This window comes from Rattus norvegicus, chromosome 3 (genome assembly GCF_036323735.1).
Source record: "Rattus norvegicus strain BN/NHsdMcwi chromosome 3, GRCr8, whole genome shotgun sequence".
Taxonomy (NCBI): domain Eukaryota; kingdom Metazoa; phylum Chordata; class Mammalia; order Rodentia; family Muridae; genus Rattus; species Rattus norvegicus.
The window spans coordinates 95,943,292-96,015,380 of record NC_086021.1 but is presented as its reverse complement, the minus strand read 5'-3'; the positions used below and the strand labels follow the sequence as shown (position 1 = coordinate 96,015,380).

The following is a 72,089-nucleotide window of genomic DNA, read 5'->3' as shown; positions in this document are numbered from 1 at the left end:
CTGATGGTATTTGCTGTTTACCAACAGGACAAGCTCAAGTAGGTTTTCTAACGATATTTGGGTGACTTTCCTGATTTTCATTGACAGTGCTGTAGTCTTTAACCTTATCTCTTCTGCCTTGATCTTAGTAGTTTTATAAATTAATTTATATTGTTTCTAATTTTTATTCTAAATATTATCTCTATTTTTGCATATTCTTTTACCTGTATCTCTACTATTTTATTATTCTCCTCATTTTTATTTATAAGTTTTTCTGATTTTTCTTCTAAGGCTTATTTTTAAAGCCCTCTTCTTCAAGAAGACACAGAAAGCCATGATGATTACCAAGATAAGGATTACTAGCATGTCAATAATCATAATTGATAATGTGTCCATCCCAGTTAAGTCATCTATCTCTTTCTCCTCTGTTTCTATCTTTAAGCCATTTAAAGGGTTTTATGACATAGAGATCAGAAACTCTGTGTTATTGATTTTTTCATCTTTGTCTCATTCCCTTTAATTTTATTAATTTTTAAATTCTTTTTATCTGTCTATGATGTTTCATACCCATTCTCGTTTCCTCTTAATCATTTAAAAATAATTCTAGTGCCTTACCTTGGGGTTTGGAAACTTGTATTTCCACAAATTAGGTCAATTTCATTCATAGTTTCTCATATCATGGCATCTTTATTTTTCTACAAAAATATTTTAAGAACAGGTATGTTCAACTAGCTTTGAAATTGAGTATTGGATGTATATTTAAAGCCCTTATATGCATTTTTACAACTTTTTCTACTGTAGTCATCATCTGTGAAAGAGGTAATTTAATGAGAAACCAACAAGATGTCCACTCTGCAGTTCTTGAGCTAATGCAGCAGGTAAGGTGAGTAAATATTTTTGTGATACATGAAGTACAACTAATGCTTTACATAATAGATACTAAACACAAAGGTATCTGAATGGAAATAATTAGAACACAAAAATTATCAGAACTATCTTTGTTGTATTATATCATGGCCTGTTTGGTATGTTTTCCACAAGGGAAAGTAACATTTATCTGTTACATGAGCAAACATACAGTCTGAATGTATTTATTTAACATTTATTTGTGTGTTTGGCATTTTATGAAATGTTAACAAAGAAATGTAGTTTATAAGGCATGCTTGTACCTGAAAATTTAGTCACACATATAAAGACATTAGAGAACAATATTTGTTCTAATATTTACTTAAAATCTGAAGCCTTCATATGGGCTTTTATGTGTGAATCTCAAATTGACCACTAACAAGATGTTAGGATGTATATAGATGTAAATCCATGATCAAAGACTGCCACATCTACTGCCACCTAGGTTCATATAAATGTTAATATACTGTTATGATCTTAAACTATAAATTATTTTTCTAGACGTATGTTACAGATCTATTGAAAACATAATAGTACAGTATTTCATACTACCAAATTCCTGAAAGCTTTTTACAGTGTAACATATAACTTAATAAATATTTTTGCAGTATTATGGTAATGATAAACTGAGCAATAGTAGATTTGTCTTATGGAATACAGTATTAATAGTTAAAGATAGTTAACAAAGCACTACTTTGAGGAAGGTAAAATGTGAAAACAGGAATAATATAGAATATTTTTATTCATGTCATTCAACAGGTATGCTCATTTCAGTCTGTAGAAGTGCAGATTTCCTAAATCAGATGTTGACAGTAATAGGAGTGATACACACAGAAGGACCTCCATAGTAAGCCTCTAAATTAAGCACAGATTTGTCTTGTGCCCTATTTCACTACAATATCTATGTGAGCTGAATCTTCTTGCATATATATACATATATATATACACATGTATACATACATGTGTGCACTGCCTTAGATAATTTCTAAAGCTTATAAGGCTTATAATTTAACTGTTCTCTTCTTTGTCAAAAAATACTGGTTCATATCTCTAATACCTGATGAATAATTAGAAGCATAATTTGGTTATAGTATTAATCACAACATAATTACAATTGATCAGCAGTTTAAATTAATACTCATAAGCCTGGAAAAATGTTTTGCATTCTTTAAGTGTATCTTTATAAAATAGTCTGAGTGAATAAGGCAGTGCTGCACTCATGCATTTTAGATATTTTCTTTGGAAAATATCCTGACTACATCTTTTATTTTTTATTTTTCAATGTGTACCCTGAGACATACCTGACAATGACATGGTTCATGCCTTTTTCACTGAGCATGAATTTTACCATTTATTATGGTTCTCTTTGATCCTGGCCACAGAATTTTCATTTGGGCTCTCTATACTCAGGATAATTTATGAATTACACCAAGATATATAATTCCCTTTTTCTCAATTTCTATTACCTCTAGTTTCAGCACCCAGGTACTACTTGGACTAAATATAATTTACTAGCTATTGTTGAAGTAGTTGGTGACAGTCATGGTAGAACACCTGAATTAGTTCATATTTCTACATAATCAGTATAGTGAATAAAATTGTGTTCTGATTTGTGAATGGCATAGATGAAGTTGTTGTAATTACTGCTCTTGTAACACCAGTCAGTCAGAGTCAGATAAGTTAAATCTTCAAGATATGTCTCTGAATACAAATATCATGAAATGTAAAATGAAATCTCTTAAAATGGAAAAGAGCTGTGTGAAATCGATAAGCCTTTTAGAATTGCAGCTAGGGCAATATTAGCAATGAAGTGTGTTTTGGAAGATGCAGATATCTTATAGATAATCTCCACAATACAGTCATCTGTAACTAGTGACTCTATATTAGTTGATATATTGTTTTTTCATCATGGAGTGTACTTTTTTGAACAGTGGGGTCACTTTCAGTGTTTTATTTGATATAATGCTAAGGGTAACCTATTTTAAATAAGTTTAAATTTATGAGTGTCTGTTGTACAGAGGCTCTCTGAGTCTGGGGATAGTTCCTTGCATGTTCCTGAAACATTTCAGATCTAATAGAATTGTCAGTAGAGGCTCTACCACATTTCTAAAGAGAGGAACTCAGAACTACCTATTGAAGGTTAACTGCAGGTTAACCACCAGAGAAGCTTACGATGAAAGTGTGCCCATGTCCCAGGGGACTTACATCCATGCTCACAAATTTAAGTCATGTTCTAGTCTACTGAATGTTACCTCTGAAACAAACCTTATCAAAAGGTCAATAGTAAAGGGAAGTAATCTTACAGAATTTGCCCAAACTGACTTTACACAATATCCTGTTTGCTAAAAGCACTATTTATAATGGTGTATTCAACTTCGTTTTCATAACTGTGAGCTATGTGACCATTGCAGTGACAGATATGGCAGTCACTCCTTAGGTTATTCAGTGTACCTCTTGCTGCCTGCTACCCCTATGTGCTGCTTATGCCACTTACCTCTCTCCAAATTTGGTTATATACTTAATCACTGATAAACTTACTATCTCTCCATCATACCTTTTATGGGACAGCTCCTTACCAAATAATTATCTATTGGTACTTAGAACTTCTTGGTGGTGATGGCCTATGGTTGCTATTGGGGCCATCAGTAAGACATTGAAATACATGCTAAACATGAGCTCTGTTGCATTTGTTTGCATCCTTTTGTGTTGTTGGCATGGGCTGGAAGTTTTATGCACTCTTTGGTTCAATATTTTTATGTTTATAGTCTTCCATTCTGAGGTCCTAATTTCATTGACCATTTCATATATGGCAATTATCCAGAATTAGAGTTTACTATTGATAAATCTTTTAAAATATACTATCACTTCAATTTTGAATCCTTTAACATCTTCAGAAATTATGAAACGAAAACTTCTGTGAAAAATCTCTGGTATGGAATTTCAACTGCAGATACTATAAGACTGTCTCCTCATTGGACTTGTTAATAGTTAAGCAAAAATTGTAAATTAAGAGTTCTTGGTCTCCTTGTGATGGCTTTAGAGCATTCTGAGATGGACGTTTTTCCAGGCTGTGGTCTGTTGCCATGATTCCAAGGATGACTGCTTTCACAAGACTGGAACGTGCTGATATGATTCAGGGAAAGAATTCTTCAATTGGGTGGGAGTCTTAAACCACCTCACTCGTACTCAGAGTTCTCAGTATTGAGTACCCCATGATATGTCAGAAATTGGCTGTTTTACAGGACAAGAATTCCAGAAGTTGTTATTTCTGTGTTCTAGGATATCTGCAGTGTACTTAGGGAAAGCTGCCATAGGCAGATTGAGAATGGTGGTCTCCAGTGGGTGATGGTTGTTGATGGTGCTCTTGTTAGGCAGTTCACATAGGAAAATATGTCCTTTCCTGTGTTTCTGTAGTGCTGATTTGAGGCTGCTGCCAATGAAAACATAGAACTCAGATAAGAAGAGTTTTCTCCAGCATAAAGAGTAATTGCTTGTCAATACTTGAATGCTGGAGTGACTGTTCGGCTGGCTGGGAGAGCTTTTATGATTCCAAGTTTTTGTTACGTTTATCCTTCACTTTATAAGCATGGATTCTACTCCACTTTTATCCAGAAGACAACAACAACAAAAATCCTCTTCCCTGCCATCTTGAAATATATTTTGAAATGAGCTGCTACATTGGGTTTTCAAAGCTTTTCTTGTAAATGCTTTCCTTGTAAATGCTAGTTGATTGACTCAAACTGTATGTTTCATATTCCACATTTCTAACCTCAAAATATTTTTGGGATTGTAGTGTGGCTTATTTTTGTAGGTGCTGTTAAGAAATTCATTGCTAAATTATCAAACATAGTAATTTTCTTGCTAACATCTGTATCTGTATTACTCTTATTGGAACTCACAAGTATCATCTGATATAGCAACTTCATCAGATAGAGAAAACGTGTCAGTAGTACTTTGAACTCAAGTTAATATGTGAAACAAAATAATGTGAAAATATGTTAGTTTCTTTATCTTTAAGCAATAATCAAATTTCAGAAATTTAATCTTGTTAGATTATTATCCCAACTTAAGGATATACTTGAGTGTACCTTTCTAAACTTACCAGTGAGAGACAGAGGCACAGCAATAAGCATAGCTGTATATGTCAGAAGTTGTTGATTTATCTGGATTAGGTATGCAGAAATAGTAAAGTCTTAGTGGAACCTATGAGGCCTTTGTGCCACAGGACAGCAATTTCAAACTAAAATCATGATGAGTTGTGCTCAGTGGAGTACATGACAAGCACAGTTACAGGGATAGCACTAGAAACTCTAGGCATTGTAGTGGTTGATGTCCCATGGGCAGAAACAGTTATTCTACTAGTATTGTGTTAGAATAAGGGATGAAATGAGTGGACTAAATTCACTACTACTCCACAGAGATTTTGGCATCATTTAAATGTCTCTAATTCATTCAAATGTGCAGAACTATGACTGGCTGCCTTTTCAAGAATTTTAATGTCAACTACAACAGACTGCAGTTTAAAATTTCCTCAGAGTCTTAGAGCTTCTTTGATAGAGACTCTTTTACTTCAGAGTAAGGCAGTGCTCTGCTGAGGTATGGCTGAGTAATGGGGTAGGGATGCCTTTGTTTTTAAACTGGTTCACACATGTCTTGCTTTATCTCAGTACTTTATAACAATTTATGACAATAGATTGTTATTAGTCTTACTTTCAAATTGTTCTGTTCATAGTAAAGTCTATGTCACTTGGCACTTAACTACTTTTGTTGTTGTATCAGCTAAGTCTTTTCTCCCTAGAGATTATTCAAGGAAAGAAACCTTTTCAGAAGAGAGTTCTTCATTTGAATTTGATCCAATATTTTAACAAAAGATTTATAATTATCTTAGTGTTATTTATATATTCTTATATATTGACGGGTAATCTCAGTTGCTTTGGCATAAAACTGAGGGAATATGGGGATATGACTTAAGAAAGGTGAGAAAAGTATTTTATAGATTTTTACTGAGTGCATTTTTGAAGACATGTTCCTCTGCTCAGGAGAAAAGTGTATCGCTGTTGTATATGGGGTAAATCTGAAATCTAAACCTGTCCATCATTATATAGAAGTAGAGTAGAGAGGCACATGGACCGTATTGTACATCTTTCATGTGAAGTTTTTTCCCTGTAATTTACTGCAATGAAAAAAAAAACACATAATTGATATATATCTATATCGATATCTATATCTATCTATATATCTATATCTATTTCTATATCTATATATAAAACTTTTGCTTACTGCTCCCTTTAACGTTGGGATTGAAAACTTTTATTTCCCCATATTTGGTCAATTTCACTCAAAGTTGTGCAAATCATAGCATATTTATTTCTCTTCAAAAATATTTTCAGAGCAGGTAAGAATGTTTAACTAGATTTGTACATTAAGTATTGATATTATACTTAAAGGTCCTTATATAAGTTTTTATAAGTGTAACCACAACTTTATCACAGTCATCTTAAGTAAGAGAGGTCATCATTTCCTCCACCAATGAGAAGTCCACCAAGAAATCCAACATGTGAGTTCTTGAGCTAATGGAGTAGCCAAAATGCGTAAATATTTTTGTGATATACAAAGTACGACCAATAGTTTAAATATTAGATACTCCACACAAAGGCATCTGAGTGAAAAAAATGTTAGAACATAGAAATTAATCAGAACTATGTTTGTTATGTTATGGCCTGATTGTCCTTTTGTACACTTACTTATAATGTTAATGATACAAATTCAATTTCTTTAATATTGATTCATGGTTCTTACATTTTGTATAGCATGTTAACAAAGAAATATAATCTATAAGGTATGTTTATATGAGAAAATTTACTCATATACATTTATAAGTATATTAGAATATAAGGGAACAAATATATTTATCTATGTTTGGTTGCTTTCATATGGGGTTTTATGTATGAATTTTAAATTGATGATTATAAAAGTGTTAAGGCATACATGAGGTAAATCCATGATCAAAGACTGCCACGTCTGCCATCACCTAGATTTATATAAATGTTAACCTATTATTTTGAGCTTAACCTATGAATTAGTTTTTAAGAAATGTGTTACACTTTTATTAGATATGTAGTGTAACTAGTCCATTGTTTTCATAGTACCAAATACTTGAAAGCATTTTACAGTATAACATATGGTTCAATAACTATTTTTTACAGTATTATGGAAATGTGAAACTGAGCAACAGTAGATTTGTCCTAGGGAAATGCAGCACTAATAGTTAAAGATAGTTAAAGAAACACTACTTTATGGAAGGTTAAATGTGAAAGCAGAAATAGTAGATATAAAATAATTTTGGGAAGTCTCTACTGTGTTTTTTATTGCTTCTTTGTGATTGTGAGATTGTATTACAGTTTTATAAGTAATTACTCACTGGAGGAACTTGAATTGCAGGCACTTGGAATCTCTGTTTTGCTTCTTTTTTAATGGTTATTTTACTTATTTACATTTCAAATGTCATCCCTCTTCCCAGTTTCCCCTCCATAAGCCACCTATTCCATTCTCCCTCCCCCTGCATCTATGAGGGTCATGCACCCACTCCTGTCTCAGCGGCCTAGTGTTCTCCTATCCTGGGTCATCAATCCTCCACAGGACCAAGGGTCTCCCTTCCCAGTGATGCCAGATAAGGCAATCCTCTGTTACATGTACAGCTGGAGCTATAGGTACCCACTGTGTACTCTTTGGTTGGTGGTTTAGTCCCTGGGAGCTTTGGGGGAGTTTCTCATGTCCTTTAACAGGTGTGCTGTTTTCAGTCTGCGGATTCTGCAAGTGCAGAATCATATGGACACTCCTAAATCAGATGAATGGTATACACAAAAGAGCCTTTATAGTCAGCTTCTAAATAAATTCCAGATTTGTGCCATGTGTCCTATCTCATGCCCACATCTATGTGAACAGAATCTTCTTGCTTTTAGAATTGGGGCTGGAGAGATGACTCAGTGGTTAAGAACATTGACTGCTCCTCCACAGATCCTGAGTTCAAATCCCAGTAACCACATGGAGGCTTACAACTATCTATAACGAAATCTGTTGTCTTCTTCTGGTATGTCTGAAGACAGCTACAGTGTACTTATATATGATAAATAAATAAATCTTTTTTAAAAAAGACAAGATACATTTCTGGATAGAAAAATATTTCATATATATATGGCTTTTAATTTAACTGTACACTTCATGAATTTTAATATATATCATATATGTATATATATATTTCTCAAATACATTTGTATATATTTGTAATAATACTTAGAAAATGATGAGACATATCATTTCCTTTCACCAGTAGTAAAACTTTGAGGAAACTGAACAACCCCCTCCACACACACACGCACATTTTACATCCAGATATATTAAAGAACATAATATTTCCTCGTCCCTGGCAATAATCTTTATTATGTGGTTGACTGAGATGATGTATTCTCTTTGGTCATGGAACACACTCAAAAGAATTGACAACTGCTATCATCTATATAGATTTTATCAGGTATGTGAGAAGTAATTTAGGACCATTATGTACACTACCACCAACACCAAAAACAAAGTATTAAAGACTGTATATATAAGAATATTCCAGTGGTAGAAATGGTGAAGTTGGCATACAAGGAGGTTTATCATGTGGTCCAATATTCCCTCAATAGCCAAGAAAAGAACCTGAGACAACATCAGAAGGCACATGGCACAGAGTTCACAATATTCCCCAGTGATTACAGTTCTATAGCAAGAATATCCAAGAACCTCTCTGGATACTGTGCAAGAAGAGAAATGAAGTAAGTATTAACCTACTAAATCTCACTTGTCATCGGTAACCTGTTTTTAAGAAATCTTAAATTTGGAAATATTTGCAGGATTCTGTAGGTCTCATAAAATGTAAATGGAATATAAAGAGATAAGGCTGCACTACTACACTTTTGGTAGTGCCCTGGAAATGAGTTTGACTGCATCTCTTTGAATCCTTTTAATTTTCAGTGAAGAAGGAAATATATTTTTAATTATATTCAGAAAACTATGAGGCATACCTTTCCTTTCACTATATATAGTTTCGCTTTAGTAAGTTTTTGCGGAACCTGAACAATGCACTTCTGTTTGCTAACTCCCTGCCTATAAAGGCATATACATAATGTAATTCTCTACATTTCTCTACTTCTGCTCTTTCATTAGCTAATTGTTACTTACATTAAGGGGTTGTAGCAGACTAAATGATTATTATTAAAAATGAACCGTGTGTTAGGAATGGGTCTAGGCATGGTAAAATGGACAGGATTAAGATGCCAGAAATAGCTGGTAATCTGAGATAAATAAATTCATTCCATAAAACATCAGTGTGGTATATAGTAATGTAGTTACAAGACAGTTTAAAGTCATCCTTTTAAATTTAATATGAAGATTATAACGCTGTCAGGCTTCTTTGAAATGCATACAGATGTTTAATAATGCAACAGAATCAATGATCTGGTTGATCACAGATATCCAGATGATGATTTTAATATGTTCTCCAAAAAATACCTTCAAACAGTGACTCTATATTACTTGATATACTCATTTTAAAAAATAATCCTTTTATGTGTTTGTCTGCATGTATGTACGTGTCTCACATGTATGCCTGGTGTCATGTAGGTCAGAAAAAATATTGAACCAATGGGAATAAGAGTTGCAGATGGTTGAGAATCATTATGTGTGTGTGCTAGGAATTGAACGAGGGTCCTCTGTAAGAGATAATTTTGTTCTTAACTACTGAACTAAATCTGCAGCCATCTATTCAAGGCTGTTGACATAATAGAGAGTATATTTCTGAAAAGCAGGCACCCTTCTTAACATTTCTAACATGTTTGTCAAAAGCAACACATTTTATGTAAGAAGTTTATGTACAGGAGTGTACTGAAGAGATAGATTGAGACTTAAAATAAACACTTGTACTTGCAGGCACAATTAAAATTCCCATGGAGAAATAGAGTCATCAACAGGAACTCAGACTGCTCACTGAACACCTACTGTATGTTCACCATTGTAAAAGAAATGGAGGCAATGGTTTTCACATTAAAAAGGATTTATGACTACATACACATTTTGGAATAAGTCTTGTTCAAGCTCTCATCTCTGAAATAAGTCTCCTAAACAGGTCAATGGGACAGGGCTACAATGTCACAGAATTCATTTTTGTGGGCCTTACTCAAGATCCTGCTGGACAAAAAGCATTATTTGCCTTGTTTTCACTCACCTACATTGTGACAATGCTGGGCAACTTGCTCATTGCAGGGACAGTGATTGCCAGCCCTTCCTTAAAATCCCCAATGTACTTCTTTCTTGCCTGTCTGTCAGTCCTGGATGCTCTTTATTGCAATTCCATCTCACCAAATTTGATTATAGACTTATTATATAATAAAAAGACTATTTCTTTCAAATCATGCATGCTCCAGCTCTTCGTAGAGCACTTATTTGGCGGTGTTGAGGTCTTCCTTCTGGTTTTCATGGCCTATGATCGCTATGTGGCCATCTGCAAGCCACTGCACTATTTGACCATTATGAACCAGCGGGTGTGCATTCTCCTTTTGCTGGTCGCTGGTGTTGGAGGCACAGTACACTCAACGATTCAAGTTCTGACTGTGTATAAACTCCCTTTTTGTGGTCCCAATGTCATTGATCACTTCATGTGTGACATGAATCCACTACTGGGACTTGCGTGCACTGACACCTACTTCCTTGGCATCACCGTCATGGCCAATGGTGGAGTAATCTGTGTGGGAATTTTCACCTTTCTCTTAGTCTCCTATGGAATCATTCTAAACTCTCTTAAGACCCACAGTCAGGAAGGAAGGCGCAAAGCTCTGTTCACCTGCAGCTCCCATATCACGGTGGTTGTGTGTTTTTTTGCTCCCTGCAGTTTTATATATGCTAGGCCTGTCTCCAACGTTCCTATTGATAAATATATCGCTGTGTTTTATACAGTTGTTAGCCCCATGTTGAATCCATTGATATATACCTTGAGAAATTCAGAGATGAAAAATTGTATAAAAAAGCTCTGGTCTAAAACTTTAACAAAATAAAATAAGATTGTTTTCTCACTGAATATGTTATTAAGTATAAATTGGAAATTAGAGATAAATTCGAACTAGGGATGCTGTGCAGATTTTGTTATACAAAGTCATTGGAAATCAAGACTAAATTTTCAGTTGACATTATGATCAAGGTAAGAGTGAGTCTTATTCCTCTAGGGAATGTTTAGAGATGAAAACAGTTACATGACTCCTTCATACTACAAATAACAATAAAACAGAGTCACGTTGAACCTTATTTTTCTCAGGTAGCATTGAAGTGAGATTAGAAAAATGTCAGTATTGGAAATTTTGAATCACCCACATTCATGAGAAAATTAAAAATTACAATACCCGCATTTCAGGAATTAAAGGAAAGTTTTTGAGTTAGCAATTTTTGACTAATGTACCAGTAATGTGTCTATGTCATACATATTGCTTTATGAGTATTCCCATTTTTACCACAAGGTCTCTTCTATTTTTTTGTGTGTGTATTTATATAGCAGTAAAACTGTGCCTAGCTGATGATATCAGCAGTCAATAATTTCATCTGATAATATGATGCTGCAACTGAGTTCTACATTCTTAGTTAAGCTGCATTGAGCACATATTTCTATATCTTTATTACCAATTAACACATGTAATATTTATATTTTCTAAAAATTAAAAACTGCGTGATATTGGTACAGAGACAGACAGATAGACCAATGGAACAGAATTGAAGACCCAGAAATGAACCCACACACCTATGAGCACTTGATTTTTGACAAAGGAGCCAAAACCATCAAATGGAAAAAAGATAGCATTTTCAGCAAATGGTGCTGGTTCAACTGGAGGTCAACATGTAGAAGAATGCAGATCGATCCAGGCTTATCACCCTGTACAAAGCTTAGGTCCAAGTGGATCAAGGACCTCCACATCAAACCAGATACACTCAAACTAATAGAAGAAAAACTAGGGAAGCATCTGGAACACATGGGCACTGGAAAAAAATTTCCTGAACAAAACACCAATGGCTTAGGCTCTAAGATCAAGAATGGACAAATGGGATCACATAAAACTGCAAAGGACACTGTGGTTAGGACAAAATGGCAACCAACAGATTGGGAAAAGATCTTTACCAATCCTACAACAGATAGAGGCCTTATATCCAAAATATACAAAGAACTCAAGAAGTTAGACCGCAGGGAGACAAATAACCCTATTAAAAAATGGGGTTCAGAGCTAAAAAAAGAATTCACAGCTGAGGAATGCAGAATGGCTGAGAAACACCTAAAGAATTGTTCAACATCTTTAGTCATAAGGGAAATGCAAATCAAAACAACCCTGAGATTTCACCTCACACCAGTGAGAATGGCTAAGATCAAAAACTCAGATGACAGCAGAGGCTGGCGAGGATGCGGAGAAAGAGGAACACTCCTCCATTGTTGGTGGGATTGCAGACTGGTACAACCATTCTGGAAATCAGTCTGGAGGTTCCTCAGCAAATTGGACATTGAACTGCCTGAGGATCCAGCTATACCTCTCTTGGGCATATACCCAAAAGATGCCCCAACATATAAAAAAGACACGTGCTCCACTATGTTCATCGCAGCCTTATTTATAATAGCCAGAAGCTGGAAAGAACCCAGATGCCCTTCAACAGAGGAATGGATACAGAAAATGTTGTACATCTACACAATGGAATATTACTCAGCTATCAAAAGCAATGAATTTATGAAATTCGTAGGCAAATGGTCGGAACTGGAAAATATCATCCTGAGTGAGGTAACACAATCACAGAAAAACACACATGGTATGCACTCATTGATAAGTGGCTATTAGCCCAAATGCTTGAATTACCCTAGATGACTAGAACAAATGAAACTCAAGACGGATGATCAAAATGTGAATGCTTCACTCCTTCTTTAAAAGGGGAACAAGAATGCCCTTGGCAGGGAATAGAGAGGCAAAGATTAAAACAGACACAGAAGGAACACCCATTCAGAGCCTGCCCCACATGTCGCCCATACATATACAGCCATCCAATTAGACAAGATGGATGAAGCAAAGAAGTGCAGACCGACAGGAGCTGGTTGTAGATCGCTCCTGAGAGACACAGCCAGAATACAGCAAACACAGAGGCGAATGCCAGCAGCAAACCACTGAACTGAGAATAGGACCCCTGTTGAAGGTCAGAGAAAGAACTGGAAGAGCTTGAAGGGGCTCGAGACCCCATATGTACAACAATGCCAAGCAACCAGAGCTTCCAGGGACTAAGCCACTACCTAAAGACTATACATGGACTGACCCTGGACTCTGACCTAATAGGTAGCAATGAATATCCTAGTAAGAGCACCAGTGGAAGGGGAAGCCCTGGGTCCTGCTAAGACTGGACCCCCAGTGAACTAGATTGTTGGAGAGAGGGCAACAATGGGGGGAGGATGGGGAGGGGAACACCCATAAAGAAGGGGAGGGGGTAGGGGATGTTTGCCCGGAAACCGGGAAAGGGAATAACACTCTAAATGTATATAAGAAATACTCAAGTCAATTAAAAAAAAGAATTTAACAACAAAAAAAATAGATATCTCTCATGTTGGTGAAGAATTTTTCAAAGAACAATTTTGTGTAAATATTATGTTTAATTAAAATTGTAGTGCACTTCAACATTTTACTTATATATAAAAGCAATTTATTTTGGAATAATCAAAATTTTATCCTGTAATTTCTGTAAAAATAACTACTAAATTTCTTTTTAATCATCATCCATTTTGGGAGATTATAACCAAAATATGGATAACATTGTTTTCATTGCAATATGGAACATTAACTAGCGTTGCCTCTATTCTTCCATCTGGTTTTCCTGTTTATCCTTGCTTTTGAATAAATATTATTGTGATTCAATGTCTACACTGTGACGTTTTGATAAACATATAATCCATAATAAAGACAATCCTGACGTGAAGAAATAATTTTCCAATATCTCACATGTAGCTTTTCACATTGTTTGCTTCTTAAGAACCTAGCCAGCAAAAATCTACTGTTTTAGCATTACTCCCAGGACAGTTGAGTTTTCTTACCTAGAGTTTCACATTCATTCACTAGAGCAGACAAATAGTCCATTCATATACACGAGAAGAAAAAGTCGTGATCTACACATAAATGTTGCCTTACAACTTTCATCATTTAGAAACAACTGTATTAATCAAACTGACCTGTACTATATGAAGTTCATTTCTAAATTTTATAGGGGCTCACCTATATTGTAAAAATTACCAAAACTAGTTTCTGTATCTTTCTGATACAGTTCATATAAACTTAATCAGTTTAATATCACATTTATATATCTTTAAAATATATTTTGATACTTTTATTAATTTTCGATAATAAATAGAATTCATAGCACACAAATAATTTTGCAACAACCCTCATGACTCCAGAATCCACATATTTCCCTGGTCTTAGGTTATCTCTAAGGGTATACTATAGGTCCTCTCTGGACACTATTTAATGAAAAATTGGAGTCAGTATTTGGTTGCAGTAGTTGGTACATTGCATTTGCACTAGTTGGCACTTATGTGGAAGAGTAAAAGCCCAAAGTGTTTATATATATATATATATATATATATATATATATATATATATATATAACACTTAGACAGTTGTAAGCTTCCTGCCGTGAGTGCTAAATTCTTTTGTGTGTTGTTAGTAAAACAGAAAGAAGTAGGGCTGTACCTACCTTCTGAAGTTATTTGTTTATATGATTATGTTAGAGTTTTCCATATTAATAATATCAGGATTTTATTAAATGTCTGGACTTTGGAGAAATGGGTCATCAGTTAAGCAAATAACTCTTTGATTAGAGTATGGAAATTTTTGTTCCTAGCCCCTACACAAGGTGGTTTACAACTGTCTAAATATAGTTTCAAGGGATCTGATCCCTTTAAGCTTCTGTGTACCTTAATTCTCATGGCACAAATATATTCAGACTCATAGACATACACATAAATTCAAAAATAAACCTTAGAAAATCAAGACACAGTAAGAATTTGTACTATAGTTATGCAGAGATTTGAAGCCATTGAAGAACCTCAAAGTGAGGATCAGATGAAATAATTGCTATAGACATAAACATGTAAAGCACTTTTATAGATACTAAATGTGGTATAAATTCAAACGTTTCAAGATTCATTGAGAATCTTATGAAGACTGAAGTGATTAGAGACAGGGAATTTCACATCTAACAGTCCATTTAAATGATGTGTTGCATGTTCCTAGTGGCTAAGGTTATTTTTAAAATTAAACATTCCAAGAACGATAACTTCAAGTACAAGATTGATGCTGCATTAACTAATATTTGGAGGGTTTGTTGACTGTCAGAGAATAGATTGCTGGAAAGGAAGATTCTCCACCAAATTTCATTTTCGGTAACTGTGCTAAAATGTAACATTTTAAATGAGAAATTTAAGTTTATTAGTGACTGTCTTAGATATTTTGCCTTAAAGACACTTATAATTAAGCTTTAGAATGCCATCCAGAGTAAAAGTTTGCATCATGCAGTCTTATTTGCATGGGCTTTATAGTTTTTCCATTGCTTCCTCCCTGCAGTGATCTCAGTGCGTCATTCTGTTCCAACCTGTTTCTTTCTTATCTTCTGTTATTCACCTCATCTTTGCATTTGTTGCACACATTCCATCACACTCTCTGTTTACCATTAAGAGCTTTCCTAATGAAGTATTTCTAGTACTACCCAGGCCCAAATGGAGACTATGTCAAGAATAGTGAATCTTGTGCTTGAAGTGCTCATATTTGGAATGTTTACCTTTGTAATATAATCTTAACCTTTAGAAGCATCAATCTAATGGACTATTAGAGGTGACATTGCAGTTTTCAACTGAAACACACTCAGGAGTTCCACAAAAACACAAAATTGGAAGCATGTGTGTGTGTGTGTGTGTGTGTGTGTGTGTGTGTGTGTGTTTGTGTGTGTGCCTGTGTGTGTATGCTCAGAATCTTTGGGATAAAATAATGAGAAAATGTTAAAAGTAAAAATATTAAAAGAAAAATCCTTGATATGATATTATAAGACAAGAAAGTTCCCCATATGTAATTTAGTTTGTTTTCTGTTGATCATCCACTGCTAAGCCTAAAATCTATTGTTAAGAGTAGTTCATTTCTTCAGTGGGACTACATTATAAAAAAAATTTCTAAATGCAGGTGGTTAACAATTGGACATTGTTTCTGAGTTAGGAATGGGAGCATGTGTCCACTTCTACTTTCACCTCTATGACACCATCAGATACAGGCCCTGTGAGTGCTCCCCTTCTATCCATTTATTTTATATGTGCATCAATCCAACTCTGTTTAGAAGGCCTTCTTTCTTGGTGTCCTCCATCCCCTTTGCTTTTACACTCTTTCTTCCTCCTCTTCCACAATGTTCCCTTGGTTATGAGTGGGTCTGTACTCTTGTGCCTTCTCTTGGGCTCTTTTCCTTCTGCTTATTTGTTTTATCCTATTTAGATTTGTTTTTATCTTATCATATATTATTATTATTATTATTATTATTATTATTATTATTATCCATTGTTTATTTTTTAATGAGGGACATAAAGATGGTAGGTCTGGATGAGAACACAGGTGGTGAAGTACTAGGAGCTGTGGAGGGAAGGAAAAGAGTAGACAGAATATATCACATGAAAAAAAATCAATTTTAAATAAAAGAAAAAAGAATGTCTTCTCACTGAACAAGATACCATTCATAAGGTAACAAGACACAAAGTCCTGAGGTAGGATGTAGATTGTATCTCTATGGAAGGGTTTCTTGATATAAATGTGTTAGAAATCAAAATAGCACAAATATTCATTTGATTAGAATTAATTTAATATCAAATTTCTGAAAGATTATTGAACAGCAGAGGGTTTTGTTTTCTTACAAGTACTTAATTTTAATGTTTTGCATTTGAAATAACATGATTCATTCTCTTTTTTGTTCATCATTAATTATTTTATTTTTTTGTTTGTGATATAATTATATAAGTCCTCTCTTGGTCTTTTTCAAGTTCATAATCTTTTTAAAAATTAATTGTTGTTGCACTACTAAACATGCACGCACACACACACACACACACACACACACACATTCAAGAACAACCTTTTCAGTGTGTATAATGTTACTTTTTTGTATTTTCAGAGTCGATACTTGGTATTGTATAACCAATTGCTCTGTTATTTCCTGGGGAAGACTATTTTCCTGCTCTTAGATTTCCTGAGGTGTCTCTCACACCATCAACTAAAGCTATTTTTTTTTAGAACAAACTCCTTTGGAGACTGAGATCTTCTTTGACTGAGTCTCAGCTTCAGAGAGTGACATATGCAGTGGTATTTGGCTTCAAAATAAGAATAGGAGACCCTCTAACAGTGCCACTCCCTGGGCTACGCATATGTAAACAAGTCCTAACCTGATTCCTTAAGAGTATATTGCACAGGGAAGTCCCCCACCCGCGGATCCCGGCCCACAGCAGCTCTCTGCTCCCAGACCCGGTGAGAGAGAAACCCAACCGACTGGTCAGGTGGGCACTCCTGAGGCTGCAGAGCGGAAGAGACCACCAACACTGCTCACCCCTGCCCACATCCCTGGCCCAAGAGGAAACTGTATAAGGCCTCTGGGCTCCCGTGGGGGAGGGCCCAGGAGCAGCAGGACCCCGCCGGACCCTGAAGGAAACAGACCGGATAAACAGTTCTCTGCACCCAAATCCCGTGGGAGGGAGAGCTAAACCTTCAGAGAGGCGGACAAGCCTGGGAAACCAGAAGAGACTGCTCCCTGCACACACATCTCGGACGCCAGAGGAAAAAGCCAAAGACCATCTGGAACCCTGGTGCACTGAAGCTCCCGGAAGGGGCAGCACAGGTCTTCCTGGTTGCTGCCGCTGCAGAGAGCCCGTGGGCAGCACCCCACGAGCGAACTTGAGCCTCGGGACCACAGGTAAGACCAACTTTTCTGCTGCAAGAAAGCTGCCTGGTGAACTCAAGACACAGGCCCACAGGAACAGCTGAAGACCTGTACAGAGGAAAAACCACACGCCCGAAAGCAGAACACTCTGTCCCCATAACTGACTGAAAGAGAGGAAAACAGGTCTACAGCACTCCTGACACACACGCTTATAGGACAGTCTAGCCACTGTCAGAAATAGCAGAACAAAGTAACACTAGAGATAATCTGATGGCGAGAGGCAAGCGCAGGAACCCAAGCAACAGAAACCAAGACTACATGCCATCATCGGAGCCCAATTCTCCCACCAAAACAAACATGGAATATCCAAACACACCAGAAAAGCAAGATCTAGTTTCAAAATCATATTTGATCATGATGCTGGAGGACTTCAAGAAAGACATGAACACACTTAGGGAAGCACAGGAAAACATTAATAAACAAGTAAAAGCCTACAGAGAGGAATCGCAAAAATCCCTGAAAGAATTCCAGGAAAACACAATCAAACAGTTGAAGGAATTAAAAATGGAAATAGAAGCAATCAAGAAAGAACACATGGGAACAACCCTGGATATAGAAAACCAAAAGAAGAGACAAGGAGCTGTAGATACAAGCTTCACCAACAGAATACAAGAGATGGAAGAGAGAATCTCAGGAGCAGAAGATTCCATAGAAATCATTGACTCAACTGTCAAAGATAATGTAAAGCGGAAAAAGCTACTGGTCCAAAACATACAGGAAACCCAGGACTCAATGAGAAGATCAAACCTAAGGATAATAGGTATAGAAGAGAGTGAAGACTCCCAGCTCAAAGGACCAGTAAATATCTTCAACAAAATCATAGAAGAAAACTTCCCTAACCTAAAAAAAGAGATACCCATAGACATACAAGAAGCCTACAGAACTCCAAATAGATTGGACCAGAAAAGAAACACCTCCCGTCACATAATTGTCAAAACACCAAACGCACAAAATAAAGAAAGAATATTAAAAGCAGTAAGGGAAAAAGGTCAAGTAACATATAAAGGGAGACCTATCAGAATCACACCAGACTTCTCGCCAGAAACTATGAAGGCCAGAAGATCCTGGACTGATGTCATACAGACACTAAGAGAACACAAATGCCAGCCCAGGTTACTGTATCCAGCAAAACTCTCAATTAACATTGATGGAGAAACCAAGATATTCCATGACAAAACCAAATTTACACAATATCTTTCTACAAATCCAGCACTACAAAGGATAATAAATGGTAAAGCCCAACATAAGGAGGCAAGCTATACCCTAGAAGAAGCAAGAAACTAATCGTCTTGGCAACAAAACAAAGAGAATGAAAGCACACAAACATAACCTCACATCCAAATATGAATATAACGGGAAGCAATAATCACTATTCCTTAATATCTCTCAATATCAATGGCCTCAACTCCCCAATAAAAAGACATAGATTAACAAACTGGATACGCAACGAGGACCCTGCATTCTGCTGCCTACAGGAAACACACCTCAGAGACAAAGACAGACACTACCTCAGAGTGAAAGGCTGGAAAACAACTTTCCAAGCAAATGGTCAGAAGAAGCAAGCTGGAGTAGCCATTCTAATATCAAATAAAATCAATTTCCAACTAAAAGTCATGAAAAAAGATAAGGAAGGACACTTCATATTCATCAAAGGAAAAATCAACCAAGATGAACTCTCAATCCTAAATATCTATGCCCCAAATACAAGGGCACCTACATACGTAAAAGAAACCTTACTAAAGCTCAAAACACACATTGCACCTCACACAATAATAGTGGGAGATTTCAACACCCCACTCTCATCAATGGACAGATCATGGAAACAGAAATTAAACAGTGATGTAGACAGACTAAGAGAAGTCATGAGCCAAATGGACTTAACGGATATTTATAGAACATTCTATCCTAAAGCAAAAGGATATACCTTCTTCTCAGCTCCTCATGGTACTTTCTCCAAAATTGACCATATAATTGGTCAAAAAACGGGCCTCAACAGGTACAGAAAGATAGAAATAATCCCATGCGTGCTATCGGACCACCACGGCCTAAAACTGGTCTTCAATAACAATAAGGGAAGAATGCCCACATATACGTGGAAATTGAACAATGCTCTACTCAATGATAACCTGGTCAAGGAAGAAATAAAGAAAGAAATTAAAAACTTTTTAGAATTTAATGAAAATGAAGATACAACATACTCAAACTTATGGGACACAATGAAAGCTGTGCTAAGAGGAAAACTCATAGCGCTGAGTGCCTGCAGAAAGAAACAGGAAAGAGCATATGTCAGCAGCTTGACAGCACACCTAAAAGCTCTAGAACAAAAAGAAGCAAATACACCCAGGAGGAGTAGAAGGCAGAAAATAATCAAACTCAGAGCTGAAATCAACCAAGTAGAAACAAAAAGGACCATAGAAAGAATCAACAGAACCAAAAGTTGGTTCTTTGAGAAAATCAATAAGATAGATAAACCCTTAGCCAGACTAACGAGAGGACACAGAGAGTGTGTCCAAATTAACAAAATCAGAAATGAAAAGGGAGACATAACTACAGATTCGGAGGAAATTCAAAAAATCATCAGATCTTACTATAAAAACCTATATTCAACAAAATTTGAAAATCTTCAGGAAATGGACAATTTCCTAGACAGATACCAGGTATCGAAGTTAAATCAGGAACAGATAAACCAGTTAAACAACCCCATAACTCCTAAGGAAATAGAAGCAGTCATTAAAGGTCTCCCAACCAAAAAGAGCCCAGGTCCAGACGGGTTTTGTGCAGAATTCTATCAAACCTTCATAGAAGACCTCATACCAATATTATCCAAACTATTCCACAAAATTGAAACAGATGGAGCCCTACCGAATTCCTTCTACGAAGCCACAATTACTCTTATACCTAAACCACACAAAGACACAACAAAGAAGGAGAACTTCAGACCAATTTTCCTTATGAATATCGACGCAAAAATACTCAATAAAATTCTGGCAAACCGAATTCAAGAGCACATCAAAACAATCATCCACCATGATCAAGTAGGCTTCATCCCAGGCATGCAGGGATGGTTTAATATACGGAAAACCATCAACGTGATCCATCATATAAACAACCTGAAAGAACAGAACCACATGATCATTTCATTAGACGCTGAGAAAGCATTTGACAAAATTCAACACCCCTTCATGATAAAAGTCCTGGAAAGAATAGGAATTCAAGGCCCATACCTAAACATAGTAAAAGCCATATACAGCAAACCAGTTGCTAACATTAAACTAAATGGAGAGAAACTTGAAGCAATCCCACTAAAATCAGGGACTAGACAAGGCTGCCCACTCTCTCCCTACTTATTCAATATAGTTCTTGAAGTTCTAGCCAGAGCAATCAGACAACAAAAGGAGATCAAAGGGATACAGATCGGAAAAGAAGAGGTCAAAATATCACTATTTGCAGATGACATGATAGTATATTTAAGTGATCCCAAAAGTTCCACCAGAGAACTACTAAAGCTGATAAACAACTTCAGCAAAGTGGCTGGGTATAAAATTAACTCAAATAAATCAGTTGCCTTCCTCTATACAAAAGAGAAACAAGCCGAGAAAGAAATTAGGGAAACGACACCCTTCATAATAGACCCAAATAATATAAAGTACCTCGGTGTGACTTTAACCAAGCAAGTAAAAGATCTGTACAATAAGAACTTCAAGACACTGAGGAAAGAAATTGAAGAAGACCTCAGAAGATGGAAAGATCTCCCATGTTCATGGATTGGCAGGATTAATATAGTAAAAATGGCCATTTTACCAAAAGCAATCTACAGATTCAATGCAATCCCCATCAAAATACCAATCCAATTCTTCAAAGAGTTAGACAGAACAATTTGCAAATTCATCTGGAATAACAAAAAACCCAGGATAGCTAAAGCTATCCTCAACAATAAAAGGACTTCAGGGGGAATCACTATCCCTGAACTCAAGCAGTAGTACAGAGCAATAGTGATAAAAACTGCATGGTATTGGTACAGAGACAGACAGATAGACCAATGGAATAGAATTGAAGACCCAGAAATGAACCCACACACCTATGGTCACTTGATTTTTGACAAAGGAGCCAAAACCATCAAATGGAAAAAAGATAGCATTTTCAGCAAATGGTGCTGGTTCAACTGGAGGGCAACATGTAGAAGAATGCAGATCGATCCATGCTTATCACCCTGTACAAAGCTTAAGTCCAAGTGGATCAAGGACCTCCACATCAAACCAGACACACTCAAACTAATAGAATTAAAACTAGGGAAGCATCTGGAACACATGGGCACTGGAAAAAATTTCCTGAACAAAACACCAATGGCTTATGCTCTAAGATCAAGAATCGACAAATGGGATCTCATAAAACTGCAAAGCTTCTGTAAGGCAAAGGACACTGTGGTTAGGACAAAACGGCAACCAACAGATTGGGAAAAGATCTTTACCAATCCTACAACAGATAGAGGCCTTATATCCAAAATATACAAAGAACTCAAGAAGTTAGACCGCAGGGAAACAAATAACCCTATTAAAAAATGGGGTTCAGAGCTAAACAAAGAATTCACAGCTGAGGAATGCCGAATGGCTGTGAAACACCTAAAGAAATGTTCAACATCTTTAGTCATAAGGGAAATGCAAATCAAAACAACCCTGAGATTTCACCTCACACCAGTGCGATTGGCTAAGATCAAAAACTCAGGTGACAGCAGATGCTGGCGAGGATGTGGAGAAAGAGGAACACTCCTCCATTGTTGGTGGGATTGCAGACTGGTAAAACCATTCTGGAAATCAGTCTGGAGGTTCCTCAGAAAATTGGACATTGAACTGCCTGAGGATCCAGCTATACCTCTCTTGGGCATATACCCAAAAGATGCCTCAACATATAAAAGAGACATGTGCTCCACTATGTTCATCGCAGCTTTATTTATAATAGCCAGAAAATGGAAAGAACCCAGATGCCCTTCAACAGAGGAATGGATACAGAAAATGTGGTACATCTACACAATGGAATATTACTCAGCTATCAAAAACAACGAGTGTATGAAATTCGTAGGCAAATGGTTGGAACTGGAAAATATCATCCTGAGTGAGCTAACCCAATCACAGAAAGACATACATGGTATGCACTCATTGATAAGTGGCTATTAGCCCAAATGCTTGAATTACCCTAGATCCCTAGAACAAACGAAACTCAAGACGGATGATCAAAATGTGAATGCTTCACTCCTTCTTTAAATGAGGAAAAAGAATACCCTTTTCAGGTAAGGGAGAGGCAAAGATTAAAACAGAGACTGAAGGAACACCCATTCAGAGCCTGCCCCACATGTGGCCCATACATATACAGCCACCCAATTAGACAAGATGGATGAAGCAAAGAAGTGCAGACCGACAGGAGCCGGATGTAGATCGCTCCTGAGAGACACAGCCAGAATACAGCAAATATAGAGGCGAATGCCAGCAGCAAACCACTGAACTGAGAATAGGTCCCCTATTGAAGGAATCAGAGAAAGAACTGGAAGAGCTTGAAGGGACTCGAGACCCCAAAAGTACAACAATGCCAAGCAACCAGAGCTTCCAGGGACTAAGCCACTACCTAAAGACTATACATGGACTGACCCTGGACTCTGACCCCATAGGTAGCAATGAATATCCTAGTAAGAGCACCAGTGGAAGGGGAAGCCCTGGGTCCTGCTAAGACTGAACCCCCAGTGAACTAGTCTATGGGGGGAGGGCGGCAATGGGGGGAGGGTTGGGAGGGGAACACCCATAAGGAAGGGGAGGGGGGAGGGGGATGTTTGCCCGGAAACCGGGAAAGGGAATAACACTCGAAATGTATATAAGAAATACTCAAGTTAATAAAAAAAAAAAAAAAAGAAAAAAAAATAAGAATAGGAGTGTTTCATTCTTTGGGTGGCATTACTTAGTATCATAACATATATCTTTTCACATTATAGAGTTGCATATCATTTGTCAGGAGTCCACTCCATCTTTGAATGTTCAGTTATATATTTTTCATAAGGATATATTTTCATATTGAGGGTAATAAATCTATCCAGGAAAAATTTTTTTTACTTGAATATGTTCCAGTCTAACAACCTCACCCCTAATGATGCAATAGTCTGGCCCATTGGAAGTAGAGATGTGAAGAGTCTATGTAAATAAATAGAGTATTGCTTTCCTATTCTGACAGGATATGACCCAGGGGGTTTCTGAAAACTCAGTTATATCCATGCTGGAGGATGTCTTAGTTAGGACTTAATCTTTGAGATGCTGTTTTCTCATGTATCAATTACTGCTATTCCAGTCCTGGATGAAATTTGTATCTTAGGCAAAGCTGAAGAGTGATATTAACAGCCTAGTCAGTCAGAAAGAATGACCTTAGGAAGATTGTGAATGAATAAAATGCTGTATAATTCTGTCCTGTGTAAGAGAAACCCTATCACTAACTTCTATGAAAGATAATACCTCAGGCTTTTCTGTTGCTATATGAAAGCTTTATCACTTGGGCAGATGGATACTATAGTCAGTCTCTAAAACAAACCATTTATGTTGTTGTTTTAAGTGCAATTGTCCAAAAGGAAACAGTTTGCACAGATAATTTTGTGATTTGTATTACTTTTTTTTATAGTATCAACAATGGGCTTGGACAATTTCTATGAATTAGATGAATTTTATACAAATACAGCAATTTTCTTTTTCTATGAAATTATTTTCAGTATCTGAGGATGATCATTTACTTTTGTACAGTAACTAATGACATAATATATAAGAAATTTTAACTGCCTTCTTGGTGTATTTATATCTTCCTATCCAATACTCAGTCTCAATAAAAGAAGTGGTTTACCTTATCCAAATCCAAATGTGAGGATAGTTACTGAGGCAACTATCTGTGGATAGTAGTGCGTGAGTATTATTTTGACATGCTAGAGTGAACAGTATCTTAGACAATATTAATGGAGTCTACATTAGGGAAATTAAATTTGAAAAACACAGAATTAATTGGAATATGTACAACACATTATAAATTATAAATATTATAAAAATCCTGATTGCTATTTATTTCCCAATTTTTCAATATGTTTAAATATACATGTATAACATTGATAATCTAATTTATCTATGACTTTATTTTGCTGGTTTGTACTTGTAATATGTTACCAAGGAAATGTGATTATCTTACAATATTTGCATTAGATAATTTAAATTGCATAGATCAAATATGATAGCGTGCAAATAAAACTGTTTTATGTGTGTAATATATATTCTTTTATTAATAATTCTTAAAGTGAATTACAGCTCTTCACAGAGAAAAGCATGGTTAGAGAACATAGTATCTACTGTCATATAGATTAAAACATGTGTTTATAAAATTGTAGTAAACTTTATTTTATAGAAATATACATGATAGTTTAAATTAAAATATAGCTTTACTACAGAGTAGACTTATCAAATCTTTGATAATCTAAACTACTTAGTATACTAAATTTAAGTCTAAAATTAATATACTATGTTCAGACTTAGGTTAATGATTAGGCTAGACAAAATAGACTTACTAACAGTTTATTATTATACTAACAGTTTATTATTTCAGAATAATGTGAAATAAATTGTTGGACATGGAGTAGATTTACAGTTATGCCATTCAACAGGTGGACAAATTGAACAACTGCTCTCTCTCCTGTGTCAGACGTTGGCCATAATGATGAGGAAACACAAACAAAGTGCATCGCAGAAAACTTTGAAATAATGTTCAGATTCTTACATCACATGCTCTTTATACTACTAAGTGCACATGAACAGAATCCCCCTGATTCTAGGAAAATGCAATATTCTACAGGTAAATATTCTCTGTACTTACTTATGACAAGATATAAAATTCTTTTTAGGGGGTGGGGTGGGATAACTTTAAAATATTTTTTTAATTAGATATTTTATTTATATTTCAAATGTTTTCCCCTTTCCTGATTTCCCATCCATAAACCCCCTATCTTATCTCCTCTTCCCCTTCTTCTAGGAGGGTGTTCCTCCACCCATCCACCCACCCCTTCCCGCCTACTCTTAAAAATATAACTTAATCTCTATCTCAAAATGTGTTCAATAAGTGTATAGTTTTCTATTATTTATATTCTTGTGAGTAACTTATTAACAGGTATTGTGATGAATTCTCTCCTTCCTCATATTGAAAACAGCATCAATAACAGCTATTTATTTATTTAGATTTTAGCGGGTTCTAAGCTGGACTTTAGGAGCTTTATATGCACAATAGCACCAGCAACAAAATGATTCCACCAGAGCGAGTAGATGTTAGCTGTGCCTCTGCAGAGCAAATGATGAGTCAGAGGCATAGGGATGCTTGTTCCTGAGCCCAAAGTCACTCTTACAATTGTGCGAACCTGGCTTTCAACACTTGTCTGGCTGCAGAATTCACATAATTCCCCACTGGCCTATTCACTGCCTCTGTGTATCTGTCTGAGTTTTCCAGACATCATTTTGTGGAAAATTGGAAGTCACTTTTTAGTTACAAGAGTAAGTACATCCCATTTTCTACTGGTTGACACTTAGACCCCAAACAGCAATAAGTCTTCCAAATTTGCATGACCCAGCAAACATTAAAAAAAAAGCATCAGAATTGAAAGAACTAGACCAGAACTACTACTCTTTAAATTAAAAATAATTTAAATTAATAGATTTACTTATTTTATTATTTATGTGTGTGAATGTCTTGACTGCGTGTATGTTTGCCTGCCATGTGCATGCTTAGTAACCTTGGAGATCAGAGGAAAGCATTGGATACTTTAGAACTCGGGATAAAAGTGATATAAGCCATATGGCTATTTGAACAGTACCTGGTGCAGTATGAAAGTGCCTTCATCCACTGCTCATCTTTGCACTTTTCTGCACTAATACTCTTGTAAATAGCTGACTGGAAAGGATTTTGGAATCTTCATATTTAATTCCTACTTATTGCTGCATGAGAAATTTGTCACATATTTATAAAAACATTTAGAAAAAGACTGAAGCACATTAACTTTTATATCTAGTCTACACTATTCTTTTTAATTTCCACATCTTGGAAATCTCAGTACAGAATTTTCACGTGAATATTCTCTACTTAGGATCAGCAAACTCAGTTGCCTCTATAGCTGATTACAGTTTCTGTTTTCTTATGTTGCACTACCCAGCTCATTTAAGAGTTTTGAAAATAGAAATGTCTATCTTATTTCTCATGCTATACTACCCAGATCATTCCAAGAGTTTTGAAAACAGAAATTTCTGTCTGATGAAGTACTTGTTTGCATTCACTAGTTTAAACTGTTCAGTTAAACCATACTTGCTCAAAATTGGACAGTGAATATAGTTATGAATTCTCAGAGAAGGCAATGATAGAAGAAACAAAATTTTGGCCTAAAGAGTCAAATAAAATAACTGCTACAGATATAAGTGAGATAATTAATTTATTAGTTATATGAGACTGTTTAAATTCAATCCTCATTAAATTCATTGAAAAAGCTTTGAAGATTGCAAGCCCACTGAGATATGATTGTCAATATCTAGTACCACAATATAATATCAATGAACTGGATGCTTGAAGAAATCAAGATTATATTTTAAAGATAAACTCCACAAATATCTTCATCTTAAGGAAAGACTATATTAGTCAATAGAGTAATAGCCCATTCATGATCTTGAGAGATTTCTCAAAGATATCAGCCTTGAGTTTGCTTTCTACTGCGAATATCTGTGCTAAAAAGTAACGTTTTTCATTTTAAATTTTTATTTATTTATTTATTTTTACACTCCAGATTTTATTCTTCTCCCAGCTCACCTCCTGACTGTTCCACATTCCATACCCCTGCCTCCAGTCTCCACAAGGATGTCCCACCCTACCTACCCCACCAGATCTCTAAACTTCCGAGACCTCCAATCTCTTGAGGATTAGGTGCATCTTCTCTGACTTAACCCAGATCCAGGAGTCCACTGCTGTATACATGGTGGAGGCCTCGTTTCAACAGGTATATGCTGCCTGGTTGGTGATCCAGTGTCTAAAAGCTCTCAGATGTTCAGGGTAATTGAGACTGCTGGTCTTCCGTCAGGGTTGCCCTCCTCCTCAGGTTCTTCTAGCTTTTCTCTAATTCAACCAGAGGGGTTTCTGTTCATTGGTTGGTTACACATATCTGCATCTAACTCTTTAAGCTGCTTGCTGAGTCTTGAAGGGCAGTCATGATCGGTCCCTTTTTATAGATGCCCCATAGCTTCAGTAGTGTTGTCAGGTCTTGGACCTACCCTTGAGCTGGATCCCACTTTCGGCCTGCTGCTGGACCTTCATTTTTCTTCAGGCTTTTCTCCATTTCCACCCCTGTATTTCTTTTAGACAGGAAAAATTATGGATCAGAGCTTTCACTGTGGGACAGCAGCCCCATCCCTCACTTGATGGCCTGTCTTTCTGCTGTAGGTGGGTTCAAAAAGTTCCCTCTCCCCACTGTAGAGCATTTCATCTAAGGTCCCCTCCTTTGAGTCCTGAGAGTTTCTCACTTCCCATGTCTCAGATACATTCTAGAGTGTACTCTCAACTTCTTTCCTACCAAGCTCACCAGTTTCTATTCTTTCTGCTGGCCCTCAGGGCTTCAGTCCATTTCCCCCACCTAATACCAGATCATGTTCCCCACTCCCCCAATCCCCATCCCCATTCACTCCCCTGTCCCTCTCTCCACTTGGGATTGCTTTCTTTTCCCTCTCAAGTGTGACTGGGGCATCCTCACTTGGGTCCCTCTGCTTATTGACCTTTTTGATTTCTGTGGACTGTATTTTAGGTATTCTGTATATATTTTTGCTAATACCCACTTATTAGTGAAAACATACTGTGCATGCCCTTTTTGGTCTGAGTTACCTCACTCAGGATGATATTTTCTAGTCCCATCCATTTGTGTGCAAAACTCAAGATGTCCTTGTTCTTAATAGTTGAGTAGTATTCCATTGTGTAAATGAACCACATTTTCTTTATCTATTTTTCTGTTTTGGGACATCTGGGTTGTATCCAGCTTCTGGCTATCACAAATAAGGCTGCTATGAACATAGTGGAACATGGGCCCCTGTGGTATGGTGGGGCATCTTTTGGGTATATTCCCAAGAGTGATATTGCTGGGTTTCTGAGAAACTTACAAATTGATTTCCAGAGTGGTTATACCAGTTTGCAATAGCACCAGCAATGGAGGAATATTCTTCTGTCTCCACATCCTGGCCAACATGTGGTTTTGATCTTAGTCATTTTGACTGGTATAAGATAGGATTTCAGGGTTGTTTTGATTTGCATTTCTCTGATCACTAAGGACTTTGAACATTTCTTTAGGTGCTTCTCAGCCATTTGAGATTCCTCTGTTATGACTTAGTTCTATACCCCATTTTTTTAAATTGGGTTGTTTGGCTTTTTTGATGATTAATTTCTTGAGTTCTTTATATATTTGGATATTAGCCCTCAATGGGGCTAGTGAAAAAAAATTTTCCCCAATCTGTAGGATGCCAATTTATCTTACTATGTCCTTTGTCTTACAGAAGCTTTCTTATACATTTTAAACAAGAAGAAAGATCTTCACCTATATCTTTTTTAGTTTTTTATAATTAGATTTTAGATTAACACAGTAATCCATTTTATCATGACAGCTTTATGCATACAAATTGCTATACTTGTTTTATATTTGTTCCCTTTGACTATTACTATAATTATTCCTTTTACCACTTAGGCTGCTTATTTTGCTTTCTCCGTTTTGTTGTCACTTGGTCTGTTTCCTGATCATATACATCGAAGTAATTCACTTTACCTAAGATCTATTTTAATAATGCATCTTGAATCTGTAAGAATAATCCAAACCCAAAGCAGTAGATAACCAAAAAATATTGAAGACATGGCGTATTTGAATGAAAAGGAGAGAAGAATATATGGAGTTGGTCAATCAGGTGGTTCGTTAAAAATTAAGAATAACAAGTTGAATAAAACCCTAGGTAAACTACCCACTGCATCTTGACATATGACATTACATTTGTAGGTTCAACAAAATCCTCTGAGGGGAAGGAGTTAACAGAAGATGTCTGGAGATCATTGGAAGAAGAAGGAGAAATGGTTATCTATGGGACAGATAGTGATGATGAGTTTAATGCAATAATGGCATTGAACTGATGGTCAAGATCCCAACCTTATGGCAGACTCTGTTCAAGACCTTTAATCAGTAAATCCAGACTTTTAAGAGGGCCAATGGGACAGAGAAGTAATGTCACAGAGTTTGTTCTCCTGGGTCTCACTCAAGATCCTGCTGGGCAAAAAGCATTGTTTGTCATGTTTTTACTCATCTACATTGTGACTATAGTAGGTAACCTGCTCATTGTGGGGACAGTCATAGCCAGTCCCTCCTTAGGGACTCCAATGTATTTCTTCCTTGCCTATCTGTCACTTCTGGATGCTGTTTATTCCACTTCTATTTCACCCAAGTTGATGATAGACTTGCTCTGTAATAGAAAAACAATTTCCTTTTCGGCTTGTATGACTCAGCTCTTCTTAGAGCATCTACTTGGTGGTGCTGAGGTCTTCCTTCTTATGGTGATGGCCTATGATCGTTATGTGGCCATCTGTAAACCACTGCATTATTTGATTATCATGAATAGGAGGGCTTGCTTCCTCCTATTGGTGGTTTCCTGGGCTGGAGGCCTTACCCACTCTGTAGCTCAACTTCTCTTTGTATATAACCTTCCCTTTTGTGGTCCAAATGTTATTGACCACTTCATCTGTGACATGTACCCATTATTAGGACTTGCATGCACTGATACATATTTTATTGGCCTCACTGTGGTTGCCAATGGTGGAGCAATATGTATGTTAGTCTTTATCATTCTCATAATTTCCTATGGAATCATTCTAAAATCTCTTAAGACTCACAGTCAGGAAGGGAGACAGAAAGCCTTATCCACTTGCAGCTCCCACATCATGGTGGTTGGCCTTTTCTTTGTTCCCTGTATTTTCATGTATGTTAGACCTGTTCACAACTTTCCAATTGATAAATCCATTACTGTTTTTTATACAATTGTCACTCCTATTTTGAATCCTTTAATATATGCCTTGAGAAATTCAGAGATGAAAAAGTCTATGGAAAATCTAATGTATAAGGTTTTTCGTAGAGTTTGAATAATAATGTCTTCTCACTGTTGGTGCTAGTAATCAATGTAACAAAAAAAGCAACCCATTTTAAGCAGCTGTGATAGAATTCATTCAATGTATCTATATGGGTAATTTTTCTTTAAAGAATTCCATTAGAAATAAATATTGAAATAATCTCTTATGTATAAAATTAAGTCTTTGGCTGTACAACAATGAATGTGCCTGATCTCATCTATTAATTAATGTAATGGATATTTTATGGAATATTAATAAAGGACATAAGGCTTATTTATTAAAAGAAAATTATGCTCAGTGAATTTTATTTTTCTTAGGATCAAAATAGGTGTTAGAATGAAGTGTTTCATTATTTTTCTCCAGTGAATAAGATTTTTATCTATATTTCATTATTGACGCTGTTGATAATAGATATATTTCTGGAATCAAAGAGATGTTCAGAAACTTAATTTTTCATTATTCTCTCAGAATAACTGCTTACAAAACTGCTTGTTGTTTTAGGATTACTCTTGTTACTTTGGTGTCTGTCTTTCTAGTTTATGGCATAGTCATATACCCCATATCAAGGCTAAATAAGGCGACCCCAGTAGGAGGAAAAGTGTCTCAAAAGTAGGCAAAAAGTCAGAGTTATCCCCAGTACTGGCTGGTTTTGTATGTCAACAATACACAAGTTAGTTAACAAAGAGAAAGGAACCTCAGATGAGAAAAGGCCTCCATGAGGTACAGCTGTGAGGCATTTTCACAATTAGTGATCAATGGGGTAGGACCCAGCCTTTAGGAAAAAGGGTCAAGTTACATATAAAGAAAAGCCTGTCAGAATTACACCAGACTTGTCAACAGAGACACTAAGAGCCAGAAGAGCCTGGACAGAGTTCATGGAGACCCCAAGGGAATACAGATGCCAGAGCAAGCTACTATTCCCAGCAAAACTCTTAACCAATATAAATGAAGAAACCAAAATATTCCAGGACAAAAAGTTCAAACAGTATCTATCTACCAATAAAGCCCTACAGAAGCTTCTAGGAAAAAAAAAACTCCAACACAATAAAGTCACTACACTGAAGAAAGGATAAGCTATTAATCACCTCACAACAAAGCCAAAAGGAAAGAATCACATGCCCATAATGCCACATACAAAACCAAATATAATAGAAACTAACAACAATCTGTCTTTAATATCTCTCAATATTAATGGACTCATCTCATCTATAAAAAAACATAAGCTAACATATTTGATACATAAAAAGAATGCAGCATTTTGTTGCATACAAGAAATATACCTCAATAACAAAGATAGTCATTACCAATGAATAAAAGGCTGGAGAAAAGTTTTCCAAGCAAATGGTCCCAGAAAACAAGCTGGAATTGTCATTCTAACATGCATTAAAATAGACTATAAACCAAAATTATCAAGATAAGAAAGGACACTTTATTATTATCAAAGGAAAAAATCCACCAGGGGAAAGTCTCAATTCTGAACATGTATTCTTCAAATGCAATGGAATCCACATTCGTAAAACAAATGTTACTAAAGCATTGAACCCCACCCAATAATAATGGGAGACTTCAACACCTCATTCTCACTAATGGACAGGACATTGAAACAGAAACTAAACAGAGACAGTGGTAAACTAATAAAGGTTATGAACCACATGTATTTAACAGACATCTACAGAACATTTCACCATAAAACAAAAATACATCTTCTCAGCACCTCATGGTACCTTCTCAAAAACTGACCATATAGTTGGTTGCAAAACAAGCCTCAGCATATACATGAAGATTGAAATAATCCCATGCATTCTATCAGGTAACCACAGACTAAGGCTGGTCTTCAGTAACAACAAAAAACATCAGAAAGCCCATATACCCATGGAAACTGAACAACTCTCTACTCAATGAGAACTTGGTTGGGAAAAAAAAGAAATTAAAGACTTTCTGGATTTCAATGAAAATGAGGATGCAATATATACACACCTCTAGGACACAATGAAAGCAGTGCTAAGAGGAAAATTCATAGCACTAATTGCTCTGGTAAAGAAATTAGAGAGACACTACACTAGCAATTTAACAGCATACCCAAGAGCTCTAGAAATAAAGAAACAAACACACTAAGAGGAGCAGGTGGCAGAAAATAATAAAACCCAGAGCTGAAATAGAAACAAAGAGAAATATACAAAGAATCACCAAAACCAAAAGCTGGTTCTTTGAGAGCATCAAACAAGATAAATAAACCCCTAGCCAAACTAACTAAGGGAGCTAGAGGTGGTATCCAAATTAGCAAATTCAGAAATGAAAAGGGAGACATAATAACAGAATCTTGGAAAACTCAAAAAAATCATCAGATCCTACTACAAAAGCCTATACTCAACAAAACTGAAAAATCTAGATGAAATGGATGATTTTCTAGACAGATACCATGGCCCAAAGTTAAATCAAGAGCAGGTATACTATCTAAACAGGCCCATATCCCCTAAGGAAATAGAAGAAGTCATTAAAAACCTCTCAAAAAAAAAAAAAAAAAAAGAACCCAGGGCCAGATGGTTTAGCTTAGAATTCTACCAGATTTTCAAAGAAGACCTAATACCAATATTGCTCAAACTATTCCATAAAATAGAAGTAGAAGAAACAGTACTTAATTCATTCTATGAAGTCACAGATACTCTGATACCTAAACTAAACAAGGACCCAACACATAAAAGAGAACTTCAGACCAATTTTCCTTATGAAAATCAGTGCAAGAGCACAGGAACCCCAACGAAGGAGTTAGGGGAAGAACTGAAGGAGCTGAAGGAGCTGAAGGGATTTGCAACCCCACAGGAAGAACAACAATATAAACCAACCAGACACCCCAGAGCTCCCAGGAACTAAACCAGCAACCAGAGAACACATGTGGAGGGACCCATGGCTCCAGCTGCATATGTAGCAGAGGATGGTCTTATCTGGCATTAACTGGAGGAGAAACCCTGAGTCCTGTAAATGCTTGATGTCCCAGCATAAGGGAATGATGGGGCTGTGCAGCGGGAATGGTTGGGTGGGTGGGGGAGCACACTCAATGGAGGCAGGAGGAGGGAGTGGAATAGGGGGAAACGGGGAAGGGAAATATCATTTGAAATATAAATAAACCAAATATCCAATTAAAAAAAAATCACTCCATAAAATTCTCTCAACAGAAAGACAGGACATCAAGAGGAAGGATGGGAGTGCCATCCCACAGTTAAAAACTCTGACCCAGAACTGTTCCTGTCCTAAAGAACTGCAGGCATAGAAATGAAGACGAGCTAGAAGAAGAGGAGTTTGAGCGACAGGCACAAAGTGAGATCCAACTCAGGGGAAGGTCCCAAGACCTGATACTATTACTGATGTTATTGTGTGCTTACAAACATGGGCTTATAATGATTGCCTATAATGAGGGCCAAACAAGCAACTGAAAGACTCAGATGCAGATATTTACACCCAATCGATGGAGCGAAGCTAGTGACCCCTGTGATTGAATTAGGGAAAAGCTGGAAGAAGGTGAAGAAAGAGACCCCATAGGAAGATCAGTGGGTTGGGAATTTAGCTCAGTGGTAGAGCGCTTGCGTAGCAAGCACAAGGTCCTGGGTTCGGTACCCAGCTCCGAAAAAAAAAAAAGAGGAAGATCAGCAATGTCAACTAATCTGAACCCCTAGATCTCTAAGACAGTGAGCCACCAACCAGGCAGCATACACCAATTAATATTACCCCCATCCCCCAACACATATATATCAGAGGACTGCCTGATCTGGACTCAGAGAAGATGCATTTAATCCTCAGAAGACTTGGGACAACAGGGAGTGTAGAGGTCTGTTAGGAGGGGCATCCTCTTGGAGACTGGGGGAGGGGAGGAGGTGTGAGATGTGGAACAGTCTGAGTGTGGAGCAGGAGGGGCATAAAGTCTGGTCTGTAAAAACAAGGTTAAATAATGATGATGATGATGATGATGATGATGATGGTGATGGTGGTGATAATATAATAATAATAATAATAATAATAATAATAATAAAAGAATCATTCACCAAGATCAAATATTCTTCAAAGCATGGATATAGGGATGATTAAATATGTGGAAGTCTATCAACTTAATTCTCTGTATAAACAAACTGAAAGGAAAAAGAAAATCAAATGATCAGTTCATTAGATGCTGAAAAATCCTTTGAAAAACACAACACTACTTCTTGTTAAAAATCATAGATTTTATTAATAGTATAGCTGTATGATTCTCTCTGTGTGTCCTTGGTATCTGTTCTTATGGCCCACTCATTGTCTTTAATTTTGTGAATTTGAATGGTTTCCTTTTTGTGTATTTGATTTTTGTTAAGGTAGCTAAGGGTTTGTTGGCCTTTTTATTTTCTTGAAGCACTAATTTTTTGTTTCATTTACTCTGTATAAATATTTTTATGTTATTGATTTTAACCCTGAGTTTATACCTAAACCATACAAAGACCCAACAAAGAAAGAACTTCAGACCAATTTCCTTTATGGATATTGATGCAAAAATACTCAATAAAATTCATGCAAACTAACCAAGAACACATCAAAACAATCATTCACCTTGATCAAGGAGGCTTCATCACAGGGATGCAAGGATCGCTCAGTATATGAAAATCCATTAACATAATCCACTATATAAACAAACTCAAGGAAAAAAACCATGACTGTTTCATTACATGCTGAGAAAGCATTTAACAAAATCCAACACCCCTTCATGTTGAAAGTCTTTGAAAGATCAGGAATTCAAGGCCCATACCTAAACACAGTAAAATCAATATACAGCAAACCAGTAGCCAACATCAAACTAAATCAAGAGAAACTTGAAGTAATCCCACTAAAATCAGGGACTATACAAGGCTGCCACTCTCTCCCTACCTATTCAATATAGTACTTTAAGTCCAAACTAGAGCAATTAGACCAAACAAGAGGTCAAAAGGATACAAATTGGAAAGGAAGAAGTCAAAATATCACTATTTGCAGATGATATGATAGTATACTTGAGTGACCCTAAAAATTCCATTAGAGAACTCATCCAGCTCATAAACAACTCCAGCAAAGTGGCTGGATATAAAATTTACTCAAACATATCAGAAGCTTTTATCTACTCAAAGGATAATCAGGCTGAGAAAGAAATTAGTGAAATGACACCATTCACAATAGCCAGAAATAATATAAAATACCTTGGTGTGACTCTAACCAAGCAAGTGAAAGATCTGTATCACAAGAATTTCAAGTCTCTGAAGAAAGAAATTGAAGATCTCAGAACATGGAACGATCTCCCATGCTCATGGATTGGCAGGATAAACATAGTAAAAATGGCCATTTTGACAAAAGCAATTTACAGATTCAATGCAATCCCCCATCAAAATTCCAATTCAAATTGTCATAGAATTTGGAAGAGTAATTTGCAAATTCATTTGAAAAAGAAAAATCCCAGGATAGTGAAAACTATTCTTAACAATCAGAGAAATTCAGGGGGAATCACCATCCCTGGCCTCAAGCTGTATTATAGAGCAATTATGATTAAAAACTGCATGGTGTTGGTACAGAGAAAGGCAGGTAGATCAATGAAGTAGAATTGAAGACACAGAAATAAACCCACACACCTATGGTCACTTGATCTTTGACAAAGGAGCTAAATTATCCAATGGAAAAAATACAGTATTTTCAACAAATGGTGCTGGTTCAACTGGAGATCAGCATGTAGATTATTTCAAATTGACCTGTTTTTATCTCCTTGTAAGAAGCTCAAGTCCAAGTGAATCAAAGATGTCCATATAAAACCAGATACACTGAAACTAAAAAAGAGTAAGTGGGGAACAGCCTCAAATACACAGGCACAGGGGAAATTTTACTGAACAGAACACCAATGGCTTATGCTCTAATATCAAGCATCGACAAGTGGGACCTCATAAAATAGCAAAGCTTCTGTGAGGGAAAGGACACTGTCAATAGGACAAAATGGTAAGCAACAGATTGGAAAAAGATCTTTACCAATCTTACATCTGATAGAGAGCTAATATCTAATATGTAGAAAGAACTCAAGGAGTTATACTCCAGAAAATCAAATAATCCTATTAAAAACGAGGTACAGAGCTAAATAAAGTACAGTCAACTGAGGAAAATCGAATGGCTGAGAAGCACCTAAAGAAATGTTCGACATCTTTAGTCATCAGGGAAATGCAAATCAAAACAACCCTGAGATTCTACCTCACACCAGTCAGAATGGCAAGATAAAAATTTCAGGTGATAGCAGGTGCTGTCAAGGATGTAGAGAAAGAGGAACACTCCTTCACTATTGGTGGGATTGCAAGCTAATACAACCACTCTGGAAATTAGTCTGGTGGTTCCTCAGAATATTGGACATTGTACTTCCTGACAACCACTCCTGGGCATACGTCCAAATGATGCTCCAACATATAATAAGAACACATGCTCTACTATGTTCATAGCAGCCTTGTTTATAATAGCCAGAAGCTGGAAAGAAGTCAGATGACCCTCCCCAGAGGAATGGATAGAGAAAATGTGGTACATTTACACAATGGAGTACTACTCAGCTATAAAAACAATGACTTCATGAAATTCATAGGCAAATGGATGGAGCTATAAAATATCATCCTCAGTAAGGTAACCCAGTCACAAAAAAACACACATGGTATACACTCACTGATAAATGGATATTAGCCCAAAAGCTTGGAATACCTAAGAAAAAAAAAACAGGTCATATGAAGCCTGAGAAGAAGGAAGACCAAAATGTGGATGTTTCATTCCTTCTTAGAAAAGAGAACAAAATACGCATGCGATGAAATACAGGGACAAAAAAGTGGAGCAGGGAGAGAAGATATGGTCATCCAGAGACTGCCCCACCTGGGGATCTTTCCCATAGGCAGCCACCAAATCCAGTTACTACTGCTGATGCCAAAAAGTACTTGCTGAGAGGAGCCAGATATGGTTGTCTCCTGAGACACTGTAGCAGAGCCTTACTGATATAGATCAGGATGGTTGGAGCTGACCATTGAACTTAACGATGGAATTCCAATGGAGGAGTAAAGACTGAAAGAGCTGAATGGGTTTGCAACACCATCAAAAGAACAACAATATCAACCAGCTAGACCCCACCAGAGTTCCCAGGAACTAAACCACCAATCAATGAGTACACATGTAGGGACCTAGGACTCTAGCTGCATATGTAGTAGAGAATGGCATTGTCCAGCATCAGTAGGGGGAAAAGCCCTTGATCCTGTGAAGGCTCTTTTCGCCAATGTAGGGGAATGCAAGGATGTTGAGTTGGAAGTGGGTAGGTGGAAATGAGAGCAACCTCATAGAATCAGGGGGAGGGTGAAGGGGGTCCCGGAAAGGGGGGAAAGGGGATAACATTTGAAATGTAAATACAGAACATAGCAAAGAAATTAAAATTTAATAAAAAAAATTTTCAAAAAAGTTTTTAATTTCTTAATTTCTTTTTTGACTCATTTTTACTCAGTAATGAATTGTTCAGTTTCCACGAGATTCTAAGCTTTATGTTATTTTTGTTTTTGATATCCAGCTTTATTTACCCTGTGGAAGTCATATAGGCTATAGGGAGATATTTGAATTTTCTTGTATCTGTTGAGACTTGCATTCTATCCCATCATGTGGACAGTTTTATAGACAGTTCCACAAGGTTCTGAGAAGTTATATTTATTTTGACTATGACTTTATTTAGCTCCAACATTTCTCTCTTTAGCCGTACTCTAGATGGCCTCTTTGTTGGTGAGAGAGTGGTATGAAAGTTATTCACTCTCGGTGTGTGACTATCAATATGTGCATTTATTTGCAATAGTGCTTCATTTATGAACTTGCATTTTCTTGTGCTTGATGCAAGAGGTTTAGGTTTTCAATATTCCCTCGGTTATTTATATTTAATGAGAACGTACTTTTCAAAATTATTATATATTCGGTGGTTTTAGTTTTTCATTAATATTATACATGAAGAACAAAATATTTGATTTAATTGGGATATTTTCAAACATATATGTCATTTTGTTTTGCTCATATGCACACCCCCGTTACCATGGTTATTCTTCTTCTGCCCCTCCTACTTCTTTCCATCTCTCTAGTGAAAGGTCCTGTGCTTTAATTATATATATTATATATAACTAAATATAGATTGTATATATCAGAAACCATGAGATACTTTACATATTTCCCTCAAGGACTATTTCTTTTTTTTTACTCTTCTTTTATTGGATTTTTAAATTCATTTATATTTCAAATATTTTTATCTCCTTTCCTAGTTTCCTGTCCATAAACCCCCTATCTCCCCCAGCCCTTCTTCCATGAGCATGAGGATATTCCACTATCCATCCACCCACCCTTTTCTACCTCCCCCCTGACATTCCCCCACACTGGGGGGGGGTCTAGCCTTGGCAGGACAAAGGACTTCTCCTTCCACTGGTGCCCAACAATGCCATCCTCTGCTACATATGCATCTGGAGCCATGGGTCTGTTCATGTGTACTCTTTGGGTGGTAATTTAGTACCTGGGAACTCTGGTTTGTTGGTATTATTGTTCTTATGGGGTGGCAAATCCCTTTAGCTCCTTCAATGAAGACCCTGTTCTCAGTTCAATGGTTGGATGTATGCAGCCACCTCTGTATTTGTCAGGCTCTGGCACTGCCTGTGAGAAGAAAGCTATATCAGGCTCCTGTCAGCAGATACTTCTTAGCATCAGCAATATCGTCTGGGTTTGGTGGCTGTTTGTATGTGAGCTGGATCCCCAGGTAGAGCAATCCCTGAATGGCCTTTCCTTCAATCTCTGCTCCAAACATTGTCTCCATATCTCCTCCTATGAATATTTTTGTTCCCCCCTCTAAGAAGGACTGAAGATTCCTCACTTTAGTCTTCCTTCTTCTTGAGCTTCATGTGGTCTGTAGATTGCATCTTGGGTAATCTGAGCTTTGAGCTAATATCCACTTATCAGTGCCTCTGCTGTCACCTGAAATTTTTATCTTGCCATTCTGACTAGTGTGAGGTAGAATCTCAGGGTTGTTTTGATTTGCCTTTCCCTGATGACTAAGGATGTTGAACACTTCTTTAGTTACTTCTCAGCCATTTAATATGCATCAGTTGAGAATTCTTTATTTAGCTCTGTACCTCATTTTTAATAGGGCTATTTGATTCTCTGGAGTCTTACTTCTTGAATTCTTTGTATCTATTGGATACTAGTCATTTAGAGATGTAGGATTTGTAAAGACCCATTCCCAATCTGTGGGTTGCCATTTTGTCCTAATGACAGTGTCCTTTGCTATATAGAAGCTTTGCAATTTGATGAGGTCCCATTTGTCAATTCTTGATCTTAGAACATAAGACATTGATGTTATGTTCAGGCAATTTTCTCCAGTGCCCATGTGTCCAAAGCTCTTCCACACTTTTTCTTCTAATAGTTTTGAGTATCTGGTTTTAAGTGGAGGTCCTTGATCGCTTGTTTCCTGGTAAATGCATCTATCTGTTTACTTGTGTTGTCCTACTATTTCTTTATGGCAGTTATTCATGTCCTTCTTAAAGTCCTCTAACATCATAATGAGTTGTGATTTTAAATCAAAGTGTTGCTTTTCTGGTATGTTGGGGTATCCAGGGCTTGCTGTGATGGGGGAACTGGATTCTGATAATGCCAGGTAGCTTTGGTTTCTGTTGCTTAGGTTGTTGTCATTGCCTCTCTCCATCTGCTCATCTCTGGTGTTAGGTAATTTTGTTTTCTCTGTCAGTGACTTGATCCTTCTCTAAGCCTGTGTGTCAGCACTCCTGGAGACTGGCTTTCTCACAGCAAGATTTAGGTACAGAGAGATGTGTCACAGGGTCTGCTCTTGGTGCAAGTGGAAGCTGGAAGGATCCTGTCTGAGACTGCTCCTTGGTTTCTGTGTCTAAAGGGCTCCAGGCAGGTTCCTCTTGAGGCAGGAATGTGAGCAGAAGTGGTCGTCTCACCTGTGCTCTCAGGATTTTCCACATGTCTGAGAATCTAGCTCTCTATCCACAGGATCTGGGTACAGAGAGCTATGCCACAGGGTCAACTTTGGGCAGAAGGAGAAATTGGAAGCCAAAGACTATTTTTTGTTTCTCATCCCAAGAACTTTAAATCTTCTTCCTCCCACTTAGCCACTTGTCGCTTTTCATGTCATATTTATATTTCTGTCTCTCTGTATCATTGTATCTCTCTCTCTCTCTCTCTCTCTCTCTCTCTCTCTCTCTCTCTCTCTCTTTCTCTCTCTCTCTCATTGTTAGTGCATTTTGAATCCAGATTCTGTATATAGGGGGCTTGTGGAGGGGAATCTGGAAAGGAGGATAACATTTGAAATGAAAATAAATATAATAACCGAAAAAGAAAAAAGAAAAAATTGATAATTTTCCAAGTCTGGTTTATTTTATTAAACTTGAAAACTATCTGTTTTCCTTTAAACACCATGATTTTCAGTTTTAATTTTCAACATTCTAACTAGTAAATAGGAATATAATATAATAAAGAATAGAAATATAATCTTAGAGAGCCACTTCTGTTTATATTGTTCCCATCCAAGCATTTGGAAAGGTGAAAGAAAAAGAAAACAGAGAAAAGATATATACAAATGAGTGCTAGTTGTGTGGGAAAGTCTAGGAATAAGGGACCCTGAATAGCTATGTGATCCATACTCTTTTGGCTAAACTTGCTGTGCTTTTGTGCCAATGACCCAACCCTAGCCACTAAGCCAGCCTTCCTTCCAGGAGTAGCTTTTTTCTCTATTTAAGAGCAAGGTTCTTCTTATTCTAAGTACAAATTTAGCTAATGATCCATGGAGCAAGGAGAGACTCTGTACTCTCTAAAGAAAGACAGAGGAAGTTTAATCAGGCCTTCCAGAGAAATCAGTGGTTTTTCTTCAGTGAAGGGTGAGCATAGCGGAGAAAGGGAACACAGGAAGTAGTAGAGCTTGTATTGCTGACCATGATATCATAGGTGCTGCAGATCTGAATTTTGAAGGAAGAATGTGGAAAATAAAGATGGAAAATTAAAAGTGTAACGAAATAGAACATTGGTTGCTTACTCACCTCTATTTCATAGACCGTGCACTGCAGTGATCTGGGGAAAATTACGGGGTGTTGACTCCTTTAGAGTAATGGGAGTTTCTGCCCTCAGATGATTATGACTTGTAGGTATATAGTCCCAACACTCAAACGAATGACACCTACTCCAGTCCAAAGGTCTCTGCAATTTCAAAGAATACATTTCAAATACAGTTGGAAAAAGAGTTTTAAGAGTTTATTACAGGTTCTTGATAAGTTTTTCAGAGAATGGAAGCAACTAAGCCAATATAAAGGAACAGCAAATCCCATTAAACAGTTGTTACTTGAAGTCATTGTTGATAGGGTTAATAAGTGCTCAATTGTTTGAAGTATAAGTCCGTCCTGCTGTCCCACCTATGAGGTGTTCTGTGCCTAAGAGTCAGGACTGAGTGCAGAACATTCACATAAACAGTTTTACAAGCATTTATATCCATTGCTATATAAGAGGATAACACAGACATTTGTAGCACTTATGGCCACAATCAAACAACTTTCAGAAGAAAGGACATTTCTGACTTCTGGCCTAGGACAGAACTGATTATTAAGGATGAGATGCAGAATCACTAAAATGTAAAGTTCTGCTCTAAAACTTTCTGACTGCTTTCCTTCTCCTGTTATCCTCACTATGGTGTTATATACTTCAGATCTCAAGAATATTCTCTTTTCTCTCTCTCTCTCTCTGTTTTTCTCTGTCTCTCTGTCTCTCTGTTTTTCTCTGTCTCTCTGTCTCTCTGTCTCTGTCTCTCTGTCTCTCTCTGTGTTTTCTCTCTCTCTGACTCTTGCTCTCTATTTCTCTGTTTCTCTCTGTCTCTCGGTCTCTCTGTCTCTGTCTCTCTGTCTCTCTCTCTCTCTGTGTGTCTTCTCTCTCTCTGACTCTCGCTCTCTATTTCTCTGTTTCTCTGTTTCTCTCTGTCTCTCTGTCTCTCTGTCTCTCTCTCTGTCTCTCTCTCTCTCTCTGTGTCTTCTCTCTCTCTGACTCTCGCTCTCTATTTCTCTGTTTCTCTGTTTCTCTCTGTCTCTCTGACTCTCGCTCTCTATTTCTCTGTTTCTCTGTTTCTCTCTGTCTCTCTGTCTCTGTCTCTCTGTCTCTGTCTGTCTTTCTGTCTCTGTCTCTGTCTCTCTGTGTCTCTGTCTCTGTCTCTGTCTCTGTCTCTCTCTCTCACTCTCTCTCTCTCTCTCTCTTCCTTTTTTTCTCACTCTCTCTCAAGACAGGGTTTCTCTGTGTAGTAATTCTGGCTTTCCTGTAACTTGCCATGAAATAAAAGATCTTCCTGTCTATGATTTCAGAGGGTTGGGATTACGGTGTGACCATAACATTCTTGATAGAATGTTTTGACATTTGAAATGATGTACACTATGATAGTATCAGGCAGAGATACAATTTCTTTTTTATTGGAAATTTTTATATATATTTAAAATGTTATCCCCTTTCCTGGTTTCTTGTCCATAACTCCTCTACCACATCCACCCTCTTCCTTCATCTATGAGGGTGTTCCTCCATCTAAAACACACCCCTTTTCTCCTCTCTGCCCTGGCATTCTCCTACACTGGGGTGTCCAGCCTTGGCAGGACCAAGGGCTTCTCCTTCCATTGGTGTCCAACAAGGCCATCCTCTGATACATATGTAACTAGAGCCATGGGTCTGTCCATGAGGCCTCTTTGGGTGGGGGTTTAGTCCCAGGGAGCTCTGACTGGTTGGTATTGTTTTTATGGGGTTGCAAGCACATTCAGTTCCTTTAATCCTTTGTCTAACTACTCAAATGGGGACCCATTCTCAGTTCAATGGTTGACTGTTAGCATTCGCCTCTGTTTTTGTAATGCTCTGGCAAAGCCTCTCAGGAGACAGCTATATCAGGCTACTATCAGCATGCACTTCTTGATATCAGCAATACTGTCTGGGATTGGTGGCTATACCTATATGGGCTCAATCCCCAGGTTGGGCAGTGCCTGAATGGCCTTTCCTTCAGTCTCTGCTCCAAACTCTGTCTCCATATTTCCTTCTATGAATGTTTTTGTTCCAGTTTCTAAGAAGGATTGACGAATCTGAACTTTGGTCATCCATCTTCTTGAGCTTCATGTGGTCTGTGTATTGTATCTTGGGTAGTTTGAGCTTTTGGGCTAATATCTACTTATCAGTGAGGACTTACCATGGGTGGTTTTCTCTGACTTATTACTTCACTCAGGATGATATTTTCTGGTTCTATCTATTAGCCTATGAATTTTATGAAGTCACTGTTTTTAATAGCTGTAGGTTAAATTGTATAGATTTACCAAAAATGTCTGTATTCATTCCTCTGTTGAAGGACATCTGCATTCTTTCCAGCTTCTGGCTATTCTAAATAAGGCTGCTATTAACATAGTGGAGCATGTGTTCTTGTTATATGTTGGACCATCATTAGGGTATATGCCTAGGAGTGATATAGCTGGTTCCTCAGGTAGTACTGTGTCCAATTTTCTGAGGAACCTCTACACTTATTTCAAGAGTGGTTGTACCAGCTTGCAATTCCACCAACAAAGTAGGAGTATTCCTCTTTCTCTACATCCTAACAGCATCTGTTGTCACCAGAGTTTTTGATCTTAGCCATTCTGATTGGTGTGAGGTAGAACCTCAGGGTTGTTTTGATTTGCATTTCCCTGATGACTAAGCATGTTAATATTTCTTTAGGTACTTTTCAGACATTCGGTATTCCTCAGCTGAGAGTTCCATGTTTAGCTCTGTACCTCATTTTTTAAATAAGGTTATTTGATTCTCTGGAGTCTAATTTCTTGTGTTCTTTGTATGTATTGAATATTGGCCCTCTATCAGATGAAGAATTGGTATAGATCTGTTGCGAATCTGTTGGTTGCGTTTTATCATAATGACAGTGTCCTTTGCCTTAGAGAACCTTTACAATTTTATGAGGTCCTATTTGTCAATTCTTGATCTTACAGCATAAGCCATTGATGGTCTCTTCAGGAAATTTTCCCCATGTGTTTGAGGCTCTTCTCAACTCTTTCTTTTATTAGTTTGAGTAAATCTGGTTTTATGTAAAGGTCCTTGATCCACTTGGACTTGAGCTTTTTACAGGATGATAAGAATGGATTGATATGCATTCTTCTACATTCTGACTTCCAGATGAAACAACACCATTTAATGAAAATGCTGTTTTTTTTCCACAGGATGGTTTTGGCTCTTTTTCAAAGATCAAGTGGCTATAGGTGTGTGGGTTCATTTCTCGGTCTTCAATTCTATTCTATTGATCTACTTGCCTGTCTCTGTACCAACACCATGCAGTTTTTATCACTATTGCTCTATAATATAGCTTGAGGTCAGGGAGGAAATTCTCCTAAAGTTCTTTTATTGTTGAGGATAGTTTTCACTATCCTGGGGTTTTTGTTATTACAAATGAATTTGCAAATGGCTCTTTTTAACTCTATGAGGAATTGAATTCAAGTTTTGATTAAGATTGCACTGACTCTGTAGATTTTCTTGGTCAAAAATGGCCATTTTTACTATTTAATCCTGCCGTTCATGAGCATGGGAGGTCTTTCCATCTTCTGAGATCTTCAATTTCTTTTTCTTTTTTTGATATTAATTGCTATCTATGAGGTCAGAGTCCAGGGTCAGTCCATGTATAGTCTTTAGGTATTGGCTTAGTCCCTGGAAGCTCTGGTTGCTTGGCATTGTGGTACATATGGGGTCTCGAGCCCCTTCAAGCTCTTCCAGTTCTTTCTCTGATTCCTTCAACGGGGGTCCTATTCTCAGTTCAGTGGTTTGCTGCTGGCATTCGCCTCTGTATTTGTTGTATTCTGGCTGTGTCTTTCAGGAGCGATCTACATCCGGCTCCTGTCGGTCTGCCCTTCTTTGCTTCATCCATCTTGTCTAATTGGGTGGCTGTATATGTATGGGCCACATGTGGGGCAGGCTCTGAATGGGTGTTCCTTCAGTCTCTGTTTTAATCTTTGCCTCTCTCTTCCCTGCCAAGGGTATTCTTGTCCCCCTTTTAAAGAAGGAGTGAAGCATTCACATTTTGATCATCTGTCTTGAGTTTCATTTGTTCTAGGCATCTAGGGTAATTCCAGCATTTGGGCTAATAGCCACTTATCAATGAGTGCATACCATGTATGTCTTTCTGTGATTGGGTTAACTCACTCAGGATGATATTTTCCAGTTCCAACGATTTGCCTACGAATTTCATAAAGTCGTTGTTTTTGATAGCTGAGTAATATTCCATTGTGTAGATGTACCACATTTTCTGTATCCATTCCTCTGTTGAAGGGCATCTGGGTTCTTTCCAGCTTCTGGGTATTATAAATAAGGCTGCGATGAACATAGTGGAGCACGTGTCCTTTTTATATGTTGGGGCAACTTGTGGGAATATGCCCAAGAGAGGTATAGCTGGATCCTCAGGCAGTTCAATGTCCAATTTTCTGAGGAACCTCCAGACTGATTTCCAGAATGGTTGTACCAGTCTGCAATCCCACCAACAATGGAGGAGTGTTCCGCATCCTCGCCAGCATCTGCTGTCACCTGAGTTTTTGATCTTAGCCATTCTCACTGGTGGGAGGTGAAATCTCAGGGTTGTTTTGATTTTCATTTCCCTTATGGCTAAACATGTTGAACATTTCTTTAGGTGTTTCTCAGCCATTTGGCATTCCTCAGCTGTGAATTCTTTGTTTAGCTCTGAACCCCATTTTTTAATAGGGTTATTTGTCTCCCTGCAGTCTAACTTCTTGAGTTCTTTGTATATTTTGGATATAAGGCCTCTATCTGTTGTAGGATTGGTAAAGATTTTTTCCCAACCTGGTGGTTGCCGTTTTGTCCTAACCACAGTGTCCTTTGCCTTACAGAAGCTTTGCAGTTTTATGAGATCCCATTTGTTGATTCTTGATCTTAGAGCATAAGCCATTGGTGTTTTGTTCAGGAAATTTTTTCCAGTGCCCATGTGTTCCAGATGCTTCCCTAGTTTTTCTTCTATTAGTTTGAGTGTATCTGGTTTGATGTGGAGGTCCTTGATCCACTTGGACTTAAGCTTTGTACAGGGTGATAAGCATGGATCGATCTGCATTCTTCTACATGTTGACCTCCAGTTGAACCAGCACCATATGCTGAAAATGCTATATTTTTTCCATTGGATGGTTTTGGCTTTCTGTCAAAAATCAAGTGACCATAGGTGTGTGGGTTCATTTCTGGGTCTTCAATTCTATTCCATTGGTCTATCTGTCTGTCTCTGTACCAATACCATGCAGTTTTTATCACTATTGCTCTGTAATACTGCTTGAGTTCAGGGATAGTGATTCCCCCTGAAGTCCTTTTATTGTTGAGGATAGTTTACGCTATCCTGGGTTTTTTGTTATTCCAGATGAATTTGCAAATTGTTCTGTCTAACTCTTTGAAGAATTGGATTGGTATTTTGATGGGGATTGCATTGAATCTGTAGATCGCTTTTGGTAAAATGGCCATTTTTACTATATTAATCCTGCCAATCCATGAGCATTGGAGATCTTTCCATCTTCTGAGGTCTTCTTCAATTTCTTTCTTCAGTGTCTTGAAGTTCTTATTGTACAGATCATTTACTTGCTTGGTTAAAGTCACACCGAGGTACTTTATATTATTTGGGTCTATTATGAAGGGTGTCGTTTCCCTAATTTCTTTCTCGGCTTGTTTCTCTTTTGTGTAGAGGAAGGCTACTGATTTATTTGAGTTAATTTTATACCCAGCCACTTTGCTGAAGTTGTTTATCAGCTTTAGTAGTTCTCTGGTGGAATTTTTGGGATCACGTAAATATACTATCATATCATCTGCAAATAGTGATATTTTGACTTCTTCTTTTCCGATCTGTATCCCCTTGACCTCCTTTTGTTGTCTGATTGCTCTGGCTAGAACTTCAAGAACTATATTGAATAAGTAGGGAGAGAGTGGGCAGCCTTGTCTAGTCCCTGATTTTAGTGGGATTGCTTCAAGTTTCTCTCCATTTAGTTTAATGTTAGCAACTGGTTTGCTGTATATGGCTTTTACTATGTTTAGGTATGGGCCTTGAATTCCTATTCTTTCCAGGATTTTTATCATGAAGGGGTGTTGAATTTTTCAAATGCTTTCTCAGCATCTAATGAAATGTTCATGTGGTTTTGTTCTTTCAGTTTGTTTATATAATGGATCACGTTGATGGTTTTCCATATATTAAACCATCCCTGCATGCCTGGGATGAAGCCTACTTGATCATGGTGGATGATTGTTTTGATGTGCTCTTGGATTCAGTTTGCCAGAATTTTATTGAGTATTTTTTGCGTCGATATTCATAAGGGAAATTGGTCTGAAGTTCTCTTTCTTTGTTGGGTCTTTGTGTGGTTTAGGTATAAGAGTAATTGTGGCTTCATAGAAGGAATTCGGGAGTGATCCTTCTGTTTCAATTTTGTGGAATAGTTTGGATAATATTGGTATGAGTTCTTCTATGAAGGTTTGATAGACAGGCTCTGGACCTGGGCTCTTTTTGGTTGGGAGACCTTTAATGACTGCTTCTATTTCCTTAGGAGTTATGGGGTTGTTTAACTGGTTTATCTGTTCCTGACTTAACTTCGGTACCTGGTATCTGTCTAGGAATTTGTCTATTTCCTGTAGATTTTCAAGTTTTGTTGAATATAGGCTTTTATAGTAAGACCTGATGATTTTTTGGATTTCCTCTGAATCTGTAGTTATGTCTCCCTTTTCATTTCTGATTGTGTTAATTTGGACACACTCTCTGTGTCTTCTCGTTAGTCTGGCTAAGGGTTTATCTATCTTGTTGATTTTCTCAAAGAACCAACTTTTGGATCTGTTGATTCTTTCTATGGTCTTTTTTGTTTCTACTTGGTTGATTTCAGCTCTGAGTTTGATTATTTCCTGCCTTTTACTCCTCCTGGATGTATTTGCTTCTTTTTGTTCTAGAGCTTTTAGGTGTGCTGTGAAACTGCTGGCCTATGCTCATGATGCTGGATGACTTCAAGGAAGATGTGAAGAACTCCCTTAGAGAAACACAGGAAAACATTAATAAACAAGTAGAAGCATACAGAGAGGAATCGCAAAAATCCCTGAAAGAATTCCAGGAAAACACAATCAAACAGTTGAAGGAATTAAAAATGGAAATAGAAGCAATCAAGAAAGAACACATGGAAATAACCCTGGATATAGAAAACCAAAAGAAGAGACAAGGAGCTGTAGATACAAGCTTCACCAACAGAATACAAGAGATGGAAGAGAGAATCTCGGGAGCAGAAGATTCCATAGAAATCATTGACTCAACTGTCGAAGATAATGTAAAGCAGAAAAAGCTACTGGTCCAAAACATACAGGAAATCCAGGACTCAATGAGAAGATCAAACTTAAGGATAATAGGTATAGAAGAGAGTGAAGACTCCCAGCTCAAAGGACCAGTAAATATTTTCAACGAAATCATAGAAGAAAACTTCCCTAACCTAAAAAAAGAGATACCCATAGGCATACAAGAAGCCTACAGAACTCCAAAAAGATTGGACCAGAAAAGAAACACCTCCCGTCACATAATAGTCAAAACACCAAACGCACAAAATAAAGAAAGAATATTAAGAGCAGTAAGGGAAAAAGGTCAAGTAACATATAAAGGCAGACCTATCAGATCACACCAGACTTTTCGCCAGAAACTATGAAGGCCAGAAGATCCTGGACTGATGTCATACAGACCCTAAGAGAACACAAATGCCAGCCCAGGTTACTGTATCCTGCAAAACTCTCAATTACAATAGATGGAGAAACCAAGATATTCCATGACAAAACCAAATTTACACAATATCTTTCTACAAATCCAGCACTACAAAGGATAATAAATGGTAAAGCCCAACATAAGGAGGCAAGCTATACCCTAGAAGAAGCAAGAAACTAATCGTCTTGGCAACAAAACAAAGAGAAGAAAAGCACACAAACATAACCTCACATCCAAATATGAATATAACAGGAAGCAATAATCACTATTTCTTAATATCTCTCAACATCAATGGCCTCAGCTCCCCAATAAAAAGACATAGATTAACAAACTGGATATGCAACGAGGACCCTGCATTCTGCTGCCTACAGGAAACACACCTCAGAGACAAAGACAGACACTACCTCAGAGTGAAAGGCTGGAAACATCTTTCCAAGCAAATGGTCAGAAGAAGCAAGCTGGAGTAGCCATTCTAATATCAAATAAAATCAATTTTCAACTAAAAGTCATCAAAAAAGATAAGGAAGGACACTTCATATTCATCAAAGGAAAAATCCACCAAGATGAACTCTCAATCCTAAATATCTATGCCCCAAATACAAGGGCACCTACATACGTAAAAGAAACCTTACTAAAGCTCAAAACACACATTGCACCTCACACAATAATAGTAGGAGATTTCAACACCACACTCTCATCAATGGACAGATCATGGAAACAGAAATTAAACAGAGATGTAGACAGACTAAGAGAAGTCATGAGCCAAATGGTCTTAACAGATATTTATAGAACATTCTATCCTAAAGCAAAAGATACACCTTCTTCTCAGCTCCTCATGGTACTTTCTCCAAAATTGACCATATAATTGGTCAAAAAACGGTCCTCAACAGGTACAGAAAGATAGAAATAATCCCATACGTACTCAGACCACCACGGCCTAAAACTGGTCTTCAATAACAATAAGGGAAGAATGCCCACATATACGTGGAAATTGAACAATGCTCTACTCAATGATAACCTGGTCAAGGAAGAAATAAAGAAAGAAATTAAAAACTTTTTAGAATTTAATGAAAATGAAGGTACAACATACCCAAACTGATGGGACACAATGAAAGCTGTGCTAAGAGGAAAACTCATAGCGCTGAGTGCCTGCAGAAAGAAACAGGAGTTCTTCAATTTCTTTCTTCAGAGACTTGAATTTCTTTTTATACAGATCTTTTGCTTGCTTGGTTAGAGTCACACTGAAGTATTTTATGTTATTTGTGACTATTGTGCAGGATGTAATTTCCATGATTTCTTTCTCAGCCTGTTTATCATTTGGGTAGAGGAAGGCTACTGAGTTCTTTGAGTTAATTTTATATTTAGCCACTTTGGTAAAGTTGTTTATCAGTCTTAGTAGTTCTCTGGTGGAACTTTTGGGGTCACATAAGTATACTATCATATCATCTACAAATAGCGACAGTTTGACTTCTTCCTTTCCAAATTGTATCCCTTTGACCTCCTTTTGCTGTCTGATTGCTCTGGTTAGGACTTTGAGTAATATATTGAATAAGTAGTGAGAGAGTGGGCAGCCTGAGATATAATTTCTTAAAATTACATTTACTCCATGAATTCTTTAATATTCATAGTTTCAAATATATGAGGAGATGTTGTTGGCTATTACACATTTGTTTTCAGCACTGTAATTTCAACATAATTTTCATTTCAATTTTGTTATATTTTCTCTCTTCCTCTTTGAACTGCACTGTTTCTTTTTATTGTCTTCCTTTTTTATTTAAAATTTTTTATATAATGTATTCTGATCAGTGATTCAACTTCTGAAACTTTTCCGAGTTACTTCAACCTCTCTACCCATGTATATCCTTCCTTCCTTCCTTCCTTCCTTTCCTTTTTCTTTTTCTTCCTTCCTTTTCTCCCTCCCTCGCTCCCCTCTCTTCTTCTCTCTCTTTCTTTCTCTTTCTTTTTACTCTCTTTCTTTTTCTTTCTCCTTTATAAGGCAAACAAAGAAACAAGCTGTATAGAACATGACAACAGAGAAAACAAAAACAATTACAAGAAATACACCCACCCACACACACACACACACACACACACACACACAGAGAGAGAGAGAGAGAGAGAGAGAGAGAGAGAGAGAGAGAGAGAGAGAGAGAGAGAAGACACAAAGAGAGACCATAAAACAGAGAAAGGAAGAGCAGACCTACAACAAAAATGCCATACCAGACAAAAGTCTCCAAAACAACCATAGAGATCTTTTCATGTTTTCTGCCTATATATGGGCAAGGGACCTACCTTAAAGCATGGTTAATATACACAGTGAGACCCCATTGGGGAAAAATATGTTTTCCTTCATAAATAGTGTAAGCTGCAGATAACTTCTTGATTAAAGAAATGAAAGTTTATGTCTAGATCTTCCTCTCAGGACATGGACCTCATTTGGCTTGAGCATGTGCAGGCCATGTGTATGGTGCTACAGTCATATGTGTATCAATCTGTGTCTGGAAAAATACAAACACTATTGTTCTATTAAAGGACCATAGCAAGAAAGATGATTCCTAATGATATTCTGCTATTCTCATAGATGAGTACCTCTCAGCATCATCAAGAAGCTTCCTTTGCATTAGATGAAAACTAATTCAGACATTGATGTGAGACTGAGACTTTGCAACACTCAGTTGATATGTGGTGTCTTCTTGAAAACCTTCCCCTCAGTGTTAAGAGAGCTATATGGAAGAGGGTTAGAAAGTTAGTAACAGATAAATTATGTATGACTCCAAGGAAATTGTACTATTTTATTCTAGATATGTGGAGATTTTCTTTCAACATCATGTATGTTAATATTTTAATGCAATTTTCAGTTAAAATATTTTTTGAGAATTTTTGTTCATAGTATTTTCATCATATTTACCTTCTTCTCTTATTTCTCTCCCAGTTCCACCCTCATTCCATATCCATACAACAGTGTGTCCTCACTCATTTATTTTCATATCCATCGAGTGCAATTAAAACTGCCTATATACTCTTGGGTATGTGGCTAACCATAGGAGCTGGTTATAGTTACTGCAAACATATTCTTAAAAGAAATGACAACAACAAAGCAATCTCATGGCAGCTACTAATCTTGTAGCTTCATCCTTTACTCTGAGGCACCAATACTACTAAAGTTTAGAACTATCTCAACAGTGTTCCAAGAATTAGAGCATAGACTAAATCATACTGAAATTGCAAGCTCTCAGCCTCTGTGCCTTAGAAATTGTTGAAGAGTGAGTATCTGGTTAAGAGTGGATTTTGATGGGATTTTGGTGGGTCAATAATCGTGAGTTCTTCCTTCTTTGAGCTGATTTAAATGTTCCTATATTCATGTATTTCATAATGTGTAGCTCATTGATTTGCAAACATTGTGTGTTTGTGTGTGTGTGTATGTATATATATATATATATATATATATATATATATATATATATATATATATGTATATATCAGGTTTTTGTGTGTTTACAACATAATTTCTATATCCTGTGGAACAGTTAGCTATTGTCTCTATTCTCTCCTACCTATATCCAGGTCACTTTTTCTCTAGGGATTTTCCAAGGGAAGAGAGCAGGTTGAGGAGTGTTTGATTTCTTAATTTGAATTTGCTTCAAGTGTTCTAACTGCTAACTTCCCTTCCATTAGCAAAGAGATAGTCTGTAGCCACCTAATAAGTTAAATGAACTATTTTTTTCCTGTTAGAATATCTCAAGAGATTCTGAAAACTCAGTTATGCCAAAATGTCTCAGTTCAAATTTAGCCTTTGAAATGTCAATTGTTTTGCGCATCTATCACTGCTTAGAGATGTTTTGGAATGTCTTGACTTGTTGAGATGAGAGAATGGAGAAAAGGAGTCATGGTCTTAACTAGAAAAGGCTTTTTTGGGACTTTGGAACGAGAAAATGACTGAAGAGATCTGAACATATTGATTAAAATCTTGTCAGTTTTGAAAGAGGTTATTTTCAGATTTTCTTTTGTTAGGGTAAACCATCAATAGCTAAAGTTCATTGATGTTACTGTCAACCCTTATAGCAAGGTTCTCATGATGGAATGAAAGTAGAAAATTCACCTTCCTAAATGTAGTGTTTACTGTGTAATTTAATTATTATATAGTCCACTCAATACAGGCTTATAAATTAATTGTTTAATTAGGTCAATTTTTACAGACTTTTGCTAACATTACATCATTGTTCTTTATGAGAATATTGTCAGAGAGGGTAGGAATATTCAGTTACTTTATAAAGTAACTATTGGAGTAGAAGTTAAGGAAGGGTTTTTATATTTGTCAATTAATGTTTTTTATAGGTATGTATAACCAATTCATCCTTTCTATAGATAAGAATAATTTCTGGATCAAAGTCAAACTCAGGATATCAAATATTGAAACAAAAGTCTGGGGATAATAAACTATTCTTATAATGTTAATGAACAGAACTAGGTGGCTTACAAGTCTCATTGGCAATTACTGAATTTAAAAGAAAAGTCTTAAGGTATTACAAAAGATTAACTGGCATGTGCATCTTACATTGTATTCATTACAATATAATTATTGTTTAATTTTCACAATGTCAAATAATAAGTAATATATGCTATTATATGTATAACAGGAAATATCATTTATCCTCTCATTTATGGTCATTGTCATTTATCACCTTATTTATGGTTATTGTATTTTATATGATTATAACAAGAAAAATAAGTTATCTTGGGTATATTAGTTAATGTATTTTTATTATAGAATGAGCTAGAATGTAGGGAAATAAATGTAAACTGTGTTGGGAAACTTGGTATGTACTTTTATTTATGAAACTAAAATGACCCAAGGAAAGTTTTTTTGACATATATAGACAGTCATTATACCCAATAAGCAATATTCATAAAATTACTGTTTTAAATTACAATTATCTTTTAATAACTACATTGCATTATTTATTAAATAAGTTTTCTAGAAGAATGTTAATCCTTTAATATTAAGTAAAAAATATAGTAACATAGCTTTTATAGCAATCAAACCCTTAAATGATATCCTTCCAAGTTAAGTACTCTAGCATAGCTTCTTGATGTATTTAAGTCAAGCACCTTAATGTGAAACATAAAAAGAACTAAGTCACTTGAAATCTTTAGCTCTCCTATGTAATTGTCCAATGTAAATGACAATTGTTTGGACAAAACGTACAATAGCTTTGAGATGGATGTTCCTAGAGCAGAAGACAATATTACAAAGATAGGTCTGAGAAAACAACACCCAACTCAAAGAACAGATTATTTTAGTTGATTCACGCAAATTTATTTTCAACTAAGTGTGTGGTGGATTTCTTAAATTAATAACTTTCTTTTGTCATTTCTAAGACCTGCGAAAAAATAATGTTTTAAATAAGAAGTCTAAGGATATTAATGACTTAAACTCTTGTTTGCTCTTAGGTACAAACATTCACTTAGGTCTTGACAACAAACCTATTAGCTGTGGGCTCAACAAAATGAACTTATGGGAAATATTGTTATGAAAAACCAATGGTATAACATGAAAGAGGGATTTGTTAAATGTTTATTAAAAATTACTTGGTATTCACATCTAGAAATGTAAATGAAGATGTTGTCCATGATAAAATGATTCTTGGTGATGTTTACAATTTCATGGCAGGTATTATCCTGAGTTCTTATCTCCAAATCCACTCCTGATGATTTGGAACAGATTAAATGGGAAAGAGCAACAACGTGACAGAGTTTATCCTGCTGGGTCTCACTCAGGATCCTGCTGGGAGAAAAGCACTGTTCGTCATGTTTTTATTCATCTATATTGTGACCATGGTGGGCAACCTACTCATTGTGGAGACAGTTATTGCCAGCCCCTCCTTGGGCTCCCCAATGTACTTCTTCCTTGCCTCTCTGTCACTCATGGATGCTGTTTATTCCACTGCCTTCTCACCCAAGTTGATTATGGACTTAATCTGTAACAGAAAAACAATTTCTGTTTCAGCTTGCATTGGCCAGCTCTTTGTAGAGCACTTATTTGGTGGTGCTGAGGTCTTCCTTCTGGTATTCATGGCCTACGACCGCTATGTGGCTATCTGTAAACCCCTGCATTATATGACCATCATGAATCGTCAGGTTTGCATTCTCCTATTGGTGGCAGCCTGTGCTGGAGGTTTTGGCCACTCTTTGGTTCAAGTTATTGTTGTCTACAACCTCCCTTTTTGTGGCCCAAATATCATTGATCACTTTATCTGTGACATGTACCCATTACTGGGTTTAGCATGTATTGACACATACTTAATCGGGTTCACTGTGGTTGCCAATGGAGGAGCAATTTGCATGACAGTCTTTATCCTTCTCCTCCTTTCCTATGGAATAATTCTAAACTCTCTTAAGACTCACAGTGAGGAGGGGAGACGCAGAGCCCTGTCCACCTGCAGCTCTCATATCACAGTGGTGGTCTTATTTTTTGTTCCCTGTATCTTCATGTATGTTAGACCTGTCTCCAACTTTCCTATTGATAAATCCCTAACTGTAGTTTATACAGTTATCACTCCCATGTTGAATCCTTTAATATACACTCTGAGAAATGCGGAGATGAAAATCTGTATGAAAAAACTTTGGTGTGAAAGATTAACTATGGAAAGATTAAGAGTATTCCCTCACAGAACACATACTAATTGCAAGCTACAAATAGGCAATAAGTTCTTTTAAAGGATGATGCAGTCTGCCACTGGAATTCTTTAGTTTTGCTTTTCTTTATGCAAAGCCACTAAGAGGAGAGTAAAATTTTATTGAGATTAGAAATAATGTTTAAAGAATTACCTGAAGATGAATAATAAAGATAAAGATTTTTGCATATTATACATAATGAGAGAAATAAGCTAATTTTGTAACTATTTTTTATTAATTCTGGATAGGATATAAAAGTGAGTTTATTATTTTCTAAACCATCATCAAATGATATCTACTTTCATGAGAAACTAATGAGAATAACACCTCAATAAAGTTTTGTGGGAAAAAGAGATTCTCTATTATAACTATTTATAATTTGATCTGCATGGCAGATATTTATACCAGCTCAGGTGGGGGATTTCTTTTATTTCCTGGCCCAAAGTCTATATTTTCTGTCTCATATATATTAATGCTAGACCATATTGTGATAAACTAAAGATATGAATACTTTTGCTCTATGAGATGCAGTTGAAGATAGCACCAGATTACAGGTCTTGGTGAGAGAATTCTTATTATTTGGAAACCATATTATGCCATATTATGATCCCATTTTTGTTATCCTTCACTAGTTGTCATGTATGATTTTTCTGCCTTAAAAAGAATAGATATATGTCATTATTCATATTATTAAAATCAATAAAAGATATGATTAATATAAGAGTGTTTATGCTAAATGTGGTTACTTCAGTTAGTCAATTTTTTAATGATAGATTTTAAACTTATCCTTTTTCAATTTTAGAAGCATTTTTCAGTCTACAACAATGTTGGATCAAATATACTCTGGAAATAATATATTTTATTATCAATAGTCCTAATTCTGTTATTGGGAGGATATTTAATAATAGATGAGGCTGTGTAGAATGAATAAGGCTAGTAATCTAAGATGCAATGATTTCTTTTCTTTTCTCAAATATTAAATCCTAACCAGTTTCCCATCCCTTCACTCCTCCCAGTTCTGTCCAATCCTCAGCCTTCTCTCTCCTACCAATCTATTCCTTCTCCCATTTTCCTTCAGAAAAGAGCAGGTCCCATATGGATATCAATGAAACATGGCACAAGAATTTAACAAAAATTCCTTATATTAAGACTGAAAAAGGCAGATGGTATGAAGAAAAGGATCCCAAGAGCAGGCAAAAGTCAGAAACAATCACCACGTACACTGTTAAAAGTCTCACAAGAACACCAAGCTACATAACAATAGCATATATGTATAAGACCTAGTTCAGACCCATAAAGGCTACCCGGTGGTCAGTTAAGTCTCTGTAAGACCTAGGGATTGTTAGTTGATTCTTTTGGTTTCCACATTGCCCCCAAATGCTCCCATTTCCAGTCATCTTTCCATGTACTCTTTTCATTTATAATTTCCCCACCCATTACTACCTGCCCCTAGTCCACCTGTGAATTTTATTGTATTTCCTCTTCTCAGGAATATCCATGTATCCCCCTTGAGCCCTCCTTTTTATTTGCTTATCTGGGACTGTAACATGATAATTCTTTACTTAACAGTTAATATTCACCTATAAGTGAGTACATACCATGTTTGTCGTTCTGGGTCTGGGCTAGCTCAGTCAGGATAATATTTTTCTAGTCCTGTCATTTTGCCTGCTAATTTCATGATGTCATTGTTTTTAACAGCTGGGTAATAACACTTTGGTGTATAAATCTATCTGTTTTTTTTAAATCTAGTATTCAGTTGAAGAACATCTATGCTGTTTTCAGTTTCTGGCTATTATGAATAAATCTACTATAAATAAAGATGAGAAAGTGTTTTTTTAGTATGATGGAGTGTCCTTTGGGTATGTACTCAAAGGTATATATTTGATCTTGAAATAGCTTGATTCACAATTTTCAATTTTCTGAAAAATTGATATATTGATTTCTGTAGCGGCTATACAAGTTTATTCTCTGCATAGCAATGGATGAGTGTCCCACATGGTTTTAGTATAGAATTCTACCAGATTATCAAGGGAGAGCTAATGCCAATGTTACTCATGTTATTCCACTAAATAGAAAGTGAAGGCATAGTACCAAATTCATTTTAGGAGGTCAACTGGAAATCAAGTGGATACATGTTTGGTAGAAAGAAGTTAAAGTATTGTTATTTGCCTATGTTATGATAGTATACATAAATGACCCAAAGATTCTACCAGAGAAGTCCTATAGGTAATATATACCTTTAGTGAATTAGCTGGATACAAGATTAACTAAAAAGAATAAATAAATCAGTAGCCTTTATATATAAATGGCAAAGGAACTCAAAATGAAATCAGGGAAACAACACCTTTCACTATTAAAGAAAATATTGCCTTTGATTATTCAATTCCCAAATAAAAGATACATGCCACCGTTAGTTTATAATAAGACTTTATCAGCACTAAAGCTGGACAGATATCTCTCCTAGATGTTATTAGTATATACTTTTCTATCAATAATTCCAAGTTATTATTTACTACTGTCCATCTGGACTGTTCTTAACTCTAACTGGCCAGCCCTCATTGCCAAGATTTTAAGATCTTTACCCCATGGCAACTTCTTCTCTCTCCATCTTCCTCTCCTCTCACAGTCTCCTGTGATCTCAAGCTCAGGAACCCCAAACCCTGACTATGTATCTTCTGCAACCTACTGGCTGTCAATATCTTTATTTAACCAACAGTTTTAAATTATGGAGCAAAAGATTGCTGTGAGAAACTATGTCTTGCGGGCCAGTATTTGTCATAAAAATATGTATCAAAAGAGAAAGTCTCAACACTTCACAATAGCCACAAATAGCATAAAATATCTTGGGGTTACTCTAAACAAGCAAGCCAAAAAATTGAATGACAATAACTTCAAGTCTTCAAGGAGAGAAATTGAAGAGATATTGAAACATGGAAATACTTTCACATTCATGGATTATTAGGATTTACATAGTAAAAGTGCCCTTCTTACCAAAAGCAAGCTACAGATTCACTGCAATTTCTATCAAAATTCCACCGAAATATTTTACAAATCTTGAAAGAGGAATTCTCAACTTGATTTGAAAGAACAAAATTCCTTGGATTACTGGAACAATCTGATACAGTAAAGAACTTCTGGGCATATCACCAATCCCTCTTTCAAGTTGTACCCCAGAGGTATAATAATAAACTCCCCCATGGTATTGGCATAAAAACAGACAGGTTGATCAATGGAGTTAAATGGCAGACCCAAAGATAAATCCACACATCTATCACCACCTGTTTTTTGATAAAATAGCCAGAAATATACAATAGAAAAACACATCTTCCATAAATTGTGCTGATCTAACTGGATATCTTGATGTAGAAAAAGTGAAAATAGATCTGTATCTATTAACCTGCATAAAACTCAAGTGCAAGTAGGTCAAAGACCTCAACCAAAACCAGATACACTGAACCTGATAGATCAACAACACAACAATGCAACAACAGCAACAACAATACAACAGCAACAACAACAACGACAACAACAACAAGGAACCACAACAGCTACAACAAAAATAAAGCCCGATAAACTACAAAACTACAGTGCATCCATTGTCAATGATGACAAATGAAGAATGTCCTTACTTACTTGTCCAAGGTCACCTGACATAGCATGAAGAACTCAGTCAGGCAGGTTGGGAGGGGCCACAGCAAAACTGAGGCTGTGACAATTTTTATTTATTTATACCTTTATCAAAAAGAGAATGTAATGGCAATTGCCAGGATTGATACAGTTTTAATTTTCAGGATACAGTGAAGTTAGAAAAGCTACACAGCAAACATAAGAGTTATGTCTAAAACCGATTGTCCTGTCAAACTTCAATGTTTTCTTGACTTCCGAGGGAACATCAGTGAAGCACAAAGTGGCCAGAACACTTGACTGCCTGAGAAAGTGCATGGGTTTCGGAGGAACTAGAAGGTACATAGTGCCTAGGAGCGATGGACTCTAACCTGAAGAACTTAACATGTATGTTTCTCAAGGCAGCCTGGCCAAGCCCACTTCATGGTACCCTGCAATGGAGAAATGGATCAAGGAACAATCATGGATGTCTTTTGGACAGAGAATACCTTTCAGATATGCTGTATTTTCCTTTTTTTCCAGAACACATATAACAAATTCAATTAATGCTGAAACTATGTATTATTATTATTATTATTATTATTATTATTATTATTATTATTATTATTTTACAATTTAATTAATATAATATACTGGTGGTAAATAAAACTCACATGAACATAGCTTTATGATATAGTGTGTGTATAGGATATGTGGAACCCTAATTCAATCCTAAGTACTGCAAAAACAAAACTAAACTGATATGGCTGGAAATGGTAGCATGCATTTGAAATCCCAGCACCTGGGAAGTGGAAACAGAGTAATCATGAGTTCAAAGTCATTCTGGATGAGCTCCAGTGCCAAAAGTAAAAATAATTATCAACAAAAGTCATATGTTTGAAAGAGCACAAGGAGGGGTGTATGGATTTGTTTGGAGGGAAGAAAAAGTAGAGGATAAACATAATTTCAAAAATAGAAGAAACACCTAATAAAAGAAGAGAAAAAGAATGAAAGAGAAAGAAAACCACTACCACCACCAAAACCGATGACAATAATCAATAAACTAGAAAACTCCAGTGGATTCATTCTCATCAGACATTATTAGGAGACTTGGAACTATTCTGAGTAGCCACTAAGTGTTTCATCATATTACTAATCATCAGAAAAGGGCAAATGATACCTAGAAGGAGATGCCATTTCATATCTGTCAGAATAGTTGCTAGCAAAAGACAAAAGTCCTGGAGTTGGTGATACGAGCTTGTTATTCCAGCATCTGGGAGACAGAAACAAGAGTATCAGAAATTGGAAACCAGCCAGAGCCCCATGGTAGACTCCCTATAAACAACAAAACAGCGAAATACTACATAAATTGTATATGTCAAACACAAAATTAAATGGATGTTGGAAATGGGTGGAGAAAAAAATCCTTATGCACTCTTCTTGGAGATATTAACTCACATTGTTATTATAGAAATGAGTTTGGAGGTTTTAAAAAAAAATGATAGAAAGGAGCCAAATTCAGTTCCCAGTACCCATTTCACAACTCCCTCTTCTGGACTTCTTGGACTAACTTGTATGTGAATTCTGGACTAACACTAACTTGTATGTGAATTCACATGTAGACAACCATACAAATAATTAAAAGTAAAACTTTTTAAAGATGAAAACACTTATCATCAAAGAATCCTACTTCTAAGAATTTTGACAAACAAAAAGTGAACAATATTTCAAAGAGCTCTGCATATCCATATTTATTATTGTGATATTTTTAATGATCAGCATATGAAAACACTAAAATTTCTAGCACCAGAGGAACAGATAAAGTGATATACAGTGACACCCATTCAGACATAAGAATGACAGATACATAGCTAATTGTTACAATGTATATTAAGTTTCTATATGAAATCCTGTCTCTTATCTCAGGCAAAAATAAAAATAAAATAAAATAAAAAACAGGTAATGCATTTTTTCACTTGTGTATAATATTTTTTCTTTCTCCATTAATTTATTTATCCTGACTGAAGCCTCCTTCTCCTCCCAACCCATCTTCCTTAGATGACTTCTTCCCTATTCTTCCTTCCCTTTACCTCTGAGAAGTGGGAGTGCTCCCACCTCCCCAACCCTGGAATCAACCTACTGCAATACCTCAAGTTAATACAGAATTAGGCATATCCTCTCCCTCTGAGACCAGACAAGGCAGCCCAGTTAGGGAAACAAGATCCTCAGGCAGGCAACAGTCAGCATAAGCCTCTAGGTATTGGGGAACTCACATGAAAACTAAGCTGCACATTTGATACATACGTGCAGGGGCCCTAGGTCCATCCCATGTAAGCTCTTTGGCTGATGGTTTCATCTCTGGGAGCCACCAAGGATCAAGGATAATTGACTCTGTTGGTCTTATGGGTTCCTATCCCCTCTAGGTCTCTGAATACTGACCACAGCTCTTCTGCCAGATTCCCCACCTCCCTCTAAAGTTTGGCTGTGGGTCTCTACATCTGTTTTAATCAGTTACTAGGTGGAAACAGAGGACAGTTATGGTAGGCTCCTGTCAGCAAGCTAACAGAGTATCATTAATACTGTCAGGGATTCAGTTTCATGAGATAGATCTCAAGTTGGGCCAGTCATTGATTAGCCATTTGCTCAGTCTCTACTCCATCTTTGTCCCAGTACTTCTTGTAGGCAGGATAAAATTTGAGTAGATGGTTTTGTGAGTTGGTTGGTGTCCTTATAGCAGTCTTGCTTGGCTATAGGAGGTGGCTGCTTCAGGTTCCATATCCCCTCTGCTGGATGTCTTAGCTAGAGTCACCCCAATAGACTCATACATTCAATGTCTCTGACACATTCTAGATATGTGCCACCCCTGGCGAATTCTGTTCACTCTCCTGGTCCTCCCTCATCTTCTCCACACATTCCCCTTCCCATGCTCTCTTCCACCTAGTTCCCTTTCTCCATTTACTTCCAATGATTATTTCACTTCTTTTTCTGAGTGAGATTCAAACATCCTCCCTTGGGCCCTCCTTTTTTTTAGCTTCTTTGGGTCTATGGATTATAGTGTGGGTATCCTGTATATTATGGCTAATATCTACTGTCTGTGAATTACCTCATAGTCAGACAATATTTTCTAGTTCCTTCCATTTGTCTGAAAATTTTATGTTTTTGTCTTTAATAGCTAAATAGTGTTCAATTGTATAATGAACCACATTTTATCTATTCTTCAGGAGAGGGGCATTTTGAGTTGTTTCCACATAGGTTGGACCAGGAAAGAAAATCCTCCAGCCACATAATAATGAAAACATGAAATATAAAGAGCAAAGAAAGAAAAACTATCTACAAGGGAAAGGCAGACTTATGAGAATTACAAAGTACTTCTCAACAGAAACTCCAAAAGCCAAAAGGGCATAGACAGACTGAAAGTAGATCCTAAGAGACCACAGATGTCAGCCCAAACTACTATACCCAGCAAAACTTTCATTCATGATAGATGATGTGAGATGTTTAATAGACCTACAGAAGCAGAGCATAATGCTTGTTAGTTGATAAAATATAACGTTGTAATATTAACTGTATTAAGAAGAATAATTCTTGATTACAGCTGTGATGACTAATCCTGGTATTCATCTTTATTACATCTGGAAACAACTAAAACTTGAGTAGGTGGTCTCACCTCTGAAGAATTTTCTTTACTGGATCATTTAAAGTGATAAAATATAATCTTGTCTACACCTGCATTGACCTCCGTACAAGGACATAGAAGGACGCTTTTGCTTTTACCTGCTTGCTCTTACTCTTGCTGACAAGTGTGTTTATTCTACTGCAGAGACATTCCTTAAACATCATTAGAGCTCCATTCTTTAGGATTTAATATAGACTGAAGACCAGCTGAGATATCTAGCACTGTGGACTGAACAACTACCAGATTCTTGTACTTTCCATTGGAAGGCAATTATTAATTGGTCTAGCTGTCACAGCTTGGAATTGACTTCAATCAATCTATTTCCAATATATTCTTCTATCAGTTCTGTTTCTCTAGAGAACCCTGACTAATAAAATTTTCTACAACATTAACTACTGTTTGTACTTATGAAGATCAGGAAGAATAGAACTTAATTTTTCTAGCCATAAACATACATCTTAAAGAGAATCAGTCATCTGAAGTGATGAGTGTATTATTGACTTGCTTATAACAACCATGTCAATATACTTCAATTTTAATGGTATACTTAAAATACAACACACACATGCACACACACACACACACACACACACACACACACACACAGACACACGCACGCGCGTCAAAGAATTTAATGCACGTGAAATACAAATCTATAGGAATTTAGCTGTAAATTTATATAAAAATATAACTAAAATTTGACTAGTTGTTTACAAATCTGGCTACCTAATGCATAAGTCTGCTTTGGAACATACTCTATGCATAAAATTTTCTACAAAGAAAACTAAACTGCATAGTCAAATTGCATATATTTGTATTTTATTGTTTACTTTCTTTTAAGTATTTGATGAGTTTTATGGGGATAAAACGAAAAGGTCCTTTCTAGTGGCTATTCTCTGAGGTATCTGAAAGACATAGATCAGTCCCCACCTCTTTCTATTTCCTCCCCTACCCTCCACCCCCAGTACTCATACACAGTCTACCATCTGACCTCTAAAACTTTACATAAACTTAAACTGTTTACCTCTTAAGGGAAATCTCTACATTTGAATTAAGCCTTTGTCAACTAACTCTGAAAATAATATTCCTCTTATTCTGCGTATAAGATCAATTGTCAACAAAGAAAGTATATGTTAAACTATATAATCACTATGATTTTCATATATGCACTTTAAGTTTTGAGCCATGCTGGACTTTATTATTTAGGAATTTTCCCTCAAGTTGTTCATTCATGACATTTTTCTCAAACGTTATATTCCTGTAAAGTGTATAGTGATTTTTGTCCTTAGGAAATCTCTGGAGATGCAAACCCTGCCTTCACAATTAAAATTAAGGTCCCAATGAATCTAATTAGAAGAAAATTACTATTGGACTTACAATGATAGGATGGTTTGTCATTGTGTGCTGTATAAAATATCCACAGACTTTGTTGTCTCTTAAGAAATAGAGTCAAATGTGCAAAACTGTCATCATTCAGGACTACTAGTCAGGTATCACATTCCTGAATTTGGGCCTAATGACTACTCCTTACTTAAATAACTAAAGGTATAGACTTGTTTGTAAGGGTCTTTAAAAATTCTCCTGTGGTTGATAATCCTCCCCATTAAGGGTTCATTGTGACTTTTAAAATGTATGCAGTTCCATGTAAAGCTGTAATGCTTTTGGATGACTTAATATTATAAAAATCCACAATATATTTTTCTGTTTACTATTCTTAGCAATTAGTTCCTAGTGTAACTACTTGAGGGATCTTCCTCTGAATAGACAGCTGATAGTGTCATGTCAGACCTTTTCTTAGCATTGTTTAATGTGTAAGGCATTGGAGAATGATGCAGCTCTGCAGTTGTTGAGTGAGTGCATTTAAAGAAACTAACATAAACCTTAAGCATGCTGCTACTTCAGGTGATTTAAGTGGCAGGACAAAAAAGAGGAAGAACAAAACCAGTCAGGTTTAGTGAAGTGAGGAGTATAAATGAGCATAGAATGTAGGAAGGAACCTCATTGAATATAATGTACAACAAGAGGACAGATTTTTTTAATGGACTCTATGTAAGTATTATGACAGACTAATGAAATAATATTGGGAAAATATGATTTAGAAAAAGGAGGGAAAATGTAAGAGTAATGTTCTCAAGAGTGGTAAAGAGAATGGCTATTTAGATGACTCAGCTTGTAATGATGCCTGCTATGAAAACTTATGAGTTGAATTTCATTGTCCTCTAGGACCCACATGGTGGATAAAGAGAACTGTCTTCTGCAAATTGTGCTCTGACCTCATCATGTGTGCCATGGCATGTGCCCATGTATATGGTATAGTTTTTTGTTACATGAAATCAAATTGTCTTTCTCTTCCACTTTCATTCCCTCTCGCAATTCTTTCCTCCTGTCAGCTTCATCCCTTCATATAAAACTCCTTGATTCTTCCTATATCAATAGTAAAAATGTATCATATATTTGCAGCAAAACATATTCTTTTATATCTTCTCATGCAAACCATTTACAATAAACATGTGTGTCATGTTATACTTATTTATGTTATTGAACAGTCTTTTGGAGTAAATGTTAATCTTTTACATGGACATTTTATATTTAATACATTTTGTATTTTATTTATTACCATTTAACTTACTATTTTAAAGTTTGTTCCTTCATGTGATTATAAAAAAAACAATAAAATATGTTCTTGTGTAGCTTAACTTTAATTTCTATAGAAAAGATTTTAAAGGATAAATTGGTGAGATAATATGTTCTTATATTTTCTCATTCAATATTGTCAAATATTCAATATTATCAAATTGTGTCCAAAACATAAAGTTTAAATATTCTTTTCAACTACATGAGTAATTTATTGCTGACTTGATAGGTATAGACGCACATATATCTTTTTCATTTTCTACCTATATTTGTGTTTCAACATCCTATAATGTGTTTCATATATTTAAATGTATTTCTTTTAATTGTTTTGTAAATATTAAAGTTAAGTTTTATGTAATTAAAATCTTATTTTTTATTTTAGAGATTACAATGTAATTTACTGTATGCCTAATTATTATTTAATTTCTTGCATGCTTTTTCTTCTAAATATTAAGATATTTTAATTTTACATTATATCTTTAAACTATCTTTATTCTGCTTATGCTCATTGTACTAGTTTCATGTCAAATTTCAGCAGTTGCTGGGTAGTTGTAAAATTAATTATGACATATCACTTATGTCACAACCTGTTTTTTTCCTGAATATGTCTTTATTTCTCTTTCAGTTGACCCGTAATGCCATTGAAATTTGGAGACTCCTTTTATGTTATTAATAAGTTCTGGAATAAAATAAGCTATGACTTTTATTTTCTTATTTCTAGAATGAATAAACATTATTTTAAAATTTCATGACGTTGCTGCTATCATTTCCAATACTTTGCTTGAACACTGAATAAAGATATACAGAAGAATACATGGAACAGAGAAACAATGTGACTGAGTTTTTTCTCTTGGGCCTTACTCAGAGTCCTGAAGGCCAGAAAATATTATTTGTTGTGTTCTTGGTCATCTATGTTGTGACAATGGCAGGCAACCTACTCATTGTTGTGACTGTTGTGGTCAGTCCAAGTTTAGATGCCCCCATGTACTTCTTTCTTGGCTACTTATCATTTATGGATGCTGTTTATTCAACCACAGTTACACCAAATATGATTATAGACTTACTCTATGAGAAGAAAACTATTTCCTTCAAAGCTTGCATGAGCCAGCTTTTCATAGGACACTTGTTTGGTGGAGCTGAGATCTTACTCTTAGTTGTCATGGCCTATGACCGGTATGTAGCCATCTGTAAACCCTTACATTATCTGACTATCATGAGCCAACGTGTGTGTGTGTTGCTATTGTTGTTGGCCTGGTTTGGGGGTTTCTTGCATGCTGTAGTCCAACTTCTATTTGTATATAACCTTCCTTTCTGTGGCCCTAATATCATTGATCACTTCATCTGTGACATGTACCCTTTATTAAAATTGGCCTGCACAGACACTTATGTTATTGGCCTCACAGTTGTTGCCAATGATGGGGCAATTTGTGTGGTCATCTTTATAATGTTGGTGATTTCTTATGGGGTCATTCTTCACTCCCTGAAGAATCTCAGTCAGGAAGGGAGGCGCAAAGCCCTATCCACCTGTGGCTCCCATATTACTGTGGTAGTCCTCTTCTTTGTTCCCTGTATTTTTATGTATGTGAGGCCTCCTTCTACTTTACCCATTGATAAGTCATTGACTGTATTTTACACCGTTATCACCCCAATGTTAAATCCCCTCATATATACTCTGAGAAATGCAGAGATGAAAAATGCCATGAGGAAACTTTGGACAAGTAAAGGGAAATGAAGTGGAAGAGAAATAGAGGGAGTCAATTTTCTAGGGACTGTCACCCTAATAGAATATCTAATTCTATATACAATATAGAAGTCCATAAGAAAGCGAGAAAATTATTTTATTACACTAAGTTTCTCCTCAATGTTTGTAACTTAAGAGCAATAAGAACAATTACTATGTGAATTCTTTCAGTGAACAACATGCATTTTTAAGATTTTCAGAATAAGTAGAAAAAACACATTAAATTTGAGCAACAAAATAGTTTTACACAGACTAAAGAGTTATGTGCCATAATTACTACTGTAAATTTATTTTAATTTGTGGAAAATTCTTTTGTGTTTCTTAAATAAATTTAATTGGTTTTGAGAGCTGAGAAAGCTTCTTGCCAAGAATAAAGAAATAATATGGAGCTACTTGGATCATTATTTGCCTCTTACACTATTAAAAGCACATTAATATTTAAAATAATTTTAATTTTATGTTTAAAAGAGAACTTTTGATATAATTTTGTTAAAATTCTTGACATATTTGTATTAAATAGAAGTAATATTGAAGTTTTAATGATAATGATAAGGAGGCATAGACAAAATATCTAAATGAACAATGGAGAAATATACCAAATCTTATTTTCTCAATTGGAAAGTCATATGAATTCATTTGGTGGCTGGTATCTTTGCTAGCAGATTTTATAGTTATAAAAACATCCTATCAAAGTTCTGAACTTAGAATGTCTGATACTTTGCTGTTTTTCAACTTCTGTTTCCTTAAGAGCTCATGGCATATTGAAAGAGAACAGCTTCTGACGTTCATATATAAAAATAACAGAATTCAGCCCATGAAGTATAGTAATACAATGCATAGTCTGTATTAGATATTTTAGAAAATACCATCGTCAAGAAAGCTCTTAGGAAAATATAGTCAAGAGAAAGAAAGTAGTGAATTTGTTCAGATTCTTCCTGGATCCATCCTACAATCTCCAGGTCTAAATATCAGCCCCTAGGAATGTTGTTCCCACAGAAGCCTAGCCTAATCCTCCTGTACAGAGTGATGCACTGCTAAATACTGTCACTGCCAACCTCACAGCTCCCCAATAGGAAGTCCAATCCTCTTGTCCATGTTAGAGGGATAATTCAAAGTGATTGGAATGCAACAAGGAACAAAAGAAGTTACCAATGCCCTCAATAACCATGTGCTTTATGTTGTTATAAGCTAGATAGCAAACATCAGTTTTCCTCGCTGATTAGAACTTAGGATTAAGCCTTCAAGAGTAGGTTTCTTGTGGAGTGTGTCTTAAATCCAACCAGAGAGTGGTTAGTTAATCAAACAATGTTTGTGACAGGATTGCAGCAGTGTATCATGCTGGCTATAAATCATAGTGGTTGCAGCTAAGTTGGTGACTGTTACCATCTGAAAGCATGCAGTGTACCTTCCAGTACCATGATCACTAGTCAGCAGTGGTAAAGTCTCTAGTTAGGCACTAGCTTGACCTTTCTGTGAGATATGTGAGTGTTGTCTTCAGTAATAGGGCCTTGAATCAGTTTATGGAAAGCAACCAATAGCTTTTGCAATAGCCTGAATTGTTTGGGGCCTTCCACAGAACTGCTTTGATTAACGACTAAACCAGATATAACCCGTATCTGGCAGTGGAGTTAGGGCAGTATCTCCCTTGTGCTTAGAGTGATTTTATTTATATTTTTACATGTCATATTTATATTTTTAGAAGATTTTGAGGTAGTAGGATTTCATGCAACCATGCGAATGGTCCTTAGTGTTAGTTGTCCCTCAATAACATCTCTCCATCAGTCCATCCATATTTAATCCTTTAGCTTCTTTTTGTCCCTGTTTATCCATTACTGTATATTCTCTTTCTCTTTCCTTAGAAGACCTTGTTGACATCCACATGTAGAACAAAACCTACAATGATTTAGGGAGACTTTTATACACCTCCCCAGGATGATTTTTTACTTTGGATTCATCCATTTAAGTGAAATTTTCATAATTCCATTTTAACAGCTGAATAATATTTCATTGTGCAAATCTGCCACAATTTCATTATATATTCTTTCATTGATGGCTAATTCAATTTTCTGGCTATTATGAATAGAGCACTTAGTCCTAAATGGATTATCTTCATTAAACTCAGGGATCAGGGAGATATAGAAGAGAAGACCAAAAGATTATAAGGAAGTAGATGATTTCAAGGAAACACTGTAAGATGAAACAGGACTGATGGACCAAAAAATTTATAGAAACTCTGATAATAGAGTGGTTCTCGCACTGACGGGGCAAGTGCGCATGAGTCCCAAGCCAAATGGTTTTGGTTTGTGTTTTTATGGTGTGTGTGTGTGTGTGTGTGTGTGTGTGTGTGTGTGTGTGTGCACATTATATTTTCTTTTGTTTCAATTTTGACTTTTCTAAAAAGAGAAATATAGATAATGAAGTTAGGTAGCGCAGGAGGAGAGAGGTTTCTGGGAGGAGTTGGTGAAAGGAAAAGCCAAGGTTAGAATATTGTCTATATATAAACAAGGTATGTAAGGTATATGCCTATGCTATATCTAATAGCTCCTCATATTCTGTATTTATTGAATTGAACAGAAGTTTTAATTTCCAATTCAGCATGCTCAATTGATTGATTTTGCAAATTGGTTATTTATTGTGTTCTTCCATACCCCATATCCCATGATTATATGTTTCACATGCAACTAATTTCTAATTTAAAGCACTAAAAAAGGCTGTCCAATAAGAAATTTACACTACTATCTTCCAAAACAAACAAACAAAAAACAAGGAAAGAAAGAAAGAAAGAAAGAAAGAAAGAAAGGAAGGAAGGAAGAAAGCAAGCAAGCTAGCCAAAAATTCTTCCAAACCAAAATATGAGCAAATCGCAGAACATAGAAGCAAGAACAGTGAATATCAGGGCAACATGGTCTCATCAGATGACTGTGATTTCTCAACCTCTAACCTAAAAGATACTGAAACTAAGAAAGTTCTAGAAGACAATAATTTTAAAATCTAGTAAAATGATCAATGACCTGAAAACAAACACAAATAATCAGATGATTTTGTTCAGAACATAGTGAAGAAAGTTAGCAGTGGAGAATATATCAGCAAAATGGTTGATGAAATCAACATGAAAGTTCAGCAAGGAAACAAAACATGAAAAAAGAAAATATTTTAAATGATAAAACTAAATAAGGCAAATGAAAATCAAAAAGAAAATATTACTAACAGTCTCCACCAAGCATAAGAATACCATACATGGAGGACAAAGTTGAGAGTATTGTGGGCTAAGATTTATGAGGCAACTTAATAGGACTACCATATTCAAGAACTATGTGTTATAATTAAAATTCATAACCACATAACTGAAGGAGCTAGTATAAAGGCATAATAAATATACCAATGTCATAACAGAGAATTTCTGAAATTTATTTTTCTTTTTCAGATAAATGTAACTTTATACACGAGTGCTGAAGTTCCATCATCCATATCCAACTTCTCTCATCACCCCCTACCTACCCTCAGATTCCTGACCACCTTTTCTTAAGATATATATGAGTCAATTTAGCATTATTTATTTCTTTGTGTGCCCAGATGGCCATTTGGAATTGGACAATTTACATGGGAGGTCTTCTCTAAACAAAATTGATTTTCTTTCTCAGCAGCTATTAACCACTTGTAGCTCTTCATCTGGGGCAGGGGGAAATGTAGAATTTTCCTCATCTATGTTAGTATGAAAAGTAGTGTTATCATTATACAAGTTTTGTTCAAACAAACTAGAGTTAAGTTTTAATGGGTGCATATTCCTTCTCATGTCTAGGGAATCTATCTAGGTTGAGACATCTTGCACCTAGGGCTTATCATTCCGACTC

General features: G+C 36.3%; 4 protein-coding genes and 1 pseudogene across 5 annotated transcripts; all 5 read left to right on the top strand.

Annotated features, from left to right (window-relative positions):
• Nucleotides 3,166-3,741, top strand: Or4af1-ps1 (olfactory receptor family 4 subfamily AF member 1, pseudogene 1; annotated as a pseudogene).
• Or4a70 (olfactory receptor family 4 subfamily A member 70) lies at nt 10,053-10,973 on the top strand. The gene has a single exon (NM_001000570.1). The coding sequence runs from the start codon at nt 10,053-10,055 to the stop codon at nt 10,971-10,973; it is 921 nt and encodes a 306-aa protein (NP_001000570.1).
• Nucleotides 10,974-30,219: 19,246 nt separating this feature from the next.
• Or4a69 (olfactory receptor family 4 subfamily A member 69) lies at nt 30,220-32,307 on the top strand. 2 transcript variants are annotated; one of them, XM_039105623.1, is made up of 2 exons: nt 30,220-31,125; nt 32,284-32,307. In XM_039105623.1, the coding sequence occupies exons 1-2, from the start codon at nt 30,220-30,222 to the stop codon at nt 32,305-32,307; spliced, it is 930 nt and encodes a 309-aa protein (XP_038961551.1). The 2 variants fall into 2 exon arrangements, with proteins under 2 accessions (XP_038961551.1, NP_001000626.1); NM_001000626.1 differs by lacking the exon at nt 32,284-32,307 and having other exon boundaries at nt 30,220-31,143.
• A 23,329-nt stretch (nt 32,308-55,636) lies between these two features.
• Or4a68 (olfactory receptor family 4 subfamily A member 68) lies at nt 55,637-56,626 on the top strand. Its single transcript, XM_230251.8, has one exon. The coding sequence runs from the start codon at nt 55,637-55,639 to the stop codon at nt 56,624-56,626; it is 990 nt and encodes a 329-aa protein (XP_230251.8).
• Nucleotides 56,627-67,311: 10,685 nt separating this feature from the next.
• LOC120101452 (olfactory receptor 4A15-like) lies at nt 67,312-68,229 on the top strand. Its single transcript, XM_039106072.1, has one exon. It carries the CDS (start codon nt 67,312-67,314, stop codon nt 68,227-68,229), a length of 918 nt encoding a protein of 305 aa, XP_038962000.1.
• Nucleotides 68,230-72,089: the final 3,860 nt, after the last annotated feature.

Bases quoted from the DNA above. Each gene is read 5' to 3' on its own strand.
- Or4a70 (NM_001000570.1), top strand. From the start codon at position 10,053: ATGGGACAGGGCTACAATGTCACAGAATTCATTTTTGTGGGCCTTACT.
- Or4a69 (XM_039105623.1), top strand. From the start codon at position 30,220: ATGGGACAGAGAAGTAATGTCACAGAGTTTGTTCTCCTGGGTCTCACT. The intron at 31,126-32,283 runs GTTTTTCGTAGA...CAAATATAATAG, and splicing joins TGGAAAATCTAATGTATAAG to AAACTAACAACAATCTGTCT.
- Or4a68 (XM_230251.8), top strand. From the start codon at position 55,637: ATGGGAAAGAGCAACAACGTGACAGAGTTTATCCTGCTGGGTCTCACT.
- LOC120101452 (XM_039106072.1), top strand. From the start codon at position 67,312: ATGGAACAGAGAAACAATGTGACTGAGTTTTTTCTCTTGGGCCTTACT.